General features: G+C 40.4%; 2 protein-coding genes and 1 long non-coding RNA gene across 5 annotated transcripts; 2 read left to right on the top strand and 1 right to left on the bottom strand.

Moving 5' to 3' along the window:
- The first annotated feature begins 643 nt into the window (after positions 1-643).
- LOC310857965 lies at positions 644-8045 on the top strand. 2 transcript variants are annotated; one of them, XR_014569193.1, is made up of 6 exons: positions 644-880; positions 1240-1523; positions 2955-3011; positions 3157-3216; positions 6440-6496; positions 7767-8045. It is a non-coding gene; the product is annotated as an uncharacterized lncRNA (long non-coding RNA). The 2 variants fall into 2 exon arrangements; XR_014569194.1 differs by having other exon boundaries at positions 644-1523.
- A 659-nt stretch (positions 8046-8704) lies between these two features.
- Positions 8705-35491, top strand: chd2 (chromodomain helicase DNA binding protein 2). Of its 2 annotated transcripts, none has more exons than XM_083763852.1 (39): positions 8705-9306; positions 9663-9781; positions 12366-12597; positions 13552-13638; positions 13845-13903; positions 14501-14614; positions 14961-15110; positions 15412-15551; positions 16308-16533; positions 16628-16728; positions 17249-17290; positions 17659-17837; positions 18011-18135; positions 18262-18478; positions 18797-18886; positions 19001-19191; positions 19306-19494; positions 19630-19789; positions 19964-20116; positions 20850-20921; positions 22825-22974; positions 23135-23292; positions 23400-23496; positions 23730-23822; positions 24894-25067; positions 25923-26092; positions 26201-26242; positions 26360-26499; positions 26936-27074; positions 27161-27311; positions 27605-27727; positions 28784-28903; positions 29066-29206; positions 29472-29585; positions 29726-29904; positions 30008-30107; positions 31303-31492; positions 32422-32668; positions 33412-35491. In XM_083763852.1, exons 1-39 carry the CDS (start codon positions 9298-9300, stop codon positions 33701-33703), a joined length of 5475 nt encoding a protein of 1824 aa, XP_083619978.1. In that variant the 5' UTR covers positions 8705-9297; the 3' UTR covers positions 33704-35491. The 2 variants fall into 2 exon arrangements, with proteins under 2 accessions (XP_083619978.1, XP_083619979.1); XM_083763853.1 differs by having other exon boundaries at positions 9660-9781.
- A 503-nt stretch (positions 35492-35994) lies between these two features.
- Positions 35995-48463, bottom strand: rgma (repulsive guidance molecule BMP co-receptor a). Its single transcript, XM_083763130.1, has 4 exons — positions 47759-48463; positions 44668-44783; positions 42371-42888; positions 35995-39502 (listed from the first exon to the last, which is right to left on the bottom strand). The coding sequence occupies exons 1-4, from the start codon at positions 47770-47772 to the stop codon at positions 38798-38800; spliced, it is 1353 nt and encodes a 450-aa protein (XP_083619256.1). The 5' UTR covers positions 47773-48463; the 3' UTR covers positions 35995-38797.
- Positions 48464-60948: the final 12485 nt, after the last annotated feature.

Below are 60948 nucleotides of genomic sequence, written 5' to 3'. Positions count from 1 at the left end.
ACATAGCCTATATACTGTACTACACACAGAGGCCACATACAAAATAAATAATAATTCCGTCAATCCAACTAAGTCACATGTCATGCAGAGATGTCATGTCATGGCAGTGATAAGACCAAAGCTTTGATAATGGCACCTGTTTTCAACCGGAACTGTTAAACTAATAAGATAATTGCAGAGCATAGATCCATGTCCATTGTGTATAACGTGGGGGTAAATGATTTGTGGGGTATTTTGCATAGATTGAACAAAGTTTGTATAGCCTACAAAACATACAACATACAAATTATACTAAAGATTCCCAGACCCCTAATGTTGACAATTTGCAATCAATTCCAATTCCTAACCTCCCATACATTGTAGGCTATATGCATGTCCATTATTAAAGTAAGTGTAAGTTAAGGCCTTCCCCTAATGCTTCGGTTTCCTTTTCACATTCAGAGTCTGCTAGGCTAGAGTATTTGAGCTGGTTGTGCTTCTTGTTGCTAGGCCAAGGATCTTTTAAAGGAAATCTTCCACTGCAAAGCAGCATGCGCAGTTTGATCTCACATCTCATTGGTCAGTGATGGGGGTGGAGTATTAAGAGCAGCAAAACAACACTGGCAGACCCCAAATATTGATGGGTAACTTCATTTTGGGGGGATGTTAAATTGCTAGGGTGTTTCAAACTTTTGTGTGTGTGTGTGTGTGTGTGTGTGTGTGTGTGTGTGTGTGTGTGTGTGTGTGGTGGGAGATTATGATTAATTGTGTTTATTATGCTATTATGACAATTAGTTTAACTTTATTCTGTTATTATTATTATTCACAAGACAAGGTTTTGGTATGAAACCTATCTACAAAATAATGAAAACATACAACTTTATGGCTGACTCCTTGAAAGGTGTTGTAGGCCCTATATAGGCCTATGTTTTGTATGATTGGTGTATACAAATTAATCACATTATCTTCATTAATTGCACAAAATAATATTAATTCTGTCTGTGGTGTCTTGAGGGACATAGGTGGACATTTTTAAGGTTAACTGTCTGTAAAACGTAAACGTTTGGATGGAATATGCCTACATAGCAGCCTACCTAATTTAATGAATTAAAAATCGAATGGAACCAGTCAGTTTAGTTAATTTGTTAAAATATATATATTCAGTTCGCATGAATTGGCTTCATTGGCTTGTCTGTGTGATTTGGTTAATCAAACAACCAATTATTATTTTCTTTCTATAATATGTAACCTACACATCAGAAAATACAAAGTGTGTGAACAGCAGGGTTCCTGCCCCGGCCTGGAGGACACAGAGGAAGTTGAGCGCGCTTACGTTGATAGAAAGGGGGCTGAGCTCTGACGGATAACACCCTAAGCACAACCAGGGAAGAAGACAGATACAGCAGAGGAAGGCGAGCATCGAGGACTGGATGGAGAAGAGACCTACAATGCAGCAAAAGAACACACCAAAACGACGAAAATCGTCCAAAAACACGACAATAGACCGTGCCGATGATGGGGGATAGTGATGTCCTGAGAAATTGGTAAGAGTTTTTTAAAGAGTAACCGTTTTTACTAGTTGTAAAGTCGAGTTGGAGGTATATGGCAATATGGTGGAAAGAACGACAGCTAGACACGGTGTTGTTAAAATGGCCATGGTGTGTCCTCAGCCAAGAATAAAGAAAACGATTTTCTTCACTGAATCTGTGTTTGATTGTGCTCTTGTTCACGAGATAAGCATATTTGTCACCTGTGTTTATAGTTTACTTCGGTCATGTTAAGAGAAGCACTTTTTCTAGGGAGATTTATGGAGTTTTATCAACCTACGCATTTTAAAATGTGCTTTGTCCTTGAAAGGGCAAATGCCCTTGTCTGAATTTGTGAATAAAATGACAAAAACTAGCCTTACTTCGATGAAATATTATCATTGAGATGTACTGATGTCAATACAAGGATATTTACTTACTATTTTGTTTATTTTCGTTATATTTAACATTTATGGCGTTTTAGTGACATTTAAATTTAATATTTGAAAGAAACCTGGAATAGTTTTAACAGTAGAATTCTAAGTTTGTTAATGGAGAATACAAAATCATTTCAATAACTTGCCAGTGTTTATAATATTTAAAAAAAAATGTTTAAATGAATTGTGACAAATTGTCAGAAATCTAAAAACGATATCAGTGACCACATTTGCCTATCTCTAAACATATACTCAAATTGTTGACACATTTCTTGTTAACTGAAGCTTATAATGTAAAAATTAAAGGAAAAAGAACAAGAATGGTTCCAAATCCAAAATAGGGTGTTGGCTTTTAACCCTTTGAGTTCCTGAATGGAGAAGGCATTTACATATTTACATTTATTTAGTTTTAACCTCTTAATACTACATCTGTAAATTATATGCATTTTAAAGTTATGGAACACAACTCATTAAGAAGAATGTTTGGGAATAAAGACTACTGCCCCAAAATAAATAAATACAAATAAAAGCTTTATTTTTTATACAACCTAGTCTCTCAAACAGGATTGTCTATTTAAGACTAGTATTATACATGTCAAAGACTAGTACTATTACATACACATTTGAAACAATGTAATACTTCTGTTCAACATGATTACAGTATGTTATGTTGAATATAAAAATAGGTATTTGACAAAATAATTTCTTCTGCATTACTCCCAATGGTATATCATTAATTCTAAGTGACCGATCTGCAATTGTAGCAGCTATATTGGGTCATTAAAGTTGTCATAAAATGTAAATATATTTAATTTGCACAACACATATATATTCTTGAATCATCCAAGTGTTTTTCAACAATATGTTGCCTTCTACTTATTGCATTCTGCCAACCTTATCAACACAAATCAAAGTAAAAATAAGAATCTCAGTCATCTGATTCTGCCAACTGGAGTGGTGATTTTCGTTAAGTTTCGTTGTCAACACTAATCATTAATATTTTTGTTTTTAGGGATTCCATTGACCATTCACGTAAGAAGAAAGCGCATCTTCTAACTCAAGAGAAATGGTATGTTTATGCGAAAGTCACATTTTGAGTATTCTGCTGTGTTCGTAGCGTACTTTATATTTTCTTCTGCACATACAACCAACCAGTAGGGTGTGCTGTTCTCATTTTTGTTTTACGAATCTTCCTTTTTGTTCCCATTTTAAAGGTGTCACATTTAGCTCCGATGGAACCAAAGGATTGAAATGTCACACTTAAATGGAGACTTGTAAGTGTAAATACATAAAAAATATACTTTATATAATTACGGTTATTGTGATTGAACAACTTCATCTTCCTATTGGTGTATATGCACCAAGCCCCCAGTAAGGCCAACGTTGAAGATGCCACTGCCTACTGGCGAAATATGCAATTGCAGCACTTTAATGGAGGTGGACGGACGTTCATGACGTCATGTGCGTAAGCCCGGACCTCAAAATTGAGGTCCGGGCTAGGCTAAACTTCCGCTCGCTCGAGCCATTGAGTTATAATTATACTTCCGGCAGTCTTCCGGGTGCTTCAAAACGCCACTGAGCAACTTCCACTGAAAGGAATAGCTTGGGGGCGGGGCTAGCGCTGTGGTTCGGTCTCTCCTTTATAGCTCTATGATATGCACGTTCAGATTGTTTTTATTAGTTTACGTATCATATCCTGCTTAACTATATTAATACAATACATTTAAAATACATTAAAAAATTGGGAACAATTTTGTCCCACCCCCTTAACCTGTGATGAATTTGGAAAATATGTGGGTATATTTTCTTCAACACATTTCTGAAAATAAAAAGCGCACATTTTGTTAATTATGCAAGTCGAAAAAAAAGTTTGTAAAACGGTCCATGCGGTTACTGTCTGTTGAAAATCGTGGGAGTGGATGACTCGGAACGGTGAATCATGGGTTGGTGAAGAGCGCCATCTAGTGTAAAATCCAAAGACACAACTAGCATCAAATTACGTCCTTGGCGGTGCGGGCTTTCAAAAAACAACTCTTTCACTACCCCCTTGTGGCCATTGGTGGTAGTTAGCTTCTGCAGACTGAAATGACTCCTCCAATCCACTTGCTTTAAGTTGCTCAAAAGCGCATGAGGTGATTTCACTCCTCCTTCCTGGTAGAAACAGAGTGTATTCTGGGATTGATTGGGCCAAACTCATGAACGCGCTGGCCGTTGACTGTCATTGCACTGAAACAGCGTTCACGTGTCACCATGAACGTGCGCAATGATAGTCAACGGACCAGTGCGTTCATGAGTTTGGCCCAGCGCTGCAATACCAAATTCGGCCATTTCGCCTCAGGGTTTCCTCTGGGTGCTGTCTCTATTCATATATATATATATATATATATATATACTCCTAGATTACTACTCATTCACATCCGGTTTCCCCGCCTTGCAGACTGAGGGAAGAAGAAACGGCTAATGTTAGCATTAGCTCACGATGTTTATCTTTCGCCAGAAACCTTAATATTTGTGAAAAATCACAAATTAGATCCCGAACATCGGATGGATGATCAAAACCGCGGACGGTGCCATTTCTTCCCGAGAAAACAGCCAAAGAATATCCTATTGGCTAGCGTTGCCCTAGCAACCGGGACAGGGTTAAAGCTGGTTTTCAGCTAAACCGTTTCATGTTGATATAAAGCGATCAATGACGCCATATCAATTCTTCAGTGTTAAACAAGTTTCAATTATCTGCAACGGGCTAAACATCACAAGTGAAAATTACATTTTGTTTTACTAATGGACTACTACAGATTTGGATGATACAGCTTTTGTAGTGGTTTTCACCTCATACATACAGCCAAACAATAGAAATTGACATTTTATGAATTCGGTTGAAGCCCATGAGAATATGTGAAGTGAAAGATAATGTTTGGTAGCCATAATGCCAGTGTATGCCACCACCATTGCAAAAATCGTGTGGGAATCGGAAATCGGAATCAATACCGATGGACTCAAATCAGTTCTAAGTGGCATCACTGCCTTAATATTACAATAAGCCTATGATAACATTTTAAATTCCATGTGGAAAATTCAATCCATTTCTCCTGTATAACTAGGCTCACCAATAAACACAATTGGCTGTATTTGTGTGGGAAGCCAGCATGGTATTATGTCCTTGTCACAACACTAGCAACCCCTACTGGTTGGTCGGGGTATCTGTTCACTAGCTGAGGTGAAAAGAAGCACCTGGGCTAGTGCCAGTGTGTGCATTATTGGCACACATTGTAGTCTACACCACCCCAGGTCAACTGGGTGGTGGGAGGGGTTAGCAACAGCAACAATTGCAGTACACATGGGAATTGGCATCTAGTTTGGGGAGACAATTAGAGAAGAAATCTCAAGCCATAAAGATGAAACAATTTAGTAACTGAGAACAGCCAAAATACCATTCTATTTTCACTTAATTAAAAATAAAACATTTTGCTCATGCTCTATAATATAATGGGAAAATAATAGTTTTGAATTTGGAACTATTTTTAAGAATGTAAAAATAATGCATTTTAAATGCAAGATTCCCTGAAATATTCACCCTGTTGAGTGCCTTCCTAGTTGCTACATTTACAAAGTTAACGTTTACATAAGAGTTTTCAAATATAAAGTGCTCACCTGGGGCCATGGATGTTAAACTTTTGCAAAGGTGGCTAAAATTGGTGTGTAAAGCCCTACACACCGTCTGCGAACGCCGCGCGTCAAAACAGCCTCCTCCGTTATTTTCAATGAACCTATCCCACACCGGCGGCGTCCGACTAGTTCACGCCTCGCCTGACGCTCCGATACGCCACCGCTCTATTTTCCACCGCGTCGCTGCGCACCCGGTGTGTGCTGGGCTTAGTTGTGATGCAGTTTGAAATAGTTGTGTACAGGGAAAGATATCTTGACTGTATTGGGGAAATGCATACAACTTTAATGTAGGGATGCGCCAAATGGGAAATTCTTGGTCGAAACCGAATATAGGAAACAGTTGGCTGAAAACGGAACACTAAATGCTGAAAATGAAGGGGAAAAAAAGATAGATATTCATCATCAGTCTTTGTACTATGCCGTCATGGCCGTACCTTGATAATGTAGCCATTACATGATAATGTAGCTACAGCTACATGATAATGGATTATTTATTTAAATTATCACGTTTTGATCACGTCATCACAACAAAACGGTAGGTTATGAAAAGTAACCCCGGTTCTTTTGACTATTCGGTTTCGGCTCTAAAATAAACCGAACCAATACCGAATATTCTTTTCTTTTTTTTTGCCACTATTCGGCCGAATATTAGGTGCATCCCTACTTGAGTGACCTGGGATGTTTGAGAGAATGCCAACTTGACGCTAACAACGTTCATTTCCATACTCTTTTCTCTGTTTTTTCAGTCTCATTTTCCAGATAGTATACACACTTGGGACACTCATAGTTCCATAACGGGGATTTCATTATTTTTTTCTTTATCACTTACAGAGTGGAGACATGGACTGACTCTGTGGTACTCAATCCTTGAAACAAGAAGTCAGCACTGTAAGTATATCACGTTTTGTTAGAATGAGCTGCTTAGTCAAACATTTGTGTAAATGTGATGTAAATTCTGCTGACATTAGACAATTACTCTGTTTAGTTTTTTTACTCCCTTTTTATCATGTTATGGCTTTCTCATGCAATATTTTATAAGCCAAAACTGCTTTGATTTGAGCATTGCAAAGTTTGTACAGCTACTATACTACCACCCCCCCCCCCCCCCCCCCCGGGAAATAAAATGCATTTTTCACGAGTACCTTTTATCGGAGGCCATTTTATCTTCTGAGCTGTAATGGTGGATGTGGGACTCTTGCCTGCATTTGGAAGAGTTTCATTCAAAGAATGTAGCCTACATAGTGTGGGCAGAGGGTGCTTGTTTCAAATGTATGGCAGAGAGGGGTTGACTTTGCATACCCTATGAAATTTCCCAACATGGTCATTGTATTTGTTTTAGATGTGTCAAGGTATGGGTACATTTTATGTATTTTCCCCCCAATGTCATGAATGACACAGGCTAGCATGTAGGCTAAGCTACCCCATTGTCTTGCTAAATCGCATATCGCACCCCTTGTGGGCAGCTGATGTTAGTACATGCTTTATTTTTTATTTTTCGCTAACTTGGTGGAAGTTTCATGTTGAATGTTCGAGAGTGCACCAACTCTGCTGAGTGTTTGCATCATCCTGAGGTTTTTTTATTGTTACATATTTGAAATTGACATTTTGTTGACTTCAATAATTCGGGCTAATTTGCTTTCAAATAAACTAAACTAATTCATTGTATATAATTTGACTTTTAGCCATGTGATACTTCACCAGCATTGTAATGGCTGGGTTAACCATAACAGTAACACATTTTTTTTTAATAAAGGATATATTTGGAAGGCTATCCGCATAGGCTAACGATAATTCTGAGGTTGTGTTAGAAAGCGTAACCATTTCTCCTTTTTTTTTTCCAAGTTTTATTTTAACATGTTTGTCAGTGCGATCAATGCACTAGCTATTTTGATTAATGGCGACAATTCATTGTCAATTACCAATTTATTAGCAATTTGTACGTGTACTTCTATGCTAGCTTCTGCTCTACATATCTGCTTCTTTAAGCAAATGTGTGGTCCACTACTATCTTGCTTTAGCGTAATTTAAAGCTAGCTAAATACTATAGTGTTTTTGGGATAACTTAGCAATGCCTTTTTAGTAGTGGACAATACAACGTTATTCATTTTCAAATGCGTTGTGGGCTTACGTCATTTTTCCTCTTTGTTTATCTATTAAGACCCGATTGAGCTGGATAATGCTGGAGCGAAGACGGCGTTGGTTGCTATGAAGATGGCAAGTAATGCGCCACATTTTGAAAAGATGAAACTTTATTTTTCCCTGGACAACTTTGGACATTTTGATTTTTGTTTTTGAAACATGGACATCGGAGAGCTCTTTGGAAATACTGGATGTTCAGTGGACTACTTGAAAATTGTACTTTTTGCGAAGAAAAAAAATCAGCCTTTGTACGATTGATATTCAAATGTTGACTTTTAATAAACTGTTTGTTGTCCTATTTTTTCCTCCTGGCTTTCCTGTTTTATTAGCAAATGGGTATGCTACCTAAATGTTTATAAAGAAGGTTTAGCACAGAAGATCTTAATCATCGTAAAATGTTAGCCCAAAGATGATATTCTATATTAACAGTATCTTCGCATTACATATTTAAAGAATAAGAGTTTACACTAACCATGTGCCAGTAAACATCTAGACTTGGCCCACAACATTATAAGTTAACATTGATCTCATTATTTTTTTCACTTGCTTTCTATTATCCCTCTATTGCTATAATAATATATTGGTTATCTGAAGTTGCTTTATAATTTCTTAATGCCCATCTGGTAGAAATAGATTTTTTTCCAATGTTCTATATATATATTTTTTTACTAATACTATATAGACCAGTTGAAGGTTGCACTTTTCTGTAGGCTTATATCACAGTATTAAAACAGCTTTCAGTCTGAACTGAAATGGTTTCCAAGGGCTGTGTAAAATGGCTCCTGGTGCCCTGTTTCCTGTCTTCACAGGAAGTGATGCAAAAGATGCAGAACTAAATATTTTACTATATTTGTACAACCTCTGCAATATTCTAACTTATAGTATGGAGTAAAAGAGCTGTTTCATTCTCTGTCCTTATTATCTGGGACTGGGAAAATGTAATGTTATGTTATAATAGTTTTTAAACAAAAATAGAAGGGGTGGGACTTTGTACTATCACCTGAGTGTGGAGTAAATGGAAATAACGTCAATCAAAGGCAAAGCTTTCAGAGCTAGGAAGGAGCTCTAGATGGCGGATGAGCCTAGGGAAGGGAACTATGGGCATTCGTCTGACTGATTTCTCTTGCCTTTATTTAGTGGGAAGTAGCTCGTTGTGATCCGTAATTATAAATACGGACGAAAGAATACTATTCCGACTAGGATTTAGACGTTTTCGCCGTTTTTTGTTGCTTTTTTCGAGTCGCCAGAACCGTGTCTGTCGAGCGAATGGTCGAGTCGTTGTTTTCCATACTGTGCTCTGGCAGCCATGGCGCTCCTCCATTTTTAGTGTGCTCCGTCTGTCGCCTGCTCTGAGGAACACTCAATAGGCCTAGTCATAGTTTTCAACATGGATTGTTGTGCTTAGTTTATTTTTTATCTATGTTGTTATTTTTTTAAATTGTCGATCGCTTTTTTGTTTTTGTTTTTTTTACTGTATTATGATACATTTTTATACGCCGTTATAACTTACTCAGAAACTACTACAGCTTCATTATACCTTCATGTAGTACATGGAATTGGTATGTTTACATTTTATAATACATGTAATTATCTGCCTTTCTTCTCCTTTTGCTAATATTTGGCTTGTCATGTTATCTGATGACGCAGTTGAAATTAATGCATGCGGCTTGCTCGGTGGATAATATTGAAACAACGCCGGGTATTTAAGTCAACGTAATGGCACATGTTTTTTTGTTTTGTTTTTTTTAGATATTTAAACTAAATGTAAACATCATTCTATAGTACTTTACCATCGAGATTAACGTTATGTATGTTTCACTCCCTGTGCAACGTCAGTGTTTTAACTGCCACGAGCGAAGGCAATTTTACGGGACTTGTATGACAGTTCATGTTTCCTATAACTTTTTGACAGTAGCCTACTAAATACCAGGACAAACAATCATCTTTAATCAAAGATTGCCAGGATACAACGATGATGAAGAATAAAAATAAAAAGCAAGAGGATGAAGGTTCGACTCAAAGCAATGCATCAAGGTATGATCCTATACTTTTTTTTACCTTTTTTGACATCTCCTTCGATTGTTTACCTTGTCAAGCATGGTTGGTCACCTGTGCATATATTTTGAGCATGGTTTTTATGATGTGCTGTTGTGTCATACGAATGACCTTGCTATTGTTTAATAGCCACACCCTGATTTTCTTCTACCATTTCATATGCTCAATACTGGGGATTTGGGCCTTTGTGGGAGATTATTGCCCATAGCCTGTATGTATAAAACAAATGTAAACATGACAATTATGCTGTTAATAACCAATGGACAAAAATGTTTGTTTGTTTGTCGATCTTGCTATCATGTAATATGACCTTGTCTTACAATTTAGTACTGCATTGCACCATTTTATTAACGTTGATTCATTTTCAGAGACAATGCATTAATTTAGGCCTATTGTTGACCACTTGGACATTAGGAGGGTTTATGACAAGCATGCTTTGCATACCTTTTCGTTTGCATCAGTCATAAGCTTGTTTATATTTTGTCTGGATTTTCAGTGAAAGTTTTCACTTGTCACCTAAAGTTTCTAACCAAGTTACCCCATGGTCTGCTCATAAAAGGCCTTCAGATAATTGTTTTTAAATACCATTTTACTTGTCTTAAAAATATTGACATGTTTTCAGCTCAGCAATACCTGATATCCTATAGTACAATATCAAGAGCAATTATTTTATCCTAGCCATAATATAGAGTTTCATTGCTTTCTATCTATCAAAAGCTATATAAAATGATGATTTATCATTGTTTTCTCTTTAAAAAATTGATTGTTTTCCTTATTGCCTTGTTATTCACTGGTTATGAAATTGATAGTTATGGAAAAGTTCTTAATATTGGTCAATATGAGTGACATTTTTTAATAGTCTAGGCACAGTCTTTCAATTACCAGATGGTGAATATCCAAGTGTGTTTTCACAGGTATAGGTGTTTTATATTGTCTGTGTATACATGTTGATTAATATTTCAATAATAATAAAGGTTTTCTTTTTAAACTGAAAGTGATGTTTTTAAACGGAATGATATCAGAATCAGATCATTTGGCAACACTAAGGGCAGTAAGATAAAACTCCTGGCTTGCAATATACACAAACCATATTAACTATAATGAATTCTGTCTAAACTGCAGACTGCAGAGAGGTCTTGATTTCTAAGATTTGTACAGATCCCTCTGAAACAATTTAAGCACAACATGAACAGTCACAATATAATCATTAAGACTAGGGGAACAATGCCATGTTCAACCCATGTAATATTGTCTATGTTGCAATGCCAGTACACTACAGCCACACTAATGTAATTGCTGTCTGATGGCAGCCATTTTATTACCCTTTTTTGAGTTAAGTGTGTCATCACCCAGCAATTGAAACATTTAGTATTAAAGGTCTTTATTTGTCTCACAAAGATTAGAACAAGAAAAGAAAATATAATACATTTTGGTAATATTTCACGTTGTTACATCTCTAGGCTAACGTCTGATATTAAGTCACAAAATGGCCCTTTGTGCACAGCCTGCTGATTAGCCTGCTGACTTTCTGTATTTGAAGTGAAGGCATAGAATTACAGAGGAGGAAACAGGAAGTGTTTCAAAGTTCAATGGCTTGCATACTGAGCTGAGATAGGCTATCTTTGTACTTAGCAACACATGAGCCAATAGGAATTTGAGATGGGTTCATGTCCCGCCCAGGTTTGACCTCACTTGAAATGGAAAGAGCCATTTACTTCCGTGTCTGGTCACTAACTACACCCTCTGGCACTGTGGGGTGTCTGGCTATTTTGAAAGAGAGCAGGTGTTTAAACAAAACCCAAATCGTACATCATTTACTGTATTTAACAACACCAAAATGACGAAACGAAATTCTGAAATATTTACATCTTTACTGAAACACGTACACAAATAAAATAGACTTGTCTGTTTTTCACTAAGATACTGCATGAACAGAATGCCAGACAAAAGACTGTTCAATGCATCATTGCACAAGACAGCCCAGTAGTGTCAATTGTTGTAAGTTCTCATGTAAGAAATGTGCTTTGAATAAATATAGGCTATTGTTTTTTATTTGTTAACACCTACGTGTGCATAATGTTCCCAGAAAGCGTCAAAAGTCATACATATTTGATAAAGCTTTGATTACTATACTGGGGAGGATTCATACAACATCACTTACTTGAACTACGGTATAAAGTTTTGTGATCAGGTCTTAATATTTTGAGAGACAAAAACCCTTTTGCACAACAAGATGTAAATGGTGATTTATTTATCTACTGCAACAACCAACACTACTAGTTCAGTAGGACCCTTGGCATGGAATTTTTATGACACCATTTGGTGTCTTGTTACTGAATCTTGCTCACAGTGGGAACAGTAAAATGCTTTGTTTGTGTTTTTCCTAATCTACCACACTACAGCACAGAATGGAAATTTATTTTGAAAGTGGTTACTAGTGATTTCAGGCAAACATGCTGTGAAAAAAAAGTTTAATTTGCCCTCAATGTTTGGGGATTGAGATTATGGTTTCATATTGCATTTAAGTAGGTAAACGTAAAACTGAGTGTTTTTGCTCCTTTAGCAATTCTGCTTCAGAAGAATCCAACCACTCTGGCTCAGAATCTGGAAGCCAGTCTGAGAGTGAGCACGCCAGTGAGAGGCGTAGGTCCCACAACTCGGAGTCCAACAGCTCCTCGGAGTCAGAGAGTTCTCAGTCAGGCAGTGAATCTACCGAGTCCAAATCCCAACAGAACTCTGCAGAGGTCAAAGACAAGCCAGTCCGAAAAAAGAACAACCTGGCAGATGTAAAGAAGGTAACTTGAGCATAAAAGCCCTGGCACACCAAGCTGACTTGTCTTGACTATTACAGTCTACGTTGGTAGTGCTATTTTGTTCCTACCTGAGAGGAAACAAATCAACCAAACTGCTTACTGCTTGGGGATTCAAGATTAAAATTGGACGACCAACCCACACAGTCGACGCAGACGTCTCACTGCTGATGGCATAGTGCACAGTGCATTACTATGACCAATTTTCGCCCTCAGACGCTAGTCAATCAACATCCCCACGTCAGCTTGGGGTGTCACAGCCTCAATGCCCATCACATCTTGAAATTGGTTACCATGTTTATTTAAGATTTATTTTGGGGCTTTTATGCCTTGTTTAGATAGGACAGTAGGCTGACAGGAAATGTGGAGTGACATGCAGCAAAGGCCGTTGGGACCGGGACTCGAACCTACAATGTGCTGTCAGACTTCGTACAGACATATCAGACGAACATGCTCTGTGCTGTCCGTGTTTCATGGCCGCCTCAATGCTTTTCCAATGGAAGTCACGTGGTTTGACCAAACAAGTGTTTGGTCAAACCACGTGACTTCCATTGGAAAAGCATTGGGGCGGCCATGAAACACAGGCAGAGCACAGCACAGTTGTTCTTTATGTGTGTACGAAGCCTCAGCCTACAATGTAGCCTAGGGGCCTGAAATTGGTTACTATGTTTATACAATATACAGCAGTCAAAAATGTGTCTTTTTATAATATGGAACAAAGACAAGCATTCCCAATTTCGTGACTTTGTAAAAAGCTTTTACATCATACCTCTGAACCAAACAAATATCATTACTAAAATAGAATTTGATACATTTCTAATATAGCATTTGATTAATAATTTCACCCCATGTCATTTAAAATCTTTGTTTTAATCACTTGTTTTATGAAGGGTAGGCTTACGAAAACGCAGTGGCTGATTAACTGCATTGTGGTTACAGATGTGGGAAGAACATCCAGATGTGTATGGGGTCAGGAGGTCTAATCGCAGTAGACAAGAACCTGCTCGCTTAAACATTGGAGCTGAGGTAAGAAGATGTACATAAAAATGGAATAGCAGCATTCCAAAAGAACTAACATGACACACAACACAGCATGACTCCAAAAAGCTAAGCTTTTTTTAAATTGATTGCTTTCTTTAAAGTATTGCACCATCTAGTGGACATTCAGAAAAAGTGCTGCTATATAATTTACTGCATAGAGCCTGTTTAAGCTGTGGTGACCACATTTGCAGGGTAGCAGTGACTCTGAAAGTGAAAGTCCCAAGAGAAAAACACGTTCTAAGAAAAAAGAGTAAGTACTATTCATAATACATTCGAATTATAATTTTATGTGGTGACATTTTCCATACATTTATTGTCTGGTGCATACAATCATCCTAATAGAACACGTATACACCTTTTTGCTTGTGTCATATCCATTTTTTGCATTATTCAGTTGGCTGAATTGTTTGTGTAAGTGTGTTAGTATTGTCATGGTTTACATTCTTTTTTTACACACTTGCACACTGTCTGTGCACACTTTAGCGGACAGCCGCTGACAGAAGTAGTTGTCTTTTACGTCATGACGCGATGGACAGATTCCCGGAAACGCTCTCCTCCGCGGCAGTCAGCCGAGGGGGTGGAGCTTCTTTTCCATCCACCAGCTGTCTAAAAACTCGGAAATTACGTAAAAGACAGCTGCTTCTGTCCGCGGCTGTCTGCTAAAGTGTGCCCAGATGGACATGGGTATCTGTTTGATCCAATAGGGATACAAATGGGATGTTATAGTTAGATAGAAAGGTGACTCCCCAAATCTCCAATCAAATTTAATGATGTGATCAGTCTGACCAAATCAGGTTTTCTTGAGCACCTTCTTGAGGGTGAACTTTTGGTATTTCTGTGTTGTAAGAAATACCTGGAATGATGATGACTCAAATGATGAAGAGGATGAGGAAGATGACAGCAGTTCAGACAGTGAGCAGGAAGAGAAAAAAGTTAGATCCAGACGACTTGCTGCTAGAAGGTAAGGGTAAAGGCAAGACTAACTGACCAACCCACTGATAAACTCAGATTCATTCCACTTTGTGTGATCAGTTTCTTAATAGCTTTGCCATTGAGAATTCATCACTGTGCTCCAGTCTGTTCAAATATTGGAATTTTGACCATTTTAGTATTTCTGTCTTTATTTTCTTGTGTCAACATTTGTTTAATCGTGTAAAACTGTTAAGCATTGTGTATAGCTGAAGCTGTTTCTAGGCCATTGGCTGTGCTGTCCATTGAGCTGGAAAGCACAATGAGCCCAAGCTCTATGACAGGCCTGGTGTCTTGCGTGTTGTCTCTAAGTGGTCCGTGTGTCTGATGTTTTACAGACCTCAGACCAAATCGGCAGTAGCCAAAAAACAGCAGTCCCAAAAGGGAAGGAAATCCAGAAAACAGGAATCATCTGAGGATGATGATGACGACGACGATGATACTCCAAAGAGACAAACTCGCGGACGGGCTGCTACAAAAGTCAAAAGGTAATTACTGCTGTTTGCAGTCTATGGTAAATTAGAGGTCATGTGACTTGTAGCTTTTTGCATTTGTTTCTTTCATTGGTTTTTAAATAGAGAACGGGAAGCTCTAACATTTCCTTCAGTCTTATTTCTCTGCTCTTGTCGTACTATGATTTGGTTGCTGTTGATCGTTCATAATGCCGGCAATAGAGGAGCTTTTAAGCAAGCAAAATGTACAGTGGCTTTATTTGCAGTTAGTTCATCATCTTACTTCAGCTTTGCTGGCATAAAGCTGTTATCCTCTTCTCTTTGTCTTGCGTTGCAGTTATAAAGAGGACCAACATGACATTGAGACAGACTCCGATGACCTCATTGAAATGGCTGGCGATGTGGCGGAGGAACAGCAGGATGATGACAGTGAGAACATTGAGAAAGTTATGGACGTGAGGATAGGAAAAATTGGAGGTAATCTTTTTTAATCTATTTTACAATTGAAGTCACAGTTATAGTTTATTTTAAAGTCTAACTGGCAAAAAAACTTAAAATGTGTGTGCATGTTTAGAATTTGCATCAAAGCCCTAATGATGACAAGACATTATTTTGTAAACATGCGTTTATTAACACTGAACACTTCCGTGGGCTACAGCAGCCTATAACAAGGCATATGTTTAACAAATTAGGAGAATGAGGTCAGATTCGTCTCTCCTTCCCGATACTAAATAATAGTAACAACACAAAAAGTTCAACAATATGTATTTATATATATATATATATATATATATATATATATATATATATATATATATATATATAAATATATTTTATTTTATTTTCTTATCAACTAGTCAACTAGTACCAGCAAGGTCAACTAGTAGAATTTCTAGTCGACTAGTTGCTTAAAGCCCTAAAACACAGACACACAGACACACACACACACACACACACACACACACACACACACACACACACACACACATGGTTTCCTGTGCAAGTGCTGGAATGTTTACCATTGAGCTGGCCTGCTTGCTCGGGGGATACATTGAATCTTGACCCAGTTCAGTTCAAAATTCATGTCAGAACCTTTGTCTAGGTGAGACATGACCTTTGACACAATCTAAATGTCTCAATAGAAGAGCAGGGACTCGGGGACACAAAATACAACCACCCCAATGCAATGCATTCCGTCAAATGGCTTTGGCTAATAGAGATTTCCTCTTCTAGTCACTGGGGCTTCCACTACTCTGTATGCTGTTGAGGAAAATGGAGACCCAGCAGAAGGCTTTGATCCAGAGAAGGATGAGGGGGAGACTCAATATCTGATCAAGTGGAAAGGCTGGTCCTACATCCACAATACATGGGAGAGCATGGATACTCTGAACCAACAGAAAGTCAAGGGTCTAAAGAAACTGGAAAACTTCAAGAAGAAGCACGATGAACTCACTGCTTGGTAAAATAATTAATAGATATATATTTTATTTTATGGCATGGGCACAAATACACAAACTCTTCACAATTTACACAGCTCATGTCATGTTTTACAGGATGAATAGGGCATCCCCTGAGGATATAGAGTATCATAACTGCCAACAGGAGCTCACCACTGACCTGAACAAGCAGTTCCAAATTCTGGAGAGAGTCGTTGGTGAGAACAAGTTAACATCACTTATATATAAACTCTAATCAGAGGAAACCTTGTACAGTATGTGTAAAACGGTTACTTTTCAGGGAATTGGGAAAATACTTTTCATGGTTAAAGTATAAACCTGTCTGTGGTATAAATCCCACAGACAGACATGACCACTTTCAAACTGGCATCACTGTTTTGGCAACTTTCAAGAACTTGAAAATTATTTGTTTTTCAGAAACAGTGAGAATAGCAGACCAGTAAGCTCACAGCGTGACGAATTGTGATGCGCTGTGCGCTTGTAGATCAGCTATTTTCACTACTTCTGCGTGACACTGTCATACGATGGGTATTCATTTCAATTTGTTTTAACAGTATGGATGCATCCTTACATAAAAAAAGATGTGTGGTTTCTCGCCGATAGTGCTGATATGCTTTGACAGGTGATGTTTTAGTTGGGTACATTGCTGTTCATTTGAATGAACCCAAATGATTGCATTTTATTTTCAGTTGCTAATTCGATTTTTCTTCTTTACAGCCACAAGAACAGGAAAGACACAAGGCCCCAACGACTTTCCTTGTAAGTCCATATTCATCATCAAAGTACTTAGTTGTTCCTTTTATCAATCTGTTCTAAAGTGATTTATAAAGGCTTGCACATAAGCAGGACAATAAGGGGCACACCTTTTGCCTTCCCATAATAAAAATGATATCACAAATACATGATGAACAGGTGAATATTGTAAAATAAGACATCAGTATCACAGCGTGATCCTAGTGCTTTGTTTTTATAGTGTAGTTCACAATGGGACTCAGTCAGTCAGAATCAATCGATGGAACTATCTGTTTTATAATGGCCATTTGATGTTTTTATTATTTAACCCCTTTATTTAGCTCCTCAGCATTTGCCTGCAATTAAAAATAAACTTCTTTCTACATCCTCAAAAGCACATAGTCACAAGACATCATCGTCCAATGAGCCAGAGTACTTGTGTAAATGGATGGGCCTACCCTATGCAGAGTGCAGCTGGGAGGATGGAGCTTTGATTACGAAGAAGTTTCCGCGCTGTGTAGAGAACTTCATTACCCGAAGTATGAACAAAACAGTCCCCTCCAAAGAATGCAAAGTAAGTGCAAGTCAGAATGACTTCCAATGTCACCTCATTAATGTTTTGCACATCAGTTCACATTATTGGGGGGAATGTTTAGGAAACCAAAGCTAATGGTCACTTTAGTGTTATACTTTAGTGTTGATTGGTCACTTTAATGTTATTGCATGGTTTTCTTATCACAATTCAAGGTGCTGAAACAAAGACCAAGATTTCTTCCACTAAAGGAGCAGCCAGTTCATATTGGAGACGAGACCCATATCCTGAGAGATTATCAGCTTGATGGATTGAATTGGCTGGCTCACTCCTGGTGCAGGTAATAATAAAATAAACAACTACAAATGTACTTTCTTTATTAATATCCAACAATTGTATTGGGATGACACACAAGGGTGTAAGCAAGATCACATAATGTTCTTTTGTCTTTCTCTTGGTTCGTCAGGTGCAACAGTGTTATTCTCGCTGATGAGATGGGTTTGGGGAAAACCATCCAGACCATTTCCTTCCTGTCCTACTTGTTCCATTCGCACCAGCTCTATGGACCCTTCCTACTGGTGGTGCCCCTGTCCACTCTCACCTCCTGGCAGAGGGAGTTTGACACCTGGGCCCCTGACATGAATGTGGTGGTCTACCTCGGTGATGTCATGAGCAGGAAAACGGTGCGGTGAATTCCGTTGATGACATTTTTTGTAGATTTGTAGTGAACTCATACTAAGAAGAAAAAAGTCATATGTACATCTACGGAGGACAGGCGCGTCGGATATAGGAACTGGAGAAGTAGAAAAACATTGAATCCCGCACACTGTCTTTCACTTAAAGCGTTTTATTGAGCAACGTTTCGGTCGTTCAGACCTTCAGGCATAGATGCCTGATGACAGTGCAGGATTCCATTTTTTTCTACTTTTTTTTTTCTTTGAGTGAACTCATACTGGAAGCTAATGCCCTGCCTCCTGTGCTCTTCATTTTGTTGTTAATAGATCCGTGACCAGGAGTGGGTGAACCATCAAACAAAAAGAATTCGTTTCAATGCACTTATAACAACATATGAAATTGTACTGAAAGACAAGGTATGTGGTGCAATTGCATATATTTCCTATTTTCTATGGTGTCCTATCTGGCGATAATGGCCACTGCAACTAATCAAGTTATAATATTAATTATTAATCCAAACATTTCCCCAGGGGGTTCTGGGAAACATTAACTGGGCCTTCCTGGGTGTGGATGAAGCTCACCGGCTGAAGAATGATGACTCGCTACTGTACAAATCACTAATTGAGTTCAGGTCCAACCATAGGCTACTGATTACCGGCACCCCGCTACAGAACTCCCTCAAAGAGCTGTGGTCGCTTTTGCACTTCCTGATGCCTGAAAAGTATGGAATATGTTTTCCCTCATTAAACTTTAAGCCACAATTGTAACTGTAAAATTATTATAGAACACAACACTTATAATTTAGATATGCCAACACATCTTTTACCACCTTTAGGTTTCATTCCTGGGAAGATTTTGAGGAAGAGCATGGAAAAGGGAGAGAAAATGGATACCAGAGCCTACATAAAATCCTCGAACCTTTCCTTCTGCGTCGTGTCAAGAAAGATGTGGAGAAATCTTTGCCCGCCAAAGTGGAACAGATCCTCCGTGTAGACATGTCCGCCCAGCAGAAACAATACTACAAGTATGACCCCCTTTTTTCTTTTGTTCCGTTTCATCCTCCAGGTCCATTCTGCTAAAACCTATTCGAACAGCAGTCAGACAGTTAAGGCTGCACCTCCCTCTCAGTTAACATAAATTGTTACCTGACTTCCACCAGGTGGATTCTTACAAGGAACTTCAAAGCTCTCACCAAAGGCCCCCGAGGCAGCTCCTCTGGCTTCCTCAACATCGTTATGGAGCTGAAAAAGTGTTGTAACCATGGTTTCCTCATCAGACAGTCAGAGGAAGAAAGTGAGACCCAACAGGAGCACCTGCAGGTACACTCTCCTAATCAACTTCCCATCTTAGCTCTGAGTGTCACCTTAGGCCAGGGTATAAGTCCACAGCGCAGTGAAGTGCAGCTTTGGAGGAAATAAAACGTATGAAGCTCAGTTCCCATTCTACTCAGTATTTTCAACGTTGATGTTCTTTGTCAATGTCTGTTACCTCAGAGTCTGGTGAAGGGCAGTGGGAAGCTGGTACTGTTGGACAAGCTGCTGACAAGACTTAAAGAGAGGGGCAACAGAGTCCTCATCTTCTCCCAGATGGTCAGGATGTTAGACATTTTGGCTGAGTACCTAGCCTTGAAACGCTACACTTTCCAGGTAAGGTTTCCTGCTTTTCTTGACTGCACTTGATCTAAGGAGGTCAATGCTATGCAGGTGTAACATAAAATAACACATTTCTTAAAGGAGAATGCCGGACCAAACGTTTTCTTACCTAATCTGATGTTATTCCAGTCAAGAAGTGGTAGAGGTGAAAAATCACATACCTCCATCCCTAGCCCATGTGCGTGGTGGGTCTTACACTAAATCGCTTATTTTGATGGCTCGAAATAACGCTCCATGGTGTTTTGTCAAAAATGGGCTGCCGTAAAAAGGTGAACTGCGGTGCACTCAGTTATGTAATTATTTACCTATACCACTCGTGCTTGGATAATATAATAACATTAGATTAAGGTAAGAACTTGGTTACTTGGTTAGTCTGGAATTACAATGAAGGATCTGTCGGGATGGTGGGGTATTTAGGGTTTGATTCAGGTGCTGGTAGGATCAGATGTCAGTGTTGCAGGACACCTAGTTTGCCAGACTGATAGTAGTTTATTTATATCTACAAGTTATTGTTTGACTAGAACTGGCCAGTTCCCAGCAAGCCAGCACACCCAGAGTGTGATTACAGAGTTGGTCAGTCTGTGTGGGTCAATCGCTATAGACTGTAATGCTCTAGGAGAATATATAAATTCATAGATGCTGTGATTGCATGGATAGCAGGTTGATGACAAAGGCTCTGTAAATGTTATGCAAATGATTTACTTCTCTTTATTTTTCTCTTCTTCAGCGGTTGGACGGGGGTATAAAGGGAGAAATCCGAAAACAAGCATTGGACCACTTTAATGCAGAAGGATCAGAGGTATGTATACAGTATACAGTAGGTTTGAGATATTGAAGAAGGTTCTTGTTCCCAACCTTGCATTTATGTTTACAGAACGGCGCCAGCCTACTTGGGCCATGCATGTTTGAGAGTTTGAGACACATGCCAGTCCCTTCATATTGCTTTACGGCAGAAATGTTATGCAAAGTTCGGCCAATTAGTGTAATAGACGGACAGACACGCACACACAGATTCCATAAATTATAGTATATACTAGTCCATATACCCGTTTGGGGATATGATATGAGTGCATTGTGAGTACATTTCACCCAGGTGAAGGAGGGTCCGTTATCTGTCCTCGTCTTTCCTCTGTCAGTAACACGTAGGTACTTGAATAGGTTAAAGGGACACTTCACCCCTTTTGCAACCAGATCTTATTTTAATGATGTTTGGGAGACAAGAGACACTTTCCTGGGGGGGGGGGGGGGGTTATGTGGGTAATATGTGTTTTAGATACACTTTGAAATACTGAAATATCTAAAAACACATATTACCCACATAAAAACCCCAGGAAAGTGTTTCTTGTCTCCCAAACAACATTTAAATAAGATCTGGTTGCAAAAGGGGTCACATTAACAGTTTGACTGTTTTTTACGATTAACCCGCATTTTAATCAACCCCCCTTCACTGCCGAGATTGTTGTATTACCTTTAGAGCATACGCTGAATTATTTGGGCTTTTAATCCGCGAAAATCCATCAAAAAAAGCTCCCGTGGTTTGTTATGATCTGTGTGTAGCATCCACCATCTTGGTGCACGCGGAAGACGCACACAAGATTGGTTTCAATGAGGCGTTGCACCCAATGCATTTCCATTGGCCTCAATTTCCCAGAAGCCCTAGCAGCCCACAGCATGTGACGATTTCCGGTTTTGTCATCTCAGCGAAGGCATCCAGTCTCATACTCCGCTACGAAGACGGATTTTCTTTTGATTCATTACATTACGGCGGATTAAACACATAAAACAAAAGGCGGGTATGTCCGATACGGCAGCGACATTAACCTGGAGTAATCCATTCAAGGCACGGAAACTGTTAACCTACTTACCGGTACACATTTCGGCACCAATTCCGTCTGATGAAGTTTGTCAGTGTGACTACGTTATTTGTATATGTTTTAAACGGGTAGCGCACCTACAGTCAGAGCGTGGTGGTCACGTGAAGAGCACAGAATATCTGCATCTTATATATATACCAGGTGTCCCCTTGGCACACCCCTTATGCAACGCTCAGCCAATCACCACGCAGAATGGCACACTTTCCAGCCAATCACGGTGCCAAACATGGTAATTTTTCCTTCCTCAAATTTTGCCGCCATACTTGGTCATTTTTCCGTCCTCATTACTATAATTATTATGGTAGTTATTAGTTAAGATAGTCCATACTTGTGTGGGCTTAAGAACAGCCAAACTAACACTGTGAGGCTGTATGCCTCACAGTACTACTCCGTACTGTACTGTACTCTCTATCCCCTATCTCTACCGTCTGAGGACGCATTCTATCCATGCTTTCTGAGGACGCAATCTCTAGAATTAGTAGTTAGATGGATATAGATTAATGTAAAGAGCCAACATGAGAGGCTTTTTCTAACGTTTTTCCTGCTGTATAAATCCCTATGATTTTGTTTGGGCAACTTCACTTTGGGCATCCGCATAGGATAAAGTATTTATCAGAGGGGTTAATGTTGTCAAAAGGGGACGTTAAATATAGATGGGTCTATACAAAGGGATTTCACATAGATATCTTATCGGTCATGCTATTATCATGATGATAATCTCATCCTTTGTCTTATTTTACATGACAAGACCTTTACTGCTGTATATATTTTGGTGAGTTGCTGTGTTTGATTTGCTCATATGTGCTTACAATTTCCATTGGTTTCTAGGACTTCTGCTTCTTATTGTCTACCAGAGCTGGAGGGCTGGGGATAAACCTGGCCTCAGCAGACACCGTGGTCATCTTTGACTCTGACTGGAACCCTCAGAACGACCTACAGGCACAAGCCAGGGCTCACAGGATTGGTCAAAAGAAACAGGTAAACCTTGTGTCCCATGTCTAATATGACCTTCACAATACAGTACATAGGACATAGGTACATGTATCACTACAAAATAAACGTCTACTTTGCTTATTACAGCAGGCTTAATTAATCAACATGAATAAATATTAAACATTTGGACGCTTTCATTTTACAGGTGAATATTTATCGACTAGTTACCAAGGGATCAGTAGAGGAAGAAATCATCGAGAGGGCAAAGAAGAAGATGGTTTTGGACCATTTGGTTATTCAGAGAATGGACACCACTGGTCGGACTGTACTGGACAACAACTCTGGACAACTCAACAACTCAAAGTGAGAACTTGAACATTGTTCTACCATAATTACCGGTATGTAAGAACAGTTGGATTATGAATCAATCCCCACCACACATCGTAACATTGACTGCCTTCTGCTTACAGTTCAAATCCTTTCAATAAAGATGAACTGACTGCCATCCTCAAGTTTGGTGCAGAGGAACTGTTCAAGGAGCCAGAAGGAGAGGAGTCTGAACCACAGGTACTATTAAGCAAAAACGTCAACTTGAAAATAAATTAAGCTTTATATATATATATATATATATATATATATATATATACAAAATGAGGTGGCATAACACTTAAATAAAGTAATTAATTAATTTATATATATTATTTATTTATTTTTTATATGTAAGCCTAAGGATAAATGGGTTCAAAATGATTAAAATCAAGATTTATTTATTTATTACACCCAAATCTGTTTGCCTGCAGGAGATGGACATCGATGAGATCCTGAGGTTGGCGGAAACCAGAGAAAGTGACCAAGGCTCGAATGCTACTGATGAGCTTCTCTCGCAGTTCAAGGTACCAGTTTCAGATTAAATGGTATTTGTAGTAGGGGGGATAAGATGAATGGATTGTCTGAATAATGTATTGAATAACATTTTAGTAATTGAATCATGAATTTCAAGCTTTGCCAAAATGTGAAACTGGTGATGACCATGATGTACTTTATTTCCTTATTTTACCATATTATGTTTATCGTCTAAAGCAGTGATTCCCAAATGGTGTGCAATTCATCATAGCCTGATCCCAAGTTTGCTGTCGGATAGCAACATGTTTCTTTGACTCTTCTCACTGTTACCCTATTCTCACTCTGTTACTCTCACTATTCTCACTCTGTTACTCTCACTCTATTCTCACTCTGTTACTCTCACTATTTTCACTCTGTTACTCTCACTCTATTCTCACTCTGTTACTCTATCACTCTATTCTCACTCTGTTACTCTCACTCTATTCTCACTCTGTTACTCTATTCTCACTCGGTTACTCTATCACTCTATTCTCACTCGGTTACTCTATCACTCTATTCTCACTCGGTTACTCTCACTCTATTCTCATTCTGTTACTCTATCACTCTATTCTCACTCTGTTACTCTATCACTCTATTCTCACTCTGTTACTCTCACTCTATTCTCACTCTGTTACTCTATTCTCACTCTGTTACTCTATCACTCTATTCTCACTCTGTTACTCTCACTCTATTCTCATTCTGTTACTCTATCACTCTATTCTCACTCTGTTACTCTATCACTCTATTCTCACTCTGTTACCCTATCACTCTATTCTCACTATGTTACTCTATCACTCTATTCTCACTCTGTTACTCTCACTATATTCTCACTCTGTTACCCTATCACTCTATTCTCACTTTGTTACTCTATCACTCTATTCTCACTCTGTTACTCTCACTATATTCTCACTCTGTTACCCTATCACTCTATTCTCACTCTGTTACTCTATCACTCTATTCTCACTCTATTCTCACTCTATTCTCACTCTGTTACTCTATCACTCTATTCTCACTCTGTTTCCCTGTCATGCTATCACTACTCTCATTCTGTCTTCTCTCTGTCTTTCTCTTTATCGTTGCAGGTGGCCAACTTCTCCACCATGGAAGAGAGCACTCCAGAGTTGGAGGAGATGACTGTGCGAGACTGGGATGACATCATCCCTCAGGACCAGCGACGCAAGCTGGAGGAGGAGGTGAAGCAGAAGGAGATGGAGGACATCTTCATGCTGCCCAGAAGCAGGAGCTCCACCAAGAGGGTGAGGAGTAGAGCCCAATTGATATATGGCTCTGGCCCATATATCATTCATTATACTATAGCATACATATAGCAAACATTCAAAGTAATAGCAGGTCTACAAGCTCACAACATGTCGCAATGTGAGCTCGTAGATCAGCTATTTTTAATGCAGCTTAAGTGGTTCTTTGTGTTTGTTTGCTTATACATTAATTATTCTCAAAGAGAAACTTCAAAGTTAAATCCAAGTTTTTGTTTCAAAATTCGGATTGGCATTGGACCCAAAAGTCTGGCATTGGCTGGGCTCTAGTGAGGAGACACTTGGTTCATTCTTTGGGAGCTGGGAAAAGAACACTATGTGCTTGTGCCTGCACGCACATAATACAAATGAGTTTGAATGGATCGCTAGCTTTGTTATTGTTAAATCCCCCTGTGGTGCATTAGGTATTACTGATGTGGCATGCTAATTATTTATTTGGCTCATCTAGATTCATGGAACATAAAAAGAGGGCTGCAGTGAAATGGAGCATCTCTGTATAAAAACATATTTTACTGTGTTTTGGGGAAAATTCACCAAAGCATTCACAGTATATCCATTTGACTATATTCACCATTTCATATAGCGGTCATTTTGATCTTACGTCATAGGTAACATAAGAGCAGGATGTGTAAATATAAACAGTTGGATGATTGATTGATTTGATTTGGTGATAATGCATAAAAAATAGCACAATAGCACTTTCCCAACACATACAGGCATATCATCAGCGAGGATAAAAACACAATAAAGCCCAAGGGCCTATTTCCATTGTGGTCCTCTCTAGATTGTGAGCTCTCTTGTACGTGTGGAGTCTGAAGGTTGTTTTGTGTCCATCAGGCTCGGGCCAACGACAGCGACAGCGATGTGGGCGATAAGCTGAAGAACCGAACCTCTGGCTCTGAGAGTGAGACCGACGACAGTGATGACGACAAGAAGCCCAAGAGGAGGGGCCGACCCCGAGCCCGGAAGAACAATGTGGAAGGCTTCAACGATCCAGAGATTCGCCGGCAAGTCTTCGATTTGATTAATTAAAATTATTATTTCATAGTATTATTTCATTTTTTGTGTGTTTGCAAGTCAACTTAATCATACGTTTTTATTTCTACCTTTAACAGCTTCATTAAGGCCTATAAGAAATTTGGATCTCCGCTTGACAGGTATGCGTATGTCTGTCTGCACCATAAATGTATGAATTAACCTTTGAGCAGCTTTAACATGCCTTCTGTTCCTCCAATAGTTTAATGGTAACACCGTTGCCTTTTGCTGTTTTGCAGGCTAGAAGCCATCGCCAGAGACTCTGAGCTGGTGGACAAATCTGTCGCAGACTTAAAGAGGCTCGGAGAGCTGATCCACACCAGCTGTGTGACTGCAGTCCAGGAGCACGAAGAGCACCTCAAAGAGAACCCCTCTGAAGGTAGTACTGTAGATGCTGTAATAGTGGTATGGCCTGATTTCAATGTTTTGAACCACTTTATCACTTATTTCACCATTTGTCAGCCTTCTGATTGGTCCCCGACTGACTAACCAGCAGGCTCTTTCTGCCTTGTCCCGCCCTGGTTCCGCCTTCTTTATGTTGAATTTGCTAAAACATCATTACATGATATGATATGCCCAGTCACTATGCTTTTTACTTTTCACTTTTTACTGACACCAAGTTTAATAAACAGAATATCAATATGAAGCAACTGAAAAACATCTTATTTCAATGGTAGTGGATGGAGAGAAAGGATTTTTGTCCAACCACGAAGCCAATTAACCAATAAAACAACAAATTTCATCTACCTTGGATGAAAAATCAGATATTTTAAATTATTATTTAATTTAAATGTCTTAATTCTAATTTGCTTTAGCTAAAGGTCCTGGAAAACGCAGAGGTATCAACATCAAGATTTCTGGAGTGCAGGTCAACGCTAAATCCATCATTCAGCATGAGGAAGAGTTTGAACCACTGCACAAAGTTGTACCGTCCAACCCAGCAGAGAGAAACAAGTACGCTGTCATTGTCATTTGGTGCACAGAATGTTCTCTTCTCAAAGTAAAAGCGCTTAAATGACAGCATGCATGGTTCTACACAGGTTCCAGCTGACATGCCGGGTCAAGGTAGCACACTTTGACACTGACTGGGAAGTGCAGGACGACATTCAGCTCTTGCTCGGCGTCTATGAGCACGGCTACGGCAACTGGGATCTGATCAAGACCGATCCTGACCTTAAGCTGGCCGAAAAGGTAAATACCAGATGGCCGCTGAGAAGCGAGCAGGTTATTAGTCTTCTTAATGATAACCACAGTAACAACAACAATACATCAAAGTTATAGAGTGATGTGATACACTATACAAAACAAAATAACTTTATTTAAGCCAAATGTTTATTATTGTTATTTTTTTTTTACAAATAAATTATATTTACAGTGTATTTTGCTTCCGTGTATGAAGTTGGTGCAAATTGGTGTCATTATTTTCAAAGAACAGTCCCAGGGCAAAACAGGCTCACATTTGCTGTGTTTGTGTGCGTGCGCAGATCCTTCCTGACGACACGAGTAAGAAACCCCAGGGCAAACAGCTGCAGTCCAGAACAGACTACCTTCTCAAACTGCTGAAGAAGGAGCAGGACTCTAAAGACCCGTCTACACCAGGGGATGAGGTACGTTAGCGGGGTTCTCAACGATTTTGGTCGGGGACCCCCAGAAATACATTTGCAATGTCTCGGGACCCCCGCCCCGTCCCCTCCCGACCCCCAATATAAATTGACTGCTACAAAAACCTTAATAATAGAGACAAAAGGGTTCCCCAATGAATTTTCCTCAAGGGCCATATTTTGACTAGGGTACCAGGCTGGGGGCCGAGTCGTCACGCGCGAGGTCGAGGTCTTGCCCTGAAAATAAATTTTCAGGCAAGACCCCATTTGAAAAGGACCCCCAGTTTGACATGCAGAGGCTACTGACCCCCATTTAATGCCATTTATATTATATATATATATATATTTTTTAATTCTTCCGCAGGCCACAAACGGGCGCTCCGCGGGCCGCAGATGGCCCGCGGGCCGCTAATTGGGGAACCCTAAATAAATACTGAAACCAGATATAATCATTAGGGAAGGTGTATGCATGTACTATGTGTACTATATTCAGTTGCAAAAAAGAATTTGGGGACCCCCCCCAAATAATTTGGGGTCGGGTTGCGACCCCTTGGGTCACGACCCATGTTTGCTGATCCGGACCGGATCGGATCATTCGGTTGCTGTCAACAATATACAGTACACAGAACGCTTCTCTTACGTATCAAGTGTGACCTATAATGAGCAAAATGGCAGCCATGTGACTATGGTCAGTAGCTCAAACTGTCCCACCCTTAGAGTATACGTATATGAATAGAGAGTTGAGACGGCACCGGATTTCTCCTCTCATCCACTTGCATTAAGTTGCTCAAAAGCGCATTAGGCGATTTCACTCCTCCTTACGGTTAGGAACAGAGTGCATTCTGGGAAGAATTGGGCCAAATTGAGAACACGCTGTGCCGTTGACTATCATTGCATGCATTCACATATGAAACAGCGTTCATGTGTCATCATGAACGTGCGCAATGATAGTCAACGGACCAGAATTGGCCCAGCGCTGCAAAACCAAATTCGGCCACTATGTCCATTTCGCCTAAGGGTCTCTATTCATATATACTCTAATGTCCCACCCCTCCCCCACAGGTCAAAGTGAGAAAGAGGAAGCCTCGGGTGAAAAAGGACAAGGTCCTCAAGGATGACCAGGGGAATGACATCCCCTCTCCTCGTCTGTCGGACAACCCCTCTGAGGAGGGAGAAGTGAAGGTCAGCCAGAAGCTTCATCCCCTTTTTATTATTATTATTATTATTACAGTGAAGCCCCAGTGTTAATTACATCAACACAATGTGTAATGTGTTTTTGTTATTGGTGTTTTGTTTCTTTGAAATGGGCCATTTCACACTGCTCTTCTCTCTCTGTCGGACCAGGACGACGGAACAGACAAGTCACCCGCCAAGAAGAGGCAGAAGAAAAAGGACAACAAGGAGAACAAAGAAAAACAGGGAACGCCTAAAAAAGAGAAAGAGGGCGACAAAGAGAAAAAGGCCTCCAAACCCAAGAAAGAAAAGGTACTTGTGTGTGTGCGTGCTACGTGCGTACGTGGGGACAGGAAGTGGAGGGTACATTAGGGAAATGCTTTCCCTGGGGGGGTTCATATAGCCTGTTCTGGTGTTGTGTGTGCTGGAGTGCAAAATATGTATTGTTTTCTACCTGTTTCTTTGTAGAAGCACATGGGGAAATGTGCATAAAAACATCTTATCATGTGAGTGTAACATTGATCACTCAGAGCTGTAAGGTGATCTGTGTTTGTTTGGCACTTTGACACTTTCCCAGGCTAAAGGAGGCAAAGGGAAGAAGACCCAGGGCCCGGTCCACATCACAGCTGGCGCTGATCCGGTTCCTATCGGAGACGAAGATGATGAACTAGACCAGGAGACATTTAGCATTGTGAGTTGACGCCCTGTCTGTTGTGACACTCTCAAAGCACGACTGAATTCAAACAACATGCATACCACCATGACCAATAACTCCCCTGGGATGAATATTTGTTAATGCTTTGTGGTGTGTGTGTGTGTGTGTGTTTCCAGTGTAAGGAGCGCATGAGGCCAGTAAAGAAGGCCCTGAAGCAGTTGGATAAGCCTGACGAGGGTCTGTCTGTCCAGGAGCAGCTTCAGCACACACGTACCTGCCTGCTAAAGATAGGAGACCGAATCACAGAGTGCCTTAAAGCCTACAACGACCCAGAACATGTGAAAACATGGCGCCTGTAAGATGACGATTAGAAGCTGTGTTGCATAAAACCATTGTGACAATGCTGCCATTCACTTTGAGTTTAGTAAGTAATCATTATCCTCTTGTCATATTGGCAGGAACCTCTGGATTTTTGTTTCCAAGTTTACAGAGTTTGGTGCAAGGAAGCTTCACAAGCTTTACAAGATGGCACAGAAGAAGCGCTCACACGAGGAAGAGGTTAGTCGCATTTGTTCCCTTCGTAGAGATAGAACTGTGAGTTAAAGGAGAATTCCATGCTATAAGGATTTCTTACCTTTATTTGTAGTTGTTACGTCTCCACCAAAGAGGTCCAGGTGTTATTATTGGCTATTTCCCCTAATATAAGCCCTCAATGGGGGTTGGGTTTTTGTGCTAATTTTCTTATTTCCATCCAAATAAGTAGTACACAAGTAGTGTACAAGTGTACACCCCAATGCCCCATTCAATTCAATGCAATTTAATTCATTGAGGGCTTATCGTAGGGGAAATAGCCAATAATGCACTAAATAACACCTGGACCTCTTTGGTGGGGACGTAACAACTACAAAGAAAGGTAAGAAAGCCTTCTACCATGGAATTCTCCTTTAAGTGAGGGATAATTCACAACCAAAAAATTGTCGCATGGCTCTGATTGGATTATCCCACTTATGCATTTGTTGAGTTCGGCTGGCTGCAGACTACAATATTCAGAGGTTCGGGTGGGCGGGACAGCTACTGTGATTGGTCAGACGTTGGTCACATTGGTTCTGCATTGTTTCCGCATTCAGTGCAGCTTTATTCTGTCAGCATTGAAACGAGTGAATGGCAGCGACTGTTTGGAAGAGACATGAGTCAACTTCCAGGAAGTACAAACACCTCTTTCTCTAGTGACAATTAATAAACACAACCTATCATTGGAAAGGGCAAAAGCCATGTACCACTGCATGTCGCAATTAATTTAACCATAATTTAAGATGAGCCTCGGCCATGGCTATCGGATAGCTGGCAATCCTGTCCTCAGCTGGATAAGAAGGGAAACTTCAAATTGCATTTGATCAATGCATTTGGTCCTTTAGATTTTTTATGTTTACTATCTTTATCGACCTTGGAGTACATTTTAACTTGCTAATGCAGCAAGTGGGAGAATCTGCAGTAACAACCTAGAAATGAGTACCAGCTGAGTCAGTCAGCTTACTATGTGTGCCTTTTACTACAATATCAACACATGTACATTTTGTTCGCCAAAAAAGGGCTGAAAATTATATTTATTATATTATTACATACAATTTAGAACAATGACGAGACAGGAGCCGTCCCATTGTCTGAAAAGAACGCACACCCTTACCCTATAACCAATCAGAATCGGGTATTCTCTGATCTAAATGTTGATTGCACTGTTTAACACATTTTTCAGAAGGAGCATAAGAAGAAGGATGACCCTGGGAGGGCAAAGCCTTTCAGACCAGAACCTTCTGGTTCCAGTCGGGACTCCACAGGCGCTCAGCTGTCCTCCAAGTCCATGGGTCACCCCTCTCAGCCTGGCCCCCATGGTCACCACAGAGAACCATACAACCCCGCCAACAAGCGGAATTTCGGGAATGATGGTAAGCCCACATCATTTTTTATTGCATTATGTTAAGAAGTTGTTCATAGTTCAGACATTGGCACTTAGGGCAGTGTTTAATGTGATCTAGTACTTATATTAGAGACCAGCGGATGGCGGATTTAGCCGCGGATGCCACGGTTAACTGCAGTTTAGGGTCAATGGAATATATTATTAATTAATATCGGATAAACCGCGGGTGAAATAATGCTGGAAATAAATTAATGGCATCCATCTATAGGTTTTATAACTTTTAAAACGGAAATAGATTAATGACATCTATCTATATTCTATAGGCTTATAATATAGTTTTTAAAAGCCACAAAAAGTTAGTAGTATTTTAATATTTTCCATCAGGCACAAATTAGACGCCTATATTGGCTAAGGAAGGACCACAACAATGAGTGGTCTGCTAGCTGCTAGGCTAACAGGCAGCTGAGAGTATGAAAGAAACTTACAACTAACTGAAACAGAAGGGAAGAATAGTTTGGCGTGGGACTCGGTGCCATGGGACTGCATGGGAGCAAGGGCTGGATATATGCCACATGAAAAGACGTTCGTTACGATGTGCGAACGTGAATGACTGAACGGACGGCAGCCTTGTTGCCATGGAAATAAGAATATACAACCGTAACTTTGGTGAACTGTCGGCAGTGGTGAGTGACACAACTTATAAATAGCCGATCTACAAGCTCACAACGCGTCGCAGCGAGCCAGCGACGCATTGTGAGCTTGTCGATTGGCTATACTACTGTATACAGTATACACGTTTGCTTCCCTGCAGCGGATTTTGGGTGGTTGCGGATATAAACATTGGATTAATGAATTAATGCGGTCGGATAACGGGCGGATTATAAATATGCACACTCAGATTTGGGTGACGATAAAGCTCATCCGCTGATCTCTAACGTACATCATGGTTCATCGCAGATCGGGGGGACTGGCAGAGGGACCGCAAGTACAACTACCCAAGTAACAGCAACCAGCCGTGGCAAGGAGATCGCCATCACCCGTACGACTCACATCGTTATAAGGATCACTACGGGGATCATCGTTCCCATGGAGACTCGTACCGCAGCTCAGGCGGTTACCGCAACGATAGTTCCCCTCGAAAGAGGCCATATGAGCACTATGGCAACGATCGGGACCACAGGGGCCAGCGACCTTATTATGACAGGTGAGAGTCTGCTGTCTTTTGGCATTTACGTTTTTAAGTAAGAATGGTTCAAATGCATTGCGACATCACAATGATGGCTTGGTTGTAGTATGCAAATATGGGGCGGCTTTACCACCAGAGGTATTTATTTTAATTCACCCCTTCGAAATGCAGGTTCCACACAGAGATTCCAGACTAATATCTACGCAGTAGAGCCATGACATTGTAATCTACGTAGTCTGGCCATACCGAATTGCACTCAACTTCAAGGGTTGAATCATGTCCAGGGAGTGTACTTAGTTTGTACATGACTAGAAGCTCAAACGGCTGGGGGTGTACTTGTACATCAAACTGCCTCATGTTAAAGAAATGGGAGATGGGGTCCTGACCTAAGGTCCAAGTGGCTCTGCAAGGCTTGCTTACTTAGTTACTTTAATTTATGAGATAAAGGGCTGTATTTTGCGTGTCTTAAGTACCAGGTCTTATTCCCTAACTTGAGTAAACTAAAGACCTGGAGGCGTGATCAATGCCATTTGGCTATTCTGAGTGGCCAAAGAGCATTGATCACGCCTCCAGGTCTTTAGTTTACTCAAGTTAGGGAATAAGACCTGGTACTTAAGACACGCAAAATACAGCCCAAAGCATTTTAGGGTGCAGTAGATTTGCAGTAGATTTTTTGTATGCAACCAACAAATCAAAGTCAAAGCAAACAACTTTATACAGTATTTGGTTACAAAGTGTTTCTGATTCTGACTAATTTACAGACATCCAGATGCAAAGAGAAGACGCTCTGATGAGTTTCGTCCTCCAAACTACCATCAGGGCAGAGATGGTCCTCCCTCTCAGGACTTCAGGAGGATGCCCGAGCACAGGCCGCCAGGCCCAGCCGCACCAGAGCACTACCGGCCCTTCCACCCAGACAATCCGCCTCCTCAGTCGGATCCGCGCTCTCCGCAGGCCCAGAAGTCTCCCCAGGACTCCCGCTCACCACCTGAGCGACCCGTAGTAGAGCTGAAAACCGGGGCAGACCCCAGCTGGAACAACAGGAAGACGTAAAGGTCAGCTGAGTGACTCGACGAGGCTTGGCATCCAAAGCCACATGCTGCTGTTGTTGGACACGTCTGGACTAGCCAATCATAAGCTCACAGCTGAAAAGGGAATCAACACAATGCCCCTCTTTACCAGCAAAACCATACTATTACGGCCGGGGCTCCACCGGGCGCGTTGCGTCTCCGTGTGTCAAAAAACGAACCAGGGCAATTTTAATGCAGTCACGCAACGCGGGCAGTGGAGCCACCCTTCATTGATTAAAAAGGGAACATTCCCTGACGATGACGGAGACGCGACGCTGACGCGCCCGGTGGAGCCCCGGTGTTATACTCCAGCCTCCTTCCCTCAATTAACTGGCTGTGAAATAACGTGTGCCCTAAAATAATAATAGTGGTTCCTCCAAATCATCTTGCTGATGATGAAAAGAAGAGGGATAATGAACTGCATCTTTATTTAGTTGAAATGAATGACTTGTGGCAGTTTGATGTGTGTAGACTGTGGAACGCATAAGGACGTTAAGTCCCATGGACTATTATGTAAGAAACATGTAGGAAACATGTCTGAACTGATCATTGTGACTGATCATGAATCCTAAAAGTGCCTGAAGTGTTTGGCCTCTTTGAATGGTACATGTATGTTGAGTTATTCCCAATGGACCCATGACATGGACATTTTCCTTTTTGTTTGTTTGTTTTGAGCTTTAAGTCTTGAAGACATTGTCATTGAAAGAGTTTTGATGCAAAAGAGCGCGTTGCACGATTTCATTTCACAAAAGAAAACTTGAAGCAAATGGGACAGAATAGTTTTGTTTTTTAATTATTATTAATTTGTGAGTAATGATGGCATGATCAAGCCAGTAGCTCATTGTCGAAATGCTAATTAACAGGTTGACAATGTTTTTAGCAAATTAATGTGTATTGATAATCATGACTTCAACATTGTATAGCTATATAAATCATTGAAATCCTATACATTTTCCACTGTAACCACTTTCCTGTTAGGCATCATGCTCTCTGAACAGTATTTATGACAACTCAAAACACTAATTTTGTCACTTCAGTATGTTTGATGGTATGGCCTGTACCTGATGGTATATTTTCATTACTTGACTCTTGCTAATTTCTTTCTCCCACCCACCCATGCTCAGATATATTTGAGATTAAGTATTTAAAAAACACACTTTTATTTCCTAAATTATGATTGGCTATTTTTGATTCACAGTTGTGCTAATGCTGGCATATTCTTAAGGGAGTTATTCCGGAGCTGCTGATGGCCTTTGGTATTACTTTTGGTCATTCTGTTTTAAGTGCCAAATTTGAGACTGGTTCCACTCCGGCCCTCATTGTTATCTCTTTTTTTGGGGGGTGTTGATTGTTAACGCTTCTCCATTTGTGCCTTATTTCCATGTGTATTCTCATATACTGTGTGTGTGTTTGGGTTGGTGACAGGGTGCAGTATTAAAACCGTCCCATTTTAAGTCCGTAGCTATTGTATAATGGTGTTCAGTGAAATCTGGTGGAGGGACCACTTGTTCTGTTATGTCATGTGGTTCTGCAATTCACTGTAGGTTTTAGGGAAACAAATAATTGTCTGCTATTTTCTGTCTGGAGCAGTTAGCCAACTTATTACAATGAATAGCCAACACAACTTTCTTCCACATTGAACAAGCTACAGTTCTTGTGTTCTTTCAACAAGCCTAAATAATTTATATTTGTGACGAAACCACTCTTCATGGGAAATGTGCTGTATATATGTTTATAGACATATGTAATAAACTTTGTTACATAATGAAAATCTGTGCAGGGATTATTCTCACTTCATAATGGACTTGATTAAAAGCTTCTCAACCTGTAGTTTCCCTGCAATAACACATTGCAATAGACTTTACTGAAAAACATGCATTGTTTGTTCAAGAAATGTACAATAGATGATTCGTCATTGACGTGAGGAAACCACCTATACTCTATTTTTGAGGTTTTAGATTATTTGTTTAATCTCGTCTGTGTGTTGGTTAAAAATATTGAACCAATGATTAAAAATCACACCTGTGTGAAGTAAGTGGTGCACTTCGGACAAAACCTCTTAACTCCATTTGACCCTCGAACTGTCTGCTAAAGCAGCTAACTCCACCAGCTCTCCCCATCTCATGTAAATAATTGGCAATATATAGTCACAATACCAACTTTGATGAGGCAGTATTGCATTATTTTTTTTAAATGTAAGGTTTTCTTTATTTCCTGAAAAATGAACATTTTAGACTTTGGTGCTTTCTCCCTGACAGCAGAGATGGGTCAAGTTTCGAGCAGTCATTTGTGATTTTGAGTTATTTACAGCAGGGGGCAGTCAAGTGTTGCATATTGCACATCAGAACAAGAGGACACTTTACAAATGCTCCAGCATTCAACAAATACAAAAGGCAACTCATTAACAAGACATTATCTTTTATTCAATAAATAATTTACATTATAAACAGATGGTGAGTGTGGCACCACTTTTGCTCTACATTACAAACACAGTTTGATCTTTCTGGCATGTCCCATTTGGCTTCTTATTTTTTATTATTTTCTTCTCAATGTTATACTATTACAAGTATGACAACCTCTATTCACAATCAAGTTCAAACAAAGCAAGAGCTAAATGAAATCAAATCATAAAGTGCTTTTAAATCAAAAACATGAACACCTCAGAACATTTTCCATTCCCTTTTTAAATGGGCTGGAGTGCATCCAGCCTGTAGAGTTTGATCTAACACCAAGTAACCAGAGTGAGCTTAAAACATAACCTGGATGTTATCAGGACCATAGAGAACTGGCACCAAGATCGGACCAGTGTAAACTATCAATATATACTGTAACTACACATAACTGGCTGTTCTGTTGTGTTCATACTTTTGCAAAATCCTTTAAAAAAAGGTTCACATTCAATAAAACGTTTCTCATATACAAAATTGTAGTGATAAATTCAACACAACAGGTAAAATACAAATTTAACTCAGCAACTCACAAACATATATACAATCTCACATTACACATTTAGAACCATATACTGTACTATAAAACCACAATACAAATTACACCTATTAACACAAGATTCAACATTACAATCATTTTTATTTGTTGGCGTGATCACTTTTTTGTCAATCTGCATTGATACTTTCCATAGCAGTAGTAATTTCTGCCAAATACTTCAGTGTAAGTAAATATTACCATGAAACCTTTCCCAAAGATGTAATAGTATCTAAGAGGATGACAACTATACTACTACATTACCAGGCAGACACTGTATTTGAGAGCCAAAACTTAAATGGAAAACTCCCGTAGCAAGGAATGTTTTCATGAACATCAGAAAAGCAACGGTTAAAACTGCAGCACAGAAGCAAATGGTAGTCTTACAGTGTATACATGTCACTGTGGTTCTGTGAAAGCATTTTGGCCTTTTTGCTACCACAAATTCACCCACTGAGACAACTTATATACACATACAACTAAGAATCCCCAATGTGAATCACTAAACTCCTCCAAATAGACGGAGAGATGAAACTTTTACTGTTAGGAAATAGTTGGCACGGGGGCTTGTTTCTTTGGCAAACACTTACGCCATGAATGCATGTCTACGCACATATGCTAATAATTTGTTCCAAGCCATGTCAGCAGATTGTAAATGCAAAAACTGGCTAGTATGTAACTATGAATATAGGCAAGATCACTTAAAGTTAGTTTCTAACTAGAACCGGTCCAAATAACAGCCAACATCTGCACCTTTGCTGGAGACAGATGGCCACATTGAAGGGGGAAAAAACATTCACAAAATGTAAGAGTAGATCCCTTTTTCCCCCCATGGATATTTGTTGATTGATGGTTCAAGAGGTAAGTAAACAATCTGTAAACGTTGCTGCATTCTTGATGCCCTTTAGCTAAATTTGTTCTTAGCTGTTGTGTTACAGTAAGTAAATGTTATATAAGGAATTGATCATTTGATGAAAAACAAATCATTACAATATCAAACACTGACTGTGGTCATAATGACAAGGATTTGTGTGTCTGTAGTTTACAAACAGATGGTAGGAGTGAAATAACAACTCTGTGCCAGTTCAGTTATAATTTGCTACTTGGCAGATATTCAGTTTCAACTGACCCTAGACCACCATGAATTTTCTATATTAGAGTATTGGGTGTAATATAAAGACATAGGAAATAGTTCTCCCCTACAAGCTCTATTTCCCATTTCCGAGGAGAGTGTTCTCTCACTCACTCTGTCCCTCTCTCCCTGTAACACACGCACGCGCGCACACACACACACACACACACACACACACACACACACACAGACACACACACACACACACACACACACACACACACACACACACACACACACACACACACACACACACACACACACACACACACACACACACAACAATATGACCTATTAATCTCCACAGCAGACAACTGGAGACACTGCACTGACATCCTTTTGGCTGAGCACTTCCTACGAAAGGCTCGGGCCTTTCCAAAGCTGGAAGCTAATCAAACATGGGGCTCCTTCTGGACATAGGTTAACAAAAGCTCCTGTCAGGTCCCCAACTGGAGCCACATGAGCCACAGAAAACGTCACTGCCTTGGCACCAACGAGGGGATCAGTAGAGGAGGATCAGCAAACTCCTCTTTCTGCAAGAGATCATCTCATCCAGCCTCTCATAGGCATGCAGCCCCAGTGGGAATGTGGGATTTAATCCCAGCTGGATACCCAGAGCTCTGGCGGTAGTGGGGTCTCTCTCACCACCACACCCGCCATCAAAGACCGGTCCTACAGACCAGCTGAATGATGATAGGTAAGGAGCCAGGGTAACTCGTCCCATCGACTGAAGTTGAGACATGGCGATGCAACAAAAATGAGACGTACTGCTGGGACGAGGCTGAGTAGTACACGTAAACAACAGAGTCCCCATTCGGAGGTAAGGGTGGCCTGGCCGGGCAGCCACCGGTCACACAAGACAAGAAGCAGAGCACCGGAGTGGAGCTGATGTACAAGTACAACACAACAAGAGCACTCATTTACCACTAACTGACAGATCGTGAAGATGCTGCTTGAACATGACTATAGATGAACTAGGCAATGCTCAATCCACAGCAACACAGCCAGACAGTTCAGGAGGAAGAGTGAGGGTAGATTTTTCACCCTCTGTGCCGAGTTACCTATAAATGCATCCTTTTCGTAGATGTGGTATCTGTTACTGTTTGAGTGGAGCATTTTTACATCCTCAAAGGCATAGTAGGCAGCCATGGTGAAGTTTATGTCTCCAGAGGAGAGGAGGTCAAACACGCATGACTGAAAATATAGGTCCTCCACGGGGAGGCGTTCTTTACACTTGGCCTTGGCGGACTGGTAGGTGAAACCATGCGTAGCAGCACCGCTCCGGACCCTGCCCACGCCGTGAGTCTCGGCCGCATTAGCCCTGAAGGTCCTGAAGTCAATGCGCTGGTTCGTGGGGCAACCATGAAGACAGAGGTATAGGTCCTGGTTGTCGCCTTCCTCCACAGAATTGACAACCTCCTCCGGCATTCGCACGGCGAAGGTCAAATAGCGTCCTACTTGCCGAACCACTATTGTTGTTCCAATGTACTTGGCCTGAATTTCCACGTGCTGCCCAGGCACCTTCTCCACCACACGGAGCGTGTTAGCTCCATGCCGGTCTCCACCATTCTTAGACCCATCAGCAAATGCTGCAGGTAGTTCATCCGTCTCGGCATGGTACATCTTCTGGTCCACACACTCTTGAAAGTTTGTAAAGATGATTGTCAGCTTTGTGGAAAGAGAAAGAGAGAAACCATTAGAAGTCATCGCTGTAAACATGAATATTCTAAGAAATGCAAATTGAACATGACGAGGACCCACAAGATGATGTTATGTTTCAGACAAACCAATTTTTTTTTTAATTCAGCATATCAGCGCCGTAAATGTTCTAACAACTGGTCGGTGGGTGCACTGTCTAAATAAGTAAGGGGAATCTTTGTACTTTTTCTTTTAGAACAAGTTTGAGCAATATAGTCCTATCCAACCTACCACCCCACTTAAGTGTCACATTTCAGCTATGGCTCAACATGGGGGAGGCCAAGGTAAACGCCCTCAAAAAACATGAGTCTCGGCCATGTTAAATCAGGCCTCAGTTTGCAGACACAAAGACGATCCATTCATGGAGCTGAAAAACCTGCGTGTGAACCCCAGAGCTGTGCTCCAGGGAGTGGCATTGGGCCAGAGCAGGGGGATATGCTCTGTGCCTAATTAAGTACGACTGCTCACCGTTCTGTGAGCTCAGTTTCATTAAGAAGCCAATGAGCTGCTGTCACTGCAGTTATACCAGGTTCAGCCTAAAGACTCACTTGTCACTTCACTTCACTACCTACTAGCGAGGTCATGCTACACCAATCATTTCCCAGTTTCCCAAGTGCTGACACATCATCACATAAATACAAATTTTGACCACTTTTAGGATTTTAGTGGTTCATATGTGAATCGTTTAATGATGAAGGGAAATGCACAACTTATTTAATTATCCAATCAAATAAACAAAGCTAACATTAGCCAGTGCTATTCCCTGAAGCTGTAGAAACATGCCTATCTAGCCATGGGAGCCTTGTTTGCACAGGTGGTATTGGCTGCTGTCTTGTTTTCCCTTTGTCCAGACTCTAGATCTTGAAAAGCTGTCTCATTTGCTTCCAAGAACAGCAGTATAAAAATACCATTACTTTAAAAACCCTGAATGCTAAATAGAACATCATTAAGAGACCTTGATTGCAGAAAATTGCTCTTTCTTCAAATTGTGATTGTGGACAAAGTCCTCTTATACCTCAGTTTAAATGCTGCACTCATGCTATTCTGCAGAGTGACCAAGGCACATTAGAACGGTTTCCAAAATGATACCAAATGCGGATAAACTGTAACTGAAGTATACTGTCTGTCCCCTAATTCTTTGTTTATGACCTTAAGTTCTACCCAAGGCCATTTCAGGGACAGCCATCCCGCCTATCCAATGTACCATAAAAGAAAACAACGATAATTTATGAGGTATGTGAGCCAGCTAAAGTGGAGAAAGTATCGGCAGTTCCCTGCATGGCTTGAACACTTAGTTGAAACAACACGTTCTAAAGTCTCTGGTATAGCAGGGACTTATACACGCAAAGCAGACCAAACATCAATCTTGCCTTGTCCTCAGGGAAAGTGAAAAGTGAGCATGCTGGAGGCCCATAGACATATTTGATGAAATAACGTTGCCATTATACTGAACTGACATATCATTTATAAAACGTACTTTCAAGATTTCTGCAATTGTTCCATATATGGCCTCTTTGTCTGTTATGGAACCAATCCAAATGTTAACCAGAGTCCACACTAAAACCTGACCGCTCCCACCACAACTTTGACCACATTAAAGTGGATAAGACACTATTGCGAGCAAAACATGCACATAGATATTTGATTTCTGCTCTGTCAAAATATGTTTTTATTATGCATTGCTAGACCCAAGTCCCAACTTGCAAACAAGCCATAAGTCCAAGTCGGAATTATGGTTAGAATAGAACAAACTAGAAAAAGTGCCCATCTGGGCACAGGTCTCCACCAGGAGGATAGGAGTGTGTGTGATGTTTGGCAAAATGTTTAGAAGTAATATAAACGTGTTATATAAAATGTTTTTTTTGTTTGTTTGTTTTTTGCAATAATTTTCTTCATTTTGTTGAGGAAATGCAGAGCCAGATCACTCATAGCATCTCTGAGGATAGAATTTTGGATGAGCAGGACATTTGCAGCATTTTTTACAAAACGGGACACTCTACTTTGGAAGTCAATCTTAGCCAATCAGTGTAGAATCTGAGAAATCCAACAGACTCGTCTTGATCACATGACTACAGATTTGGAGATTTGTGAGATTTGGATGAAATCTGTGCGACTAATATAAACAATGTGTTTTGCAGAAATCGGCTTCATGGTGGCGCTATAACCGGCAGATGTGGAGGAATGCAGGGAAATGTTTTTCCATGGCTTCTAGGGAGTGTGATTACATAAATTGTACACAGATCGATGTAGTTATAGGTAAAACAGGAATTGCCCTATTATAGCGCCACCGGGATGCTGATTTGGCATGTCATCCTCAGCCTAGTGGAAATGTGCGTGTATAATTTCACGGAAATTGCACATTGTGTTTGTGATTTGTGGCATTTTGTTCAAAACGGACCAATCATGTGAGCTTTGGAAGCCAATCTTAGCCAATCAGGATGAAAGATGGGAAATGGTGCAGATCCGTATTGATCACATGACTATGGAGATAGTGTATACCGAATTGTGTGATGTATGGATAAAATGTGTACGAGTAATCTACAGAAATGTGTTTTGCCAAAATCAGCCTCATGGTGGCTCTATAACAGGCCGAATATTTGGGGCAGAGGTTCGTCGTTGGCATCCAGGGAGTGTGTGTGCAAAGTTTGGCATGGATCAGGCCAACGGTGCCGGAGATTAGCTGTTAACGGACGGATGGACGGACGGACGGACACACTCACGGACGGAGTGCAAAAAATACTCTTTCCCCATACCTTCAGCCTGGTGGAGACAATAACTCCAGTGTTCTGTGTGAATATGAACATAGGATGAGAATGATAGGGATATCATTATTTATACCTTGCTGGTTGCTGTAGCCATGGACCCAGGTACTACAGGGGTGTTGGTCACCTGAACAGACAGGTATTTGTTGTGGATAAGTGGCCAGGACCCTTCAACCTTACAGGTCTGGAAATCATCAGTAAAGGTTCGGAGGTGTGGGTCTCCAAAGAAGCCACAGTGGGTGTAGTTGGGCGGGGCTGAGTGACGCGGGAGACTGCGCTCATAGTGGCAAACCTCCGGGCCATCCGAGCGCTCTTGACTGTCAGGTGGCAGCTGTGGCGGTGGGGGAGGGGGTGGTGTGCGGGCATGTGGCTGGGATGTGGGCCCCTCCTTGGAGCAGTTGTGTTGGCTCATAAGGTCTTCTATGCCATGTTGGGCTGAGTGGTATGCCAGGTCACCCCTACAGGTGCGTGCAGTCCGGCGCACACAGCTATTGTAGGCCCGCAGTGCAGTACAAAACTCCTCCTCTGGGCCAGAGTTTGAGGTGGAGGCCCAAAATTCTGAGTTGCACTTGAGGATCTTGCACTGGAGACTCACTGTCATGGGAAAGGACACACATGTTACTTAAAACAAAGAGGTGACCATGCCACAACCTGTAGAAGCAATACATAATAAGGCGTAAATAGCCTACATTTGAATTGATAATGCTTGTTTATTATTGCCCTTATCATTGTTGATACAAATATATCGAAATTAGTTAATTATCAGCAATGATGCATAAGGTTTCTCCTATTTTGTTTTTGACATTATAAAAATAAAGATATTTCTCAGATTTAGCAAATTACTAAAAAATAAATGTGAAAGTGAGTGTCTAAATCATCAACTATATGATACACTGGTTTTTTGAAGAGGCAACCTGCTCAGGCTCAAATAAAATAACTGCTACTGAATGAATTAGGGTCTTCAGGACCACTGTGACAGGCCATTCTTCAGGTCAAACTGGATACACTGTAAGCACTGTAATCAATGAGTATTACAGCTTTTATAATCATCTTGAAAGAAGTGGCTTTGGCTGCAGGTTCTAAAATAATGTAGGCCTACCATTAACATAAAACTGCTCCAAAGGTGCATGCAGCCTATGAAATGTCTTTCTTCAGTGGTAGCTATATCTGAGCAACTCTAACACAAATGTCCTTCAGACCTTTTTCCATACGCAAATGTTTACTGCGGTAACTGACTGGGAGATTGCCAGCGCTAACAAAGCTTTCATTTATATAGGAGAAACAAGTTTCACCAAACATCAGAAGGATAACATATCAAAACGTTGGAGCCAAACGTATATATTTTGTAATTTGAATTGTATGCCTATACAATATGCGTTTCATTGCTCTAATGTTTAATAGGGTCGGTGGCTGACTGGCTGGCAACATACCAATCTTAACCTGAAATAAGCGCCACAACTATCGCTATCACTTTGTTGTTTGACGGTAAGAGACTTGAAAGGGAGACCGATAACGATAAGGGTTGGCAAATGCACCTAACTTCACTTGAATGAGGTGTTCCTTTATTATAGACAGCCGATAAGGTGTGACGTGTGACTGTTTGTCAACAATGTTATCGTTTGCATGGTTCTGGTTGATTTTTAATAATCTTCTGTTCCACATCAAATAGCCTATATACCAAACCATGCATTGCATATAGCCTATTCTTAGAAATAACAGCAATGAAAACACTGCAAATTGCCGTTTCCGGCTTGCATGAAAAGGTAATTTGAAGGAGCTAATGGTAAAGACCCCCATACCATACCACGACCCCCCCAATTCCCGTATCCCCATCCCCCAAACACAACAAGACTGCAGGGCTCAGTCTGCAGCGGGAGCACACCACAGCCTGAGCCCAGAGAGGAGAGCAGCAGGTCTCGTCTCACACAAAAACCACGTCCATTTCACCATTTGACGGTGTTCTATATTGCTCAGTGCTCACTTAATAATTCATTCGGAATAATAATAATACCATCACACAGGCTAAAAGTAGATGCAAGTTGCACTTGCAACTATGTAAAAGATGCATCATGATGCAGCCAAAAGCAAAGATTTTAAGCCTTTTTAAATGTTGAAGTAAAAGTCATTACGACCCGGGCAATTCGGGGAACCATTTTGCAAACGACCTTTTCTAATGTGCATTTCAATCGATTAGTATAGGCTAATCGTTTAGTAGCTTGCTTGGATGGACATAATTTAACACGACTCTGGCACGCACAACGACATTCCAGCGGAAAGAAATACACGTTAAACACTGCAGTGCACTGCCGACACGTCCAGTTCCTGCTCTTAATCGTGGACGTGTATGTCTACGATGAGTATTTTGCAACTTACCACACGGAAATATTGAGAGAAACACGGCGAGGATTTTGAAGACTTCAAGGGCCGAGGGTCTTGCACTTTTCCCCATAACCATCCATCCAGCTCGGGGTCGCACTTCACTCCTCTCCCTGTTCAAAGCAGATCACGGAAGGATAGAGGCAGTTAAGCAAACCGACTGAAGAGCAAGAGCACAATCCATATAGGAGCGAGCGGTGTGCGACCATCACCACTTCCAGTCTTCCACTAGTAGTTACAGTGTTGTTACGCTACAACTACTCGGCTCAATGCAATTGAATTCCAATCCACAGCGAACGGGACAGGCATGCAATCGATCTTCCTTTCAGGGAGTGTCAAGAAGGTGCAACGTCTCGGGCTGCTACTGACTGAGCCAATCAGAGCTGGCCGTTCTGCCCTTAAGTCCCTTCTCAGTTTCAAATTACATCTCACACTTTTACGACGAAGTCATTTTGACCCGCAGCGCTGCTTAGTGCTTTGCCCAAAGAATTGTTTGTAGTAGGCTACTGCATGCGCTGCAATCACAAACTGCGGGGAATATGGAGTGGACACACACACACACACACACACACACACACACACACACACACACACACACACACACACACACACACACACACACACACACACACACACACACACACACACACACACACACACACACACACACACACACACATATTGTATCACAATATAAATTGACACATGTCAGTGAATAACACAGACTATAGACACTGGTGCCTTGCCTATGCTACAACCAACAGTAGGTCTACTGAACACAAACACTGCCAGCCCAGTGCATGCATTGCATTGCTAGCCACACACTGATTGTGCCTGTATTTTTCCAGAGTGCGTTGAATGACAATGACATTGTTGTCCCTTGACTAGTTGATAGATAGCCTATACAAGAGGTTTTAGGCTGTTTCAACATGCTTCCAGACAGCGTGGGCAACAGAGACTGGTTCCTCTGGATATAATGTAATGAATGGCATTGGCATACATTTAAATGAAGGATTTCACAAATCCAGGTCCCCAAGTTGTAGGCATATGGCAATGAAACATATAGTAGGCCTACACAAATAGAGGCTGCGCCTGCACGTGTTTTTTACATGTAGGCAGGCTACTTGTAATGACAAATCCAGGTGTCATCAGCACCTGTGAATGACTAAGCATTGATTGGATGTCGTCTCACATGCTGATTGGAAAAGTTTCTCATGAATCATCAATGTAAGACAATTGAAACCAGTCTCACCACAAATTGATAGCCATGCATGTTCCATTCAAAGACAATTTAACTTTTTTACATTATCTGTCTTTATCTTTCATTTTATATAACTGAATAACTCATTATTATTGTCAAAGATTGTCTTATAAGTTGTCATATACAAAAAATGCCTAATAAAAACAGTATTAAAAAAAAAAAAGACAATTTAACTTTGAAAGTTGAATAATATAGGCTATACTGTAGGCTGTAGCTCACATTCTTTCTCATTATTCTCATGAATTCGGCAGCATATAGGCTATAACCTGTTTCTATTATAATCACCTTTCACACTCAGTAAATTGTGATATTGTTTACTATAGTATAGTAACAGGGAGGCAGGGCTGTATCCGCCATTATAATAGGCTATGCCCAGGGACTTTCTCTGTTCTGAATTAGACATGCACTGTAAATTATTCTGATGACTGCTCATGGAAAAAACGAAAAAAAATCGTTACCAGGTGTTTGCTATAGAGATATGCCAATTATGAACCATATGATATGACCGAATGACAGCTCGATATAACAAATTGATGTTTATCAATTGATTGATTGACCTGTTGAATAATTAAAGCAGGTTAATAATAATGTATTAAATAGTCATTGAGTTTTTTCTAGTTTATAGTCAACATAAACACATAAATTACACATAATCTAGGCTTATATAAATAGGCCTAAAATAAAATGTTAAAACGCTCATATATCAGGAACATACACCTGTACCCTATACCTTTTAACAAAGATAAATAATTCCCAGCATAAGGGATACAACAGAGAAATAGATATATGTAGGGCTACTCCAAACGCCATCAGTTTCATTATGAAACGTGACGTCTAAGCAAACTGAATGTATGCTATATCCTATATGCAATATGATTGTATGCTGATGCTGCTGTGCTCAATAATATCTCTCATGTCAAGCCTGCAGTAGGCTAATTGAATGTATTATAGGCTACTCTAGCCTACTATATATAAGCTTAAACACTTATTGATTTAATTATTTTTTTCAAAATGTGAGCAAATTGACCCTATACCTCTCATATGCTTTGCGAATTATAAAACATTATACTTAGGCGCCTCCGTTTTGACAATCTGCATGGGAGGATTTATTCTCTTCCAACAGATGGCGCTTGTTATGAGCTTGAAACCTCAAATCATGACACAAACGCACATGGCATTAGTGCATGGGCATTGAGGACAAGCAAAACCTGTCATTAAATTCGGAGAAGTCTATTAACCTAATTGCCACAGTTATGCAGTAAGGCTGCGTGAAAGGTGCCTATCAGCTGACAATAACCTGGCTTATTTTACCCACACTGACTGACAATATCATTATTTATAGAAAAATAGTTTCCACTCGACTTATGGAACCGTATAATATGCATTTATGATTCGTCTGCAATGACCTCACTGAATAATTAAATAATATGGAAATGAACTATAGCTGTAAAAAAAGAAGAAGAAAAAACAGCAATAGCCAATGATCAAAGTATCCTATATTTGGTGGAATATACATCATGGATCATGTTTTAGATAGGCCTACACTTTTGCAGATTTACGAATATTTTTGATTTACTAGCCGATAGGCGGCATAGGCCCACCTTAAAATTCGGTATATTACAGTTTTATATCATTATACTAGCACGCTGAAAACCGGTTGCCGGTATCTGAAATAATCATATAACCATAGGATATTTTGTGGCTAAACATGGGGCTGACCGTTTGGAACATCTAACCAAACGTGAAGAATAACAGTGTGAGTGAGTAGGCTATACGTATTTTAACTAATCTAATATCGGTTCAAATCAAAGTGTCGAACAAACTAACCTTTGCGACTGCATGGGCTCTCCACGACTTGAGTCCTGCGCAACCAGATGATAGCGCAAGAGCGAGACTCCTAAATCTCTCCAAAATACCCGCTGTATCTGTCACAGTAATCCCAAATAAAACGCACTCATTGTTGTCTTTCGTAGTGGTAAATGCGCCAGTCTACACATTATGTCCACCGGAAGGGTCTCAAAGTGAACTAAATTTTGCACAATGAAATAAAAGTGATTTTTCTTAGTTCATATTCATTTCGGCTGTCCTGGCGGAGTCAGGCTTCTTTGCAACCATTCGTCTGTTTAATTCATTTGACTCCTACTATGACGGTCAAAAAGCGTGAAAATGTTTAAACAGATTAACTCCCAAACGGTCTCATCATCCGTGCGTTTATTCCAGCACTCCTAGCGCTGCTTATGGTCGACGTCGAGAGAAAAAGAGACCCGAGGGCTAGCTGCTGCTGAAGTGCCGCTGATCAGGCTGGCCCGATGCCTTGATTCGATGTTGTGAAATGGCTTGTTAGAAAGTGTGAGAGAGACAATGATCGTCTCTGCATGACGCCGCCGGGACCCGAAGTCTTCTTTGCCGAGGACCCCATTTAATTCCCACGAGCTGTGTCAAGACAACTGGATCAGGAGTCCATGTGGGAGGAGAGGATTCCTCACACAGGACTTCTGCAAATAATTAAAGTGATTTGTTAGGGCTACATTAAATTCATATTATTCACTTTTTTCCCTTTGATCATTTTGTATTTTACTGATGCTGATTTTCCACAGAGCTGGGTTAATGTTATTATCTATTGTGGTCCACAATAGATTTGTGGACTTTAAATAATCATCCAACTCAGTAAATCATTGGTTGGGGGGGGGGGGGGGGGGGGGAGAATACAAAGCCAATAATTATACTGTAAATGGAGGATCAGATGGACAAACAGGCATGTGAGAAAGGGAGGGGGAAATACAGAGGACTCCAAGAAAGCTGCACCTGTGTTTTAGGATCAAACTGAAGTGAAATATCCCCCCCCCCCCCCCAGCTTAAGCTACACGGACAGCCGCCCTCCACCCCTTAGAACAGAAGTGGATCTCACTGCTCTGTGCTTGTGTGCTCTCTCTGATCATGAAACCCTTACCCATCACATAAATTAATAGTCAAAGAAACACTTGAATCTCACCAAGTAGAATGACCATTTTAATTGCTGTTTTGCTTCCAGCTGACACCATTCCTGTGCAAGATTGTGGCGAAAACAGTGATGAGTATAATGACTCATGCGTACATCCTTTGTTTTATTACAACAAAAATACTGATGCATTTTTACAAGCACAACTTTCAAGGTGTCATATTTCATCATTTTGTCGATCCAGCAAGAACCTGATTCCTGCAACACCCCCTCTGCAATCACAGCCCTGAGCTGCCCTTCACTGATGGCCTTTGAGAAGCAACATTTTTAACATTGACGTAACAGGCAGACATGAAAGACTGCCACCCTGGTGTGAAAAGAATGGCTTTAAAGGTGCTCAATGCTGGCTGGCCCCATCTCAAACACAGCTGGTGGACATGTTGCCTTTGCTTCAGCAGTATAGAAAACACAAAATTAGTTGCACCAGTATAGTTAGTTAGTCTGTGCAATCATGCTTTAAACATTCAACAGCCCTAGAGCATTATTTTCATTTCACTTTGCAGAACAAATCGGTGCTAAACAACTGTGTAACTATGTAATCAATAACCCTCACCTACCTGGAATTTCCTTCAAATAACCCTCACTCCAGTCCTGATTTCTCAATTAAGGCCCATACAGTGGTCTGACTGCTAGTGGTACTTGACATGACAACCCTTTTCATGAACACATACTGTAGTTTCTAAGAAGCCTTGCAACTTGCTTGAGATATCACCAGCTCACCAGCTCAGTGGCCTTGTGGTTATAGAGCAGGGGTGTCCAAACCTTTTTCAAAGGGGGGTATATTAGAAAATATGAAAACACCCCAAGGGCCAACTACATAATTTAGCTTATGATTTAAACGATTCTATTTAACTATCTTCATCAATATTTAATATCAATGGTCTCATTGGTCTTTTGTCAGGTGTCAAAGTGTATCTCAGCCTTTTTTCAGCCTTATGTCACATTACATTACGCACTTTGGACAGAGCTGTTAGAGTGTCTGCCCTCAGTGCCCTGAAACTGGGAGGTCGGGTTCGATCCCAGGCCGGGTCATACCAAAGACTGTAAAAAATGGGACCCAATGCCTCCCTGCTTGGCACTCAGCATCAAGGTTTGGATTGGGGGGTAGTACAAAATGATTCCCGAGCGCAGCACGGCACGCGGCACGGTCAAATGCGGAGAACAAATCTTGCATACAGAAATGTATGTGACAAATTGTAGGACTAAGAACATTAACCTTTAACATTTATACATAAACACAAAATAACATTGTATTTGTATTGTATTGTCTGGAGTCTAAGGTCTAATGGTGTTGACCAACACGTCCTCTAATTAGCAAGTGAACCTGTAAGGATCCAGGCAGGCAAGGCACAACAGTTTTGAGGTTTTATTAATTCCATTTGTTTTGGGTTTTTTAAACAAACAAAATGGTCAACCAGTTTAAAGGAGAAACAGGAACGATAGGCACCAATAACTATTCAGCCCCAGTCAAATACGGCGACCTCAAAACAGGTTGTTCAAAAGTATTACACACTTTTCAAGATTTGTCAACATCTTTCAAAGAAAATTAAAAAACTGAAGCATAAACTATGGTTAAAACTACAACCCGTTCTATTTCATGGCAGGGCAACGGACAAAACATAACAGAAGAAGAAAACAAGACAGAACATATTGCACATTCTAGGCCGAGTAGGTATCAGCAAGGCAGATGGCTTCTTGGTTAGAGTGGGTGACAATATTATCACACGAAAAGATGAAATTACCTACCTAGGTTCCATCCTGGAGGCCAATCTTTCCGGTGATAAAATGGCCACCAACGTAATCAAAAAAGTCAATCAAAGAACAAGATTCCTTTACAGGATCTCCTCACTGGTCAGCAAAAACACCTTGAAGACCTTAACAGGAGCCCTCGTACAAGGTTTCTTTGACTATGCATCCACCTCTTGGTACCACAGCACCTCAAAGGCCCTTAAAACAAGGCTCCAGACCTCTCAAAACAAACTGGTCAGGCTCCTACTTGGCCTCACCCCCCGAACCCACCTCACCCCTGCCCACTTTGACAGGCTGGGATGGCTTAGGGTCGACGACAGAGTACAGCATCTTGCAATGGGTCTGGTCCACAAGATTCGATACACCACCAAGATACCCATGTACCTGTCTAAATACTTCCTTAATGTAAACGAAGTCCACACCCACAACACCAGAGGGAGTACAACAAACCATGTACAACCCAGATTCGGCACAAACAAGGGACTAAATTCTTTTCGCTCCTATGCCACCAAAATGTGGAACGCCCTACCAACAGTCATTAAGACATGTGAATCCCTTGACTCCTTCAAAACCGCTCTCAAAGGGCACCTACGGATGGCTGCAATTCGAAACTGGCCTCTGTAAAATCTGAATCCCCCCCACCCCCCCACCCCATTTTCCCTCACTGTATATAGTATCTTTTCCCTTTTTTGCTTCCCATATGATGAATTCCTGTTCTGTTCTTTACCTACAGAGAAATGTCTATTTGTATGTCTCTAAATGTTTGTATGTCTTTAAATGTTTTGATGAATTGAACAATGTGGACCCTGTTGTAAACAAGTGTAATGCTTAATTGGGTCGTCCACTCACAGTTGACAGTCTTTGTATTGAGTTTGTGCTTAAAATGTACTGTAAATTCTACAAACTGTTAATAAAGATTTCAATCAATCAATCAAAAGTATTGCTGCCGAGCATTCCGGTTACCTTTAAAGGTATAACAACAAGCAGACTGTTATAAAGTGAAAACCAATTGATAGATACAAAAACAAATGAGTTTAGGCCAACCAAAAAGTTAAAAGAAAACAAAACAAAAAAAACAATAATACCCCAAAAATGAACACTGAAACACATGACAATGAATGAAGGTTTAGAAAATGCAATTAGTTTAGTTATTTATGCACCGGTTTGTTAATTGTTAACAATACACTACTATGTTATGTTATGTTAAGGACAATAGGAAATAATATCTCAACCTTTTTTGTGTTTTGTCCTTTTTGATAAATATGTGTAAATGTATATGCATTAGTTTGTGTATATATGTGCATTATGAATGTGCAACTAAAATATGACACCAAATGTACAACAAAATCCCCTGCTTAGTCCTGGGTGGGAGGAGCCAGACTGGGCACTTGCAAGTTGCAACACACCTGCATTGTGTTGAATTGAGTGAGTGGAAGTGGAACACACCTGCACAGATTGCAGAAGGCCTTCAAAAGGGCATTCAGTTTGAGTATTCTGGTTATATTTAGTTTCCTTGTGTGTTTCCTGTTCTTTTGGTGCATTTGATGCAAGTACTGGTTTATCATTTGTTAAGTGGCCTTCCCTCGGTTATATGTACTTTGGTTGATTTGGTTTCCCTTTGTTTATATTATAGCTTGAAATCATCACCAGCACTGTTTCCATCATCCTTATCCATAATCTGTACCATGCACTGGTGCAACTATACATTTATTGTTATAGTTACTGTACTGTACTGTACTGTACTGTACTGTACTGTACTGTACTGTACTGTACTGTACTGTACTGTACTGTACTGTACTGTACTGTACTGTACTGTACTGTACTGTGTGGGGGTCCCCGGGGGGGTCCCCACTCCCCAGGACATCCAGAAATGCGCACAGGGTGCACAGGTCGCACAGGGTGGATTAGAATTGTCCTCGAATTAACAGTGTTACTGTTATATCTCCAAAATGTAAGTATTAAACGACAATGGTTGTAATGAGTTTTTGTTCAAAGTCTATAGGCATTTTAATTGCTGATCAATCAACTTCTCATAAATCAAGCCAAGTGATGACAACCTCTGTTTCCATACTAGTTTGTTTACATTCTCACTTGTAGATTTAGTTTTGCTTTGGGGGCATTCCAGGTTTGCGTATGAAATTTTATTATGTTATTGACTTTATGTGAAATCTTATCCTACGGTGAGGAATTTACAGTCAAATAATTCTCAACGACTTGCCACAGATTTTCAGCACACATACTGCCCTTAAGGGTGTGTGGGGGCCTGGTGCACCATGGTGTGTAGGAGTGAATGCAACTGTTCTGAGATTCTGGTGCTGTGTCGAGCAAAACTCAAACATGAAAAGCTGTTGACCTTTGCTACATTCACTGTTTAGATCCTCTACCCATGGCATATTAATGAGCCTGCCACAGTGAGCTGCACCAATTTCCCGAGACGTCCCAGCATTTTGTTGACTCTTTTCAGACAGATTTGACAGGGCTCCCAGAGATACACTCGCCTCCTCCTGTGGTCGGTGCATCAATCAAAATAAATATACTCATTTATCTCCCAATCGCACAGTGTTTAACGAGATAATCCCTTCTCCTGTGGACTTCATGAAAAATTCATGAACATAATCCACAACAGGTGACTATGGTGGTAATAATATTATATTTTGACAATTCTGACAACCACCTGCAAATCTGGTTCAACATAAAATGACGTCCCTTTAGTTCCATCCAAAAGGACTGTTTTTGGATTTAAATGTGTTATGTCAACATGTATGACTACTATTTATCACTTGGCTATTTTACATATTCATGTAGTTGGCTACATGGAGATGTACTAGCCTACATGACCGGTACTACATGACCGGTTAAATTACGGTAATATTCACATACATTCATAAGAGTTTACTTTGAAGATGGAAAATATGCTGTTATTGTATATCTGTTGCACAAGTATTACCAATTTAAAAATATAAATAAAATGATTAGAGCCCCAAAATGCAGCAAATATAGTTTAATTAAGGGGGTTTATTTGTTGTCTTTGATCCCTTCTACCAAGAATTTCAGAGAATAAATTACCTGTTTACCTAAAATGTGCCTGTCACTATAAACGGTAGGCCTGTGTTGATTGATGGTCTTTAAAGAGATGGTCAATATATATCCCTCACCAGTCAATGAACGTAAATATGTAGGCGTGTTTCTTTTACGGGGCTGACATTAGAGGGCAGGATGCATTCAATATCAATGTCATGGTAAATAAGGTGTGACTGTGAATTAAAATAATGTATTTACTGGTGATATATGTGGGGCCAAAGCACTGCATGTGTGGAATAACCCCCTTAGTCAGTAACAGCATGAATGCCGATCCTTGCACATGGAGGAATGGACCTGAATGCATAAACCTTTATTACACTGTGCACGTTCTCATTTGAGGCAGGAAAGGTGATTCTTTTTTTTCACGAGCCCAGACTGTGATTCAACAAGAATTATGCACACTATTTAATTCTAGACATGGACTACAATAGACAGTGTGTGTATTCTGTAGCCTGCTAGAATAATTAGCCTCGCTGCTAAACAGATATGATCTGAATGAATGACACACCACCACATCAAACTAAATTACCAAGAGGGATGCTGCTAAATGAATAATGATCTAGACCATGAATAATCACAGGAATTATGCACCTGACAGGATCTTTTTAAAACACTGCACTTAACATTGTGAATAATGGTCGGCAGCCGCAGACATTTCTCCATTATTACACTAGTAGACCCCATGAAGACAACACTGGAAAACCAAGGCTTATCTCAGTAAACAGCTGCCGTTATAATTTCCCGCTGCTTAAAGTTCTCTCCAAAAAAGAGGGGTGATATAATGTGTGTGTGAATATGAAATTAGATTCGATTTGCACAGTATGAAATGCCTTGATGGTCATTGGTCACATGAAGAAATGAACAATGATGTCATGGCAGCCATCTGTGTCCTTTCTGTCACCATTATCATTCTGTAAATTTAGCTTTTCATAAACCATTGATATTTGGAAGCGTACTGTATAAATGTTCAACAAATAACAGAAATAGGAGGAGAGAGGCACACAAGAGAAGATCAGTTAAGTAGATGCTACAGTAAACAGATAGCTACATGTATATAGACACAATGGATTACTGTACTTCTATATTAGAAACCCAATTCAACGTTGCACTGCGAGAGTCAAAGAGGTGAGAGGAGGACATTTCATAGTAACCCTATATTATGATCAAGTGTTCATTGTATGTGTATGGTTGCAACATAATCGGACAACTCTCAGCTCAAATATTACTTATTGTATTTCAAGCCAAATGTCGCCTGGACATTCGGCTTTAAATACTGGAAAATAATCAAGCAGCCTGAATGAATTCTTCTCCCCTTTATCCCTTGCCTCTCCTGCTTAGGTTGTTGAACTTTATTAGCGTCCTGTCGCGTCGTCCTGTATGCACAGCTGCGGGGGCTAAATCTTGCCCTTCCTTTTGTGCCATCCTGTCACAATGACTGGAGCAAAAAGCCCAAGTTATTGCAGCTGCAAGCAAATTATCAGTGGCCCCAAATCACTTTGCAGCTTTCGTGTGCTGGCAATAGTGGTGTAATCAAGATGTTACTGAATCCTTAAGGCAGAAATATATACTTTGATGTCATGAAACTGACATTAGAGAGTAAAACATACTGTGTGTGTGTGTGTGTGTGTGTGTGTGTGTGTTCTGACACTAAAGGAACAGCTGACTAAAGTAAAAATAAACCACATGAACTTATATACTCTCCTATGGAGAGTATATAAGTTTGAGATGATTCCTAATGATAGATTACAGTATCATACAGTGCATGAGCAAATTGCAGATTCAAACTCATTTATAAGCTTTGAGCCAATATCATGGGTCAATTCCTCAGTAAAAGGGAGTGCTCCCTCCTATAATTCTATTCTATATGGCAATGGAGGGGAAATTAATTTGCAATGCTGCCGCACTGGAATAAGATCATTTACATACTGAAATATTTATAGTCCCCTTAAAATCATTGGAGTGTGGAATGCTGCAGTGGCTGAAAGAACTAATTAATTTTAACTCATTAGATGTCTTCTATACAGTATCTCTACCAATAGGCCAAAGAGGAGCTGTTTCCCATCATGCTCTGTTGTATGATGGTGTCGTGTGCTGAAAATTGCTGATCTACAAGCCCAGAACGTGTTGCATCTGTGACACGATGTGAGCTTGTATATCATATCTTCTATTTTTGACATGCAACAAAATAAATCAAATTAAATATTTGAACATTTCTCCTGTAGGTTATCCAAGACGGCTGTGCTGTGTAACTGTGTGTCCTATATGGTCATCTTTGCAGTAATGTAGACCTCTCTGTCTTCATACAGTGTACAGTGTACCGTGGCTCGGTAATGAGCTGTGGAAATGTCAACACTCAGGGTTCAGATTAATTTAAGAGCCTCAGACATATAATTACCGGACAATGACTTACAGATATCCTCAACCCTTTGAGACAATAAACCTCTCCTCCGGGCTAAATTATGTTGTTATTGATCGTCCCCTGTAAAACGATACGATAATTTCGCTATCTAGGCTGTTGCAATATAATCCAATTATTTTAACCAGGCCCTTAAGAGGAGGGAATTAAAACAACGGTGCTGAACAAGCTGTAAAGGATTGATTTGTTATTTAGATATCTGTGCTTTGGGATTAGAGTAAAACATATATATGAGGTTAGATCATAAAGCTTCAGTTGTATGGGTAGCCTGCTCTCACAGCTCTATAGTCTGGACCTGCTTCTAAATCAGGGTTATGGTGTTTGGTCAGGTGCTGGATGGTACAATGATGATGGAGGCTGTTGACATTTCACTGACAGTCCTTTGTGGCACAGTGTTGCTGTTGGCTACATCTGACTGACATACACTGACTCTCAGTTCTCCTCTTTCCATAGTTGTGAAACGGGAGCAAGAGACTCCCAAGACCGACAAAACTCCCAATACCAGAGCAAAAATAACATCAATGACTCATAGTTGCCTTTAGGCACTTGTTGACGTTATCTCAGCTGCCTCAACATGCAGGATGGTCCTCTCACCAGTATATTTAATTAATCCAAGTGTACAGAGTCACTTCATTTTAGCTTCATCACACTGACTAGGTGTGATTGTGTTGACATGCTGTCTTGCATTCCTTCTGCCAGTTTGTTCACATTATGCATGGTTTAGTTTGAGATGTGTTTCAAGGTTTATGCTTGACTGGTAAAAAATAAAGCATTTGTTACTTAATTAATTCTTTGATATACAAATCTTATCCCGCAATTTTGTAACCCATTTTTCACCCGGTGCCAATTGCATATAAACTGTAATCCTGGGTGCTATACTCCCTCTGCCAACCAGTGTTACTTAATTCTTAGTACATTTTCTGATTTTCAAATGAACAATGGCTGCTGTTTTCCTACTATCCCATTTGATATGACAGTTCAGTTCCATGGATAAGAGTGTGAAAGTGAATGGGGAGATGAAAATGTGCTTTCAGTAGTCATGTAGGAAATACCTGCCTCAGTTCCTAGGTCTCTACATGCCCCATTGTGTCATCTGCTTTTCCCCTCAGTTGCCAATCACAGCAAGTAGAGAGAAAGACATACCTTTGTCCAAAATAAATTCTGTGACATGACAAACCACACATAAAAATAAGTAGGTGTGGTTTTAAAAGGAACAGCACTGTGCACAGCTTCCTTCTCAATATGCATTTGTGTACCGCATGAGTCGTGACTAAATAGAAAAAACGATTCATTCTTATTTGCGGTCATTGTCAGACATGAAGAAGGATCACATCATATTATATAACTCTGGTTCAGCTCTCTGCATTTCTTTATACAGCAGTTTGTTTGGATATAGGCATTCCAGGAGTACTGATATACAACAGCACTGGAACCTTTCACTGTCTGTAATGTATAGGCACATATATTACACGTGTGTAATATGTGGTTTTAGATATTTTAGATTTTAGCAGTGAGCCCAGTGTCTCTGATGTCATGGACACTGGCCTCACTGACTTCCTGGACTACAATTCCCATAATGCTTTGGTGCACTGCTCCTCCTTGTGTATAGGGGAGGGCTGTTTTTACTGAGACAGGAAGTAAGTGAGCCAGTGCTTAGAGTATATATGAATAGAGACGGCACCCGGAGGAAACCCTGGGACGAAATGGACATAGTGGCCGAATCTGGTATTGCAGCGTGGGCCCAAACACATGAACGCGCTGGTCCGTTGACTATCATTGTGTACGTTCATGATGACACGTGAACACGGTTTCATACGTGAACGCACGTGAACGCGTGCAATGATAGTCAACGGCAGTGCGTTCATGTGTTTGGGCCCAATCCATCCCAGAATGCACTCTGTTCCTACTCGGAAGGAGGAGTGAAATCGCCTCATGCGCTTTAGAGCAACTTAATGCAAGTGGATGGGAGGAGAACTCGGGTGCCGTCTCTATTCATATATACTCTAAGGCCCGTCCATGACATCAGAGACACTGGGCTCTGCTAAAATCTAAAATAATAATAAAATAAGACCCCAGGAATGTGTTCTAAATCTTCTAAATTTCATTAACATATTGTCCCTTTAAGGCTACCAGTGGAGCTATATACTGTACATAACTTTCATTTGTGTCAGTTGGCTTGGTGTGTAACACAATCATATGGGACAAAAACCTCGCCCTGACAAGCCTATGTAGGCTTAATATGGGAGAGGTTTCCACTGTTTGTCTGCAAGTGGAACCACTTTTTAAACCCAACTCACTGATGGTAGCTGAGGATACCTCGGTGCATTTGGTAGAAAGAATGGAAATCCAGAGGCCCAGAGAGAGTTCTTTTGAATCTTTGTTCACAGTCCAGTGGCTTTGTAACGCCTGCACTGTTATGAGAAAACAACATCGCTGGCTGGCTGCAGTTATAGTTATAGTGCTCACAGTGGCCCTGTGAGGCTGCTCAAAAGTGCCACTTTAGGTCACCCTTGCAGCTGTTCATACCCCAGAAAGACAGACAGGCAGACAGACACAGCCAGTCATTGGAGCGGTTAGGCACCGCTCAAAAAGGATGATACTCCTCTGAATAGGTTATACGAGAGGACATTTTTGTTTATATGACAAACAAAGGCTGCGGACACTATTATAAAAACAATGTTTGCCAAGAGGTTTGTGTTTGTTGAGAGAAGCACCATTGAATTAGCAGTTCTTTGTGATAGGTGTTTGAGAGTCTGCTAAGGGTCCTGTGTTACTGAAAAAAGCCAAAGATTTGGCACAGGGAGGCATATGTTTTACCTGGTTACATGCCGGCATTCCGAAGCCCATTCCCCTAACCTAACCCTAACCGCACGTGGAAGCCACATAGTCTGAATTCCGGTGCGTCAGAATGCCACTCTGTCCCCGTTTTACCTACTGGGTTTTATCCACCATTAAATTACCCATAGACCCATTACCCCACCGATGGGGAACCAGTTTCTAGTACATGAGCCAGACAATGATCCAAAATTGGAACGGGATATTGTCCTACATAATGCAGAATTTGCATATTTAAATGTACAATTTCAGAAAATGTGAAATACAATAAATCAGTGTCTTTGTGTAAGTAATCAACTGGGGAAGTTTCACAACTATTAATTAAATACCTATAATACCTATTCACCTATCACGTATAGGCCTACTGCAGGTGAAAATTACAAAATGTGTGATACATTTGAAAAGTCTAGTCCTGTGGAAGGGTTATCATATATTCATTTACTTATATTGATCCTATAAACAATTTGATATGTATGGTTTTAAAACAACTAGAATTGCACTCTGTCGAGTGCCTACTTGCGTGTTGCACACAAGTAGATTAGTGCGCAAGCAGAGCGCACAAGTACTGTTGTGCCAGGAGGACTGTCCAGGAGGACAACTATTTCCTGGGAGCATGACACCAATTTCTCGCCGCGAAAGTCTGCTATATTGAGTCTATATTCGAACTCAGGAAATTCTCTTCTACATTTCTCACAGCAGTAATTTCCATTCTTAAGGTCAACAATCTTGTCCTTGCAGTCCTCATGGGGACATTCCTGGTATATGCACCTTTCCTTACGAATGTCCATGATTGTTGCCACGCTCCTAGAATAACCCACCCCATCTGCTTTGATTGTCACTATGGGCTGATCAGAGTCACACTGCACTGTTTGAACGTTCTGTATGTTATTGTAGGCCATGGTGGAGGTGGTGTTGATAATCTTCTTATTATCTTCGTCTCTCACAACGAGGTGCTACAAGGTGATCTGTCTCTAACCTCTGTCTTCCTGACGCTTGTCAGTACATGTTCATCCTATTAGATTATATTATTTAAGTATCTTCTTTGGGTTTATCTGTTAGACTGAAAGAAAATATTCCTTATTTGACAACTCTTGAATGAAATTGTATTATTGAACCTTGTAAATTATCGTAATTCATTTTAAACGATTAAAACACATTGACTGGCCCTTTCTATACAAGGTTTGGGGAAATTTGGTATATATGCACAAATGTTTTATTGGCGCTATTCGTACATTATACAATAAGCCAACAGCCCGCATTAAGACGAAAATCATTCCGAGACCATGGACCATTCGTCTTTTTTTCAAATCCTCGTTTTTCATCATTTATAGCCCATGGTCTCGGACACCATACTATAGCATGCCGTTTTTCATTATTTTTGAGGATTTGAAAAAAAGACGAAAATCACTCCAAGCCCATGGTCTCGGAGTGATTTTCGACTTTTTTTCAAATCCTTGTTTTTCATCATTTATAGCCCATGGTCTCGGACGCCAAACTATAGCATGCTGTTTTTCGTCACGCTTTTCCGTCACGCTTTTCCGTCACACTTTTCCATCACACTTTTCCGTCACGCTTCTTCGTCACGCTTTTTCGTCATGATCTTTTTTGGTCAAAAATGAAGTGATTTTCGTCTTTTTTTCAAATTCTCAAAAATGATGAAAAACGGCATGCTATAGTATGCCGTCCGAGACCATGGTCTATAGGCTATAGCCCATCTTCTCGGAGTGATTTTCGTCTTTTATTCCAATTCCTCAAAAATGTAGAAAAACGGCTTGCTAAAGTATGCCATCCGAGACCATGGGCTATAAATAATGAAAAACGAGGATTTGAAAAAAAGACGAAAATCACTCCGAGACCATGGGCTATATAGCTCATGGTCTCGGAGTGATTTTCGTGATTTTCGTCTTTTTTTCAAATTCTCAAAAATGATGAAAAACG

Source organism: Protomyctophum parallelum (genome assembly GCF_964188405.1).
Source record: "Protomyctophum parallelum genome assembly, chromosome: 4".
NCBI lineage: Eukaryota > Metazoa > Chordata > Actinopteri > Myctophiformes > Myctophidae > Protomyctophum > Protomyctophum parallelum.
This window is presented reverse-complemented; position numbering and strand designations above follow the sequence as displayed.

Excerpts from the sequence above, each read along its gene's own strand:
- chd2 (XM_083763852.1), top strand. Across the intron at positions 15,111-15,411 it reads GCTGCTACAAAAGTCAAAAG|TTATAAAGAGGACCAACATG; the intron begins GTAATTACTGCT and ends CTTGCGTTGCAG. Across the intron at positions 17,838-18,010 it reads TCCCCTCCAAAGAATGCAAA|GTGCTGAAACAAAGACCAAG; the intron begins GTAAGTGCAAGT and ends TCACAATTCAAG.
- rgma (XM_083763130.1), bottom strand. Across the intron at positions 42,889-44,667 it reads TCTCTCAATATTTCCGTGTG|TGAGTCTCCAGTGCAAGATC; the intron begins GTAAGTTGCAAA and ends TTCCCATGACAG. Across the intron at positions 39,503-42,370 it reads TGGCTACAGCAACCAGCAAG|CTGACAATCATCTTTACAAA; the intron begins GTATAAATAATG and ends CTTTCCACAAAG.